The sequence below is a fragment of the Selaginella moellendorffii genome, unplaced genomic scaffold (genome assembly GCF_000143415.4).
Source record: "Selaginella moellendorffii unplaced genomic scaffold, v1.0 SELMOscaffold_10, whole genome shotgun sequence".
NCBI classification, from domain to species: Eukaryota; Viridiplantae; Streptophyta; class Lycopodiopsida; order Selaginellales; family Selaginellaceae; genus Selaginella; species Selaginella moellendorffii.
The window spans coordinates 2,133,479-2,193,668 of NW_003314271.1; the positions used below are offsets into that span (position 1 = coordinate 2,133,479).

General features: G+C 45.2%; 18 protein-coding genes across 28 annotated transcripts; 9 read left to right on the forward strand and 9 right to left on the reverse strand.

The window, feature by feature from the left end:
* Nucleotides 1-1,787: 1,787 nt before the first annotated feature.
* LOC9650330 (thiol-disulfide oxidoreductase LTO1) lies at nt 1,788-3,364 on the reverse strand. The gene is made up of 7 exons (XM_002968493.2): nt 3,227-3,364; nt 2,911-3,166; nt 2,588-2,832; nt 2,396-2,508; nt 2,185-2,335; nt 1,993-2,130; nt 1,788-1,934 (listed from the first exon to the last, which is right to left on the reverse strand). Exons 1-7 carry the CDS (start codon nt 3,323-3,325, stop codon nt 1,869-1,871), a joined length of 1,068 nt encoding a protein of 355 aa, XP_002968539.2. The 5' UTR covers nt 3,326-3,364; the 3' UTR covers nt 1,788-1,868.
* A 78-nt stretch (nt 3,365-3,442) lies between these two features.
* LOC9650331 (cytochrome P450 97B2, chloroplastic) lies at nt 3,443-5,927 on the forward strand. Its single transcript, XM_002968193.2, has 14 exons — nt 3,443-3,598; nt 3,665-3,857; nt 3,913-4,020; nt 4,074-4,158; nt 4,210-4,448; nt 4,497-4,670; nt 4,725-4,772; nt 4,822-4,881; nt 4,931-5,017; nt 5,076-5,164; nt 5,216-5,307; nt 5,357-5,418; nt 5,471-5,617; nt 5,683-5,927. Exons 1-14 carry the CDS (start codon nt 3,504-3,506, stop codon nt 5,899-5,901), a joined length of 1,698 nt encoding a protein of 565 aa, XP_002968239.2. The 5' UTR covers nt 3,443-3,503; the 3' UTR covers nt 5,902-5,927.
* Nucleotides 5,864-6,775, forward strand: LOC112345765. Of its 2 annotated transcripts, none has more exons than XM_024673109.1 (3): nt 5,864-5,962; nt 6,023-6,494; nt 6,588-6,775. In XM_024673109.1, the coding sequence occupies exons 2-3, from the start codon at nt 6,279-6,281 to the stop codon at nt 6,753-6,755; spliced, it is 384 nt and encodes a 127-aa protein (XP_024528877.1). In that variant the 5' UTR covers nt 5,864-5,962; nt 6,023-6,278; the 3' UTR covers nt 6,756-6,775. The 2 variants fall into 2 exon arrangements, with proteins under 2 accessions (XP_024528877.1, XP_024528878.1); XM_024673110.1 differs by having other exon boundaries at nt 6,023-6,480; nt 6,564-6,655.
* LOC9631415 (abscisic acid 8'-hydroxylase 1) lies at nt 6,633-10,393 on the reverse strand. 2 transcript variants are annotated; one of them, XM_002968494.2, is made up of 8 exons: nt 9,818-10,393; nt 9,365-9,689; nt 8,975-9,127; nt 7,871-8,134; nt 7,710-7,799; nt 7,549-7,627; nt 7,230-7,455; nt 6,633-7,109 (listed from the first exon to the last, which is right to left on the reverse strand). In XM_002968494.2, the coding sequence occupies exons 1-8, from the start codon at nt 10,009-10,011 to the stop codon at nt 7,010-7,012; spliced, it is 1,431 nt and encodes a 476-aa protein (XP_002968540.2). In that variant the 5' UTR covers nt 10,012-10,393; the 3' UTR covers nt 6,633-7,009. The 2 variants fall into 2 exon arrangements, with proteins under 2 accessions (XP_002968540.2, XP_024528875.1); XM_024673107.1 differs by having other exon boundaries at nt 7,549-7,799.
* Nucleotides 10,394-11,592: 1,199 nt separating this feature from the next.
* On the reverse strand, nt 11,593-14,404 carry LOC9650332 (protein MRG1). Of its 5 annotated transcripts, XR_002992146.1 has the most exons (15): nt 14,349-14,404; nt 14,137-14,288; nt 14,019-14,072; nt 13,943-13,956; nt 13,731-13,879; nt 13,647-13,675; nt 13,499-13,597; nt 13,353-13,423; nt 13,127-13,296; nt 12,985-13,069; nt 12,831-12,929; nt 12,550-12,668; nt 12,110-12,487; nt 11,844-12,055; nt 11,593-11,664 (listed from the first exon to the last, which is right to left on the reverse strand). XR_002992146.1 is itself a non-coding variant. In XM_002968495.2 (11 exons), the coding sequence occupies exons 2-11, from the start codon at nt 14,260-14,262 to the stop codon at nt 12,860-12,862; spliced, it is 867 nt and encodes a 288-aa protein (XP_002968541.1). In that variant the 5' UTR covers nt 14,263-14,288; nt 14,349-14,404; the 3' UTR covers nt 12,685-12,859. The 5 variants fall into 5 exon arrangements, 1 of the variants encoding a protein (XP_002968541.1); XR_002992148.1 differs by lacking the exon at nt 11,593-11,664 and having other exon boundaries at nt 11,715-12,055; nt 14,137-14,237; XR_002992145.1 differs by lacking the exon at nt 11,593-11,664 and having other exon boundaries at nt 11,715-12,055.
* Nucleotides 14,405-14,523: 119 nt separating this feature from the next.
* Nucleotides 14,524-15,873, forward strand: LOC9650333. The gene is made up of 6 exons (XM_024673259.1): nt 14,524-14,664; nt 14,765-15,426; nt 15,484-15,511; nt 15,575-15,606; nt 15,669-15,703; nt 15,766-15,873. Exons 1-2 carry the CDS (start codon nt 14,571-14,573, stop codon nt 15,406-15,408), a joined length of 738 nt encoding a protein of 245 aa, XP_024529027.1. The 5' UTR covers nt 14,524-14,570; the 3' UTR covers nt 15,409-15,426; nt 15,484-15,511; nt 15,575-15,606; nt 15,669-15,703; nt 15,766-15,873.
* LOC9631416 (probable 3-beta-hydroxysteroid-Delta(8),Delta(7)-isomerase) lies at nt 15,800-16,804 on the reverse strand. Its single transcript, XM_024673260.1, has 4 exons — nt 16,625-16,804; nt 16,424-16,570; nt 16,235-16,343; nt 15,800-16,172 (listed from the first exon to the last, which is right to left on the reverse strand). Exons 1-4 carry the CDS (start codon nt 16,734-16,736, stop codon nt 15,878-15,880), a joined length of 663 nt encoding a protein of 220 aa, XP_024529028.1. The 5' UTR covers nt 16,737-16,804; the 3' UTR covers nt 15,800-15,877.
* Nucleotides 16,805-16,886: 82 nt separating this feature from the next.
* Nucleotides 16,887-18,342, reverse strand: LOC112345802 (uncharacterized protein At4g15970-like). The gene is made up of 3 exons (XM_024673258.1): nt 18,116-18,342; nt 17,578-17,946; nt 16,887-17,478 (listed from the first exon to the last, which is right to left on the reverse strand). Exons 1-3 carry the CDS (start codon nt 18,311-18,313, stop codon nt 16,972-16,974), a joined length of 1,074 nt encoding a protein of 357 aa, XP_024529026.1. The 5' UTR covers nt 18,314-18,342; the 3' UTR covers nt 16,887-16,971.
* A 106-nt stretch (nt 18,343-18,448) lies between these two features.
* On the forward strand, nt 18,449-21,310 carry LOC112345864 (pentatricopeptide repeat-containing protein At3g26782, mitochondrial-like). Of its 2 annotated transcripts, XR_002992208.1 has the most exons (6): nt 18,449-18,985; nt 19,050-19,132; nt 19,182-20,651; nt 20,714-20,735; nt 20,788-20,908; nt 21,061-21,310. XR_002992208.1 is itself a non-coding variant. In XM_024673469.1 (5 exons), the coding sequence occupies exon 3, from the start codon at nt 19,223-19,225 to the stop codon at nt 20,642-20,644; it is 1,422 nt and encodes a 473-aa protein (XP_024529237.1). In that variant the 5' UTR covers nt 18,449-18,985; nt 19,050-19,132; nt 19,182-19,222; the 3' UTR covers nt 20,645-20,651; nt 20,714-20,735; nt 20,788-21,310. The 2 variants fall into 2 exon arrangements, 1 of the variants encoding a protein (XP_024529237.1); XM_024673469.1 differs by having other exon boundaries at nt 20,788-21,310.
* Nucleotides 21,311-21,525: 215 nt separating this feature from the next.
* Nucleotides 21,526-25,402, forward strand: LOC9631417 (la-related protein 1A). Of its 2 annotated transcripts, none has more exons than XM_024673011.1 (14): nt 21,526-22,397; nt 22,488-22,878; nt 22,938-23,079; nt 23,134-23,224; nt 23,277-23,348; nt 23,395-23,675; nt 23,724-23,796; nt 23,857-23,958; nt 24,013-24,200; nt 24,264-24,389; nt 24,436-24,499; nt 24,558-24,703; nt 24,753-24,857; nt 24,910-25,402. In XM_024673011.1, exons 1-14 carry the CDS (start codon nt 21,972-21,974, stop codon nt 25,112-25,114), a joined length of 2,412 nt encoding a protein of 803 aa, XP_024528779.1. In that variant the 5' UTR covers nt 21,526-21,971; the 3' UTR covers nt 25,115-25,402. The 2 variants fall into 2 exon arrangements, with proteins under 2 accessions (XP_024528779.1, XP_002968242.2); XM_002968196.2 differs by having other exon boundaries at nt 24,016-24,200.
* A 93-nt stretch (nt 25,403-25,495) lies between these two features.
* Nucleotides 25,496-27,029, forward strand: LOC9631418 (casein kinase II subunit beta-3). 3 transcript variants are annotated; one of them, XM_024673013.1, is made up of 7 exons: nt 25,498-25,557; nt 25,600-25,887; nt 26,044-26,265; nt 26,320-26,429; nt 26,490-26,655; nt 26,726-26,879; nt 26,964-27,029. In XM_024673013.1, the coding sequence occupies exons 2-6, from the start codon at nt 25,632-25,634 to the stop codon at nt 26,860-26,862; spliced, it is 891 nt and encodes a 296-aa protein (XP_024528781.1). In that variant the 5' UTR covers nt 25,498-25,557; nt 25,600-25,631; the 3' UTR covers nt 26,863-26,879; nt 26,964-27,029. The 3 variants fall into 3 exon arrangements, with proteins under 3 accessions (XP_002968243.2, XP_024528781.1, XP_024528782.1); XM_024673014.1 differs by having other exon boundaries at nt 25,533-25,557; nt 25,607-25,887; XM_002968197.2 differs by having other exon boundaries at nt 25,496-25,887.
* Nucleotides 27,030-27,222: 193 nt separating this feature from the next.
* Nucleotides 27,223-29,715, forward strand: LOC9631419 (glutamate--glyoxylate aminotransferase 2). The gene is made up of 14 exons (XM_002968198.2): nt 27,223-27,336; nt 27,401-27,578; nt 27,649-27,714; nt 27,765-27,882; nt 27,938-28,019; nt 28,078-28,165; nt 28,223-28,381; nt 28,436-28,609; nt 28,660-28,791; nt 28,859-28,924; nt 28,985-29,049; nt 29,107-29,198; nt 29,257-29,413; nt 29,467-29,715. The coding sequence occupies exons 2-14, from the start codon at nt 27,462-27,464 to the stop codon at nt 29,594-29,596; spliced, it is 1,446 nt and encodes a 481-aa protein (XP_002968244.1). The 5' UTR covers nt 27,223-27,336; nt 27,401-27,461; the 3' UTR covers nt 29,597-29,715.
* Nucleotides 29,631-31,197, reverse strand: LOC112345729 (7-deoxyloganetin glucosyltransferase-like). Its single transcript, XM_024673012.1, has 2 exons — nt 30,658-31,197; nt 29,631-30,600 (listed from the first exon to the last, which is right to left on the reverse strand). Exons 1-2 carry the CDS (start codon nt 31,148-31,150, stop codon nt 29,699-29,701), a joined length of 1,395 nt encoding a protein of 464 aa, XP_024528780.1. The 5' UTR covers nt 31,151-31,197; the 3' UTR covers nt 29,631-29,698.
* A 154-nt stretch (nt 31,198-31,351) lies between these two features.
* On the reverse strand, nt 31,352-34,900 carry LOC9631420 (transcription factor TGA2.3). Its single transcript, XM_024673346.1, has 11 exons — nt 34,390-34,900; nt 34,025-34,143; nt 33,697-33,779; nt 33,369-33,581; nt 33,190-33,273; nt 33,075-33,134; nt 32,943-33,020; nt 32,788-32,857; nt 32,444-32,715; nt 32,124-32,363; nt 31,352-31,893 (listed from the first exon to the last, which is right to left on the reverse strand). The coding sequence occupies exons 1-11, from the start codon at nt 34,506-34,508 to the stop codon at nt 31,747-31,749; spliced, it is 1,485 nt and encodes a 494-aa protein (XP_024529114.1). The 5' UTR covers nt 34,509-34,900; the 3' UTR covers nt 31,352-31,746.
* A 3,301-nt stretch (nt 34,901-38,201) lies between these two features.
* On the reverse strand, nt 38,202-40,225 carry LOC9650335 (2,3-bisphosphoglycerate-dependent phosphoglycerate mutase). Its single transcript, XM_002968498.2, has 8 exons — nt 39,940-40,225; nt 39,523-39,769; nt 39,185-39,408; nt 38,982-39,100; nt 38,769-38,925; nt 38,610-38,711; nt 38,434-38,553; nt 38,202-38,371 (listed from the first exon to the last, which is right to left on the reverse strand). The coding sequence occupies exons 2-8, from the start codon at nt 39,761-39,763 to the stop codon at nt 38,285-38,287; spliced, it is 1,050 nt and encodes a 349-aa protein (XP_002968544.2). The 5' UTR covers nt 39,764-39,769; nt 39,940-40,225; the 3' UTR covers nt 38,202-38,284.
* Nucleotides 40,226-40,373: 148 nt separating this feature from the next.
* On the forward strand, nt 40,374-41,725 carry LOC9650336 (eukaryotic peptide chain release factor subunit 1-3). The gene has a single exon (XM_024673400.1). The coding sequence runs from the start codon at nt 40,377-40,379 to the stop codon at nt 40,851-40,853; it is 477 nt and encodes a 158-aa protein (XP_024529168.1). The 5' UTR covers nt 40,374-40,376; the 3' UTR covers nt 40,854-41,725.
* Nucleotides 41,726-41,834: 109 nt separating this feature from the next.
* On the reverse strand, nt 41,835-42,838 carry LOC9631421 (protein transport protein SFT2). Its single transcript, XM_002968499.2, has 4 exons — nt 42,618-42,838; nt 42,243-42,510; nt 42,062-42,166; nt 41,835-42,002 (listed from the first exon to the last, which is right to left on the reverse strand). The coding sequence occupies exons 1-4, from the start codon at nt 42,821-42,823 to the stop codon at nt 41,892-41,894; spliced, it is 690 nt and encodes a 229-aa protein (XP_002968545.2). The 5' UTR covers nt 42,824-42,838; the 3' UTR covers nt 41,835-41,891.
* A 7,126-nt stretch (nt 42,839-49,964) lies between these two features.
* Nucleotides 49,965-53,244, forward strand: LOC9650338. The gene is made up of 3 exons (XM_002968200.2): nt 49,965-50,231; nt 50,290-52,212; nt 52,285-53,244. Exons 1-3 carry the CDS (start codon nt 49,965-49,967, stop codon nt 53,200-53,202), a joined length of 3,108 nt encoding a protein of 1,035 aa, XP_002968246.1. The 3' UTR covers nt 53,203-53,244.
* The last annotated feature ends 6,946 nt before the right edge of the window (nt 53,245-60,190 follow it).

Below are 60,190 nucleotides of genomic sequence, written 5' to 3' on the forward strand. Positions count from 1 at the left end.
ACATGGTAGGTCCACATCATAACCTGAATAATAAAACTTTAGAGACAACCAAAACAGAAGATGATTTCTTACCTTCTCTGGCATGCTTAGGACACCTTTGGTCTCGACCCCAACACTATGCATGATGCACCCGAAAGAGAACCTCTTGAAGTTGACTCGACTTGCATACCTCATAAGGCAAGACATCCAATGGGGGTCATTCGGGAGAATGAAGGCAACTTGACCAGTTGTGTGAAGGAGAATTGCTGCCAAAAGGAATGCATCCTTCAAGTGGTCTTTAGTTAGGTTGTTCCAGCTTGGGACATCACCATTAGCGTCTGGAAGACCATCTGGCATGTCAAAGAGCATGAAGTTTGTGCTCTTGAGCGGTTGCCTATGGATCTTCTGACAAAAGCACTCCCACTTTTGTTGGATAGCCATATTCTTAGCATCCTCCTCAAAAGATGCCATCAATGAACTGTAGGAGCCAATAAAGATCCCAACTTCACCACAGAATGCCACTAGAGAAATAGGGCGAATCTAGGGGGAGAAGACAAAGATAAGATGTGAACTTAAAAAAAATTTACATAGTATATAAAATTTACATAGTATGTAAATTTTTCTTAAGTTCACATCTTATCTTTGTCTTCTCCCCCTAGAAGCCATTTGATCGGACAGACACCAGTCATCATTTATGGCATGTATATTGTCTAGCCAAGCACTATCCGCATCTCCATAATCTGCTCAACCGGATGGGTTCTTCGACCACTGAACATGAGCGTGGACGTATTAGAGATATATGGATGATTTAGTGTTAGTTTGTTCCCTATTATATGGTATGTGGTTTATCTAAAGGGCTTCTTGCTCAATAGAAAGGATTGTATTGGGTGTTGTGGCAAGTTGACTGCAAGTTTATAAGATCTTGTATAACTTTCAATAGACCAATCTTCTAGAAATTGTGCATGTATAACAATTGAAACACTTTGTACAAAGGGATTAAGAACAACTAACACCACCTACAAACCCATTGATGCCTCCTCCTAATGTTCCTCTAAATCCTAGCCCATCCTTGAGAGAATCCTGATGATCTTCCATCATTTCGAGAGAGGGTGATAATGTGAGATCTAAGTGTATAGCTACAATGCCGTATATTAATATTCACGTAATAAGATTTTAGTAGCCGTAAAATTGGTTTCAATTTGAACCATTTGCTCTTGTATATAAACTATGTTTTTTGGGCTAATTGATATGCACATTTTATATTCTCTTTCCATATTCCATGCACTCACATCTTAAGTTTTTCTTTTTGGTTGTTTATATTATGCTTCAACTATAACAAACTCTAGGAATATACTTTTATATATTATATACGAGATGTTTTACAAAATATTTTTGGTTATATACACTACGGTTTTCTCCATCTTTCTATTGGCCATACTTTTGTTCCTCTTCCTAAAAAATAAAAATGGAGTATAATTAATAATACATATTCTAGAGAACATGACTGCCATATAGGTGGGTAATATATGTTCTAAAGAATATATACAACTCTTGCATATAACAAATTTGAATCCAATAACTACCAACTACCAAATCACTTTAATAGGCAATCCATTACCTACTATGGAGCTAACTTAATCTATGATCAAGTGTGAACACCCCCTACCATCCTCATATCAAGAACCTTATCTCTCAAGAACCACTCCCAACTTTCACCATGTGATCTCCTTGCCATGGATGCCTATTGGGTAAATATTAAGGAAAAACAAGGGATGTAGTTAAGACTTAGCCTAACTGGTCAAACTATGGGAACCACTAAAATGTAGCAAAATGTTACTAAAGATGTTCAAGACTTTAGACTAACATGTGAATAGCTATAACGTTAAAGTTTACTTCTCAAGACTAAATCCTGCTGCGTCCGCTAGCTCCTCTAAACTTAATTCGCCCGAATATTTCTGGAACGCAAGCGAGCTCATATCTTGACATGAAAATCAATGGAAGAAGTACACATACCTCGCCCTTTATGATCCAGGTAGGAAAGCCTTCGATCTTTGCAGCCTCGCAAGCCTTTGCTGTCTTCACGTTCTTCCTATACCCATCTGGAAAACACTCAACGTACTCCAAGATCTTCATCGCTTCCTTGCCTAGCTCCTAGAAGTGATAGCGATTAAAAACCAATAGAAGTATGGATAGACAACAGGCTACCTGTTTCTGCTCGTGACAATGAGAACACCAAAACGCACCGTACATCTTTGCACCGATCGACTTGAGATGTTTCGCAAGCGACATCTTTGTTGCATCGGAAGACGTTGTTACCTCCGGTTCAATCGGTGGTAAGTCGATATCTTCAGACGACCTGTATGCAATCGGCAAAATCTGCCTTTCAAATCTCTTGACTATAAATTCTTTCATTTACCCCGCAAGAGCAGGACCAGCAGCTGCAAATCCCGTAGATAACGTAAAGATGACCGCAGCTCCAATCACGAGCTGCAAGCCAGCCATTCGAGGCACATCCTTCCACTTGAATCCCTGTCTACCAAAGAAGCTCGCGTAAGCACAACGTTCTAAAGAAGAGAAAATAAAAGCAAAGACTCCTAAGATCGCGAACCTTGAGTGTAGAGATAAACAAGCCAAAGGATAAAAGCACTGACGCCACGCAATAAGCGCACGATGCATTCTCGAGCTTGAAAGTCAAGAGATATAAGAAATAGCTGCTCGCAGAGACTAGAGCCGTCGTGCCTCCGAGAAGCAGCCATCTCACATCATCTTCCGGGAAAAGAGATTGGATCATCGAGAAACCAAGCAGTGATATACTGGAGTACGCAACAAAGCCGATAAGTGACAATGGAGTACCTGGAAGAGATAGAGCTATGAAAGTGAGTAAACTAAAAAGAACCAAAGAAGATCTTAGCAGGGAAAAGCATCACATACCAAAAAGGGTGGAATAAGCGCTGTTCAAGACATCGTTGCATCCATGGCCCGGGCCACTAGCCGGACAAATGGCCGAGCCTCCAAAAATTTTAATCCAGGAAAGATACGCTGTTTCGATCGCTCCTAGCCCGGAGAGTGATGTAATCAAACCGTATGGGATTTTCCTTGGCTCCGGCTGAATCGACACGCTAGGCGATCCCGATTTTCTCTCGGTCGCCAGATTCGAGGCTTGAATCCGGAAATATTTCGGTCTTGCCTGGAAATTTTGATCAGAGGAGTCGCGAATGCGGCCTCTGGGTCATCGAAATCCACATACCTGGCCGCGGCACCATGGCGCGCTAGAGTTCTTGGAGAGAATCGACGTTGACGAAATCCTCCCGCGGAGCTCCATAGAACAGCTACTGCAATGCGCCATCGCTTCTGGCGGCTATATGCCACGTGGCACCGACGTGGCCTTGATATGCCGTGACGTGGCTGCCCACGAGATAAATGCAAGCTTAAAGCATATGCTCTTGTGCAATCCCGCCCTAAGTGGACCACGTGGCAGGGTCAGGTGTTAGTGGTAATGGCGAGGTGAACGAGCGCCAAGGGCAATGGCGATGGCTGCGCCGGCGTGTTTGCATCACAATGCGGTGGCGCTCCATGCTAGGGATCGAGGATTCTCGCGGCGGCGGCTAAGAATCGCGTGGTAAGTGCGAGATCGCAGCTAAAACTCTTGGTCTGGGCTTGATCGTATGGAATTTCGATATTTCAGCGTGAAATTGGACGATCCGTCCATACAACCGTCACCTTTGAAGCCGCAGCGGACGTTCCTGGACAATGCAAGCAATGCGCTCACGAATTTTCTGAGCGGTGGAGGGATCCAAAACATGCCTGTCGCGGACGGTGCGATCTCGGACCTCTTCTCCAGACCGCTGTTCTTTGCATTGTATGACTGGTTTCTTGAGGTAAATCCGGGTGACACTTGCTGGAATTTACTTACATGTTTCACTTTCTTTGCAGCATGGGCCAGTTTATAAGCTTGCTTTCGGACCGAAAGTTTTTGTGGTCGTTTCAGACCCCATTGTTTCACGCTACATTCTTCGAGAAAATGCTTTCGGCTATGATAAGGTGCGAGTGTTTTACTCAGTTGTGAGCTGGTTATTGTATTTTCATGGTCTCAGGGTGTTCTTGCAGATATTTTAGAACCAATTATGGGGAAAGGTTTGATTCCAGCTGATTTGAATACATGGAAGTCGAGAAGACGAGGTTAGTCTGTACTTTTGATGCAGGTGTTTGACAAGTGTGTGATTTGTGCAGCATTGGTTCCCGGTTTCCACTCGGCTTATTTGGAAGCTATGGTCCGTGTGTTCAATGACTGTGCTGAACGGACCGTCTCCAAGCTCGACGCATTGATTAAAGATGCAGAGTCGAAAGGTTCCAACGTCGTGGACGTGGAAATGGAGGCGGAGTACTCAAGCCTCGCTCTTGACATTATTGGATTGAGCGTCTTCAACTACGATTTTGGCTCGGTGACAAAGGAATCTCCAGTTATTGCAGTAAGCTGTAAAATATCAGACTTTCGTGCATGATAACAAGTTGCACAGGCAGTTTACGGGACTTTGGCTGAAGCGGAGCACAGATCAACATTTTACATTCCTTACTGGAAGTTTCCCTTGTCACGCTGGCTCGTTCCAAGACAGAGAAAGTTTCATGCGGATTTGAGCGTCATAAACGAATGCCTGGATGATCTCATTGGAAGGGCCCAAGAAACAAGACAGGTATGTCTGGTGCTGTTTTTCCGACAAAAACTTAATTTTTGCACTGTTGAGCAGGAGGATGATATTGAAGCGCTTCAACAGCGGGATTATTCCAAAGTCAGAGTATGTAAACTATCTCTGTTGCGAAACGCTGACAGCTGCATTCGACTAGGATGCGAGTTTATTGCGATTTCTAGTAGATATGCGAGGGGAAGATGTCGATAACAAACAGGTGCATTTCTTAAATTCTGGAAATCTAATTTATTTTGTAAAATGCATAGCTTCGGGATGATTTGATGACAATGCTCATTGCTGGTCACGAGACAACTGCAGCCGTCCTAACTTGGTCAACCTTCCTATTAGCACAGGTTAGATCTCTCTACAGCTGTGCTTTTGATTTCCAATTTGTCTTATGCATTAAAACAGAATCCCACAATAGTCACGAAAGTGCAACAAGAAATTGACACAGTTCTGGGGGACAGAAGGCCAACGTTAGAAGACCTGAAAAATCTGAAGTAGGTGAGAAGGATTGTGGCTTTTGATTCTGAGCTTGCGTTTTTGTTCAGATACACAAAACTCGTCATTGCAGAAGCACTTCGTTTATATCCACAACCACCTCTACTTATAAGGAGGTCATTGCAGCCAGATAAGCTCCCAGGTACAAATCTTTCGAAATCATGAATAACTTGGATACGTTCGACTTTCAGGAGGCCACAAGGGCGATCCAGATGGATACTCCATTCCCAAGGGGACCGACATTTTCATATCTGTAAGCCCGTGTAAACACACTCGGCTGGCTGACCACCTTTGCTTAAATTCAGGTTTTCAACCTTCACAGATCGCCATACTTCTGGGAGAATCCAGAGTCATTTGATCCCGAGCGTTTCCTAAGACGAAGAGTCGATTCGAGCATTCCGGGGTGGGCTGGCATTGACCCGACTAAACTTCAAGGTCTCTATCCAAATGAGGTGGGTGAAAAGTTCCTAACAGACGCTTTCCATGTAAATGGACACGTTCTTTTTCTGGCTGGCAGATAATGGCGGACTTTGCTTTCCTGCCTTTCGGTGGGGGCCCTCGTAAATGTGTTGGTGATCAGTTTGCGTTTATGGAGGCTACAATCGGCTTGGCCGTACTTCTCCGAAAGTTCAGTGTTGAGTTGAGAGGCTCCCCTCAAGAAGTTGAGCTTGTCACGGGAGCGACCTTGCACACCAAGAATGGATTGTGGTGCAAGCTGAGCAAGCGGCAGAGTTAAGCAATTGAAATCATCTTTTGACTCTCTTTTCCCTGACTTTAAACGCGTGGCCATACAGTGAGTTAAGGAGTCCTTGCTTACTCGTGAGATCTAACAATAAAATCTACGTGTTTTTTAACAGACTGGATGCAAACCCTGCAACGAGATCTCGATCCGACAGACAGACAAGAACATGATTCCTCCCGAGTGATGGAGACCTTCTCCACAATCTCCGACAATGCCGAGTACTACGATTCTGCACGCGAGTGCATGTGAGAAGAACGCAAGCGAGCTAGCACAAGCAAGGGATCAGTCAAGCAGGCAAGCAATCAAGCAAGCAGGCGTCCGATTGACAAACCTCGTGGGAAATGTGGAGCGACAAATAAAAGATAACTCCCATGAAGGTAGCAGCAACAGCGGCAGAGGATCAACAGCCATCACATATCTTGCTTGGAATCAAAATTTTCACAAACAGTGCGGACACAGCTGGTGGTGGTACTGCCTTCCGCTGCACGGCTAGCTGGACTCGGATCCACTCAAGCACTGCTCAACTCACTCTCGCACGGCTGGAAACCGAAGACGCGGAGTTGGAGCAGCCAGGTAGGACAAGCAAGGTACACTCTAGTCTCCTGCCTAGTGCCTATATACACACCTCTTCAAACTTTTGTGGACGCTTCTCACAGGTGGGGTGGTGTTAATGCCTCCAGACAGACCGAGAGAGCGGCCAGAGCGTAAACTGTAAAGGCGCAATGTCAAAAAAGAATTTTTCATATTCCCCAAGAAGCGTTTGGTACAAGAACAATTCGAGCTGTTCAACCTCTCCTTTCATCCCCGCAAGCAGCAGCCAAGCATCGGCAGCTTTCAAGCTTTTGTAAGTGTCAATCAATCAATCGGCCCGGCCTGGTGGTTGCTCTCTAACTTTTTTTCGTTTTTTCCGGTTTCTGAGAAGGCCCCCCCCTGCTGTGCTGCCCATGGGAGGAGGGAGACGCGAGATTCGTTTCCGTCCAGGCAGGAACACCACAGCACCGTGACTTGGACCGCGGGAATATATATTTAGTGTCAGCTGTCTCCGTTGTGGGTGTCAACCGCGCGATGGGAGAGGTAAAAGTCAGCTAAAGTTTGTTTCTTCTCAGCTCTCGCTCTTGCGTGTAATGGATATTGGAAGTCCTGCCTTCGGTACAGGGAAGGGACCGTATTGTACGCCCTCTGTTGGCCCTGCAAACTCCCATCTGCGTGTTTCACGAAGGGAGAGAAAAACAAAGCATGAGGAATCTTGGCAGAGGAGAAGAAAATACGAAAGACAAAGCAGCAAGAAAGAAAAGAAGGTAAGCTGGTTTCTGTTTTAGTACCTGAACTGTGTGGTAATGTTGTGCACCAGGACGAGCATTTCCAGCTTCGCCAGCTCCCGTCCGGGGCATGAGTGGATTCCATTGCCGAAAGGCATGAACGTATTGGGCTTGGGATGCTCCTCGAATCTGGAGGGGTTGAACTTCTGCGGCTCCAGGAAAAACTCGGGGCTGTGATGGATGTTTCTGAACAGAGGCATCACTTTCCAGCCCTTGGGAATCACGTATCCTGCCAAAGCAAGTTCCGGGTAAAACGGTTAGCTTCCTTTTCTTTTGCCAACCGTGATGTTACAGAGGGAGGGGCTGGGCTACAACTTCTTACCGTTGTATTCCACGTCTTGTACCGCCTCTCTGAAAGTAAACGAGAGGATCGTCGCCAGCCGCATTGTCTCTTGAATTACCTGCGGTGTCAAAAGGGAGACGTGTAAGCGACCAAGAGAACCGCAAGCAAAAACGATCACTACTACAAGCTCGACGACTTACTCTCGAAGTCAAGGGCATGTTTTTGGTGTCAGCCCACGTCAAGCCTTTGGCACCCTCGGGCTTGCTTCGCCTTATGTTCTCATGCTCGGCCTGCCAGCGACGAACACGAAAACGCGGTCAGTCCACGAGAAGTTCTTCGTTTTTCTAACGAGAGTTTGTACCGTGACAGACTCGAGGAGCGCGGGGTTCTCCTTGAGATACTTGAGGAGCCAAGTGAGGACGCTGGCGGTGGTGTCCTGGGCCGCGAAGATGACACCGATCACGTTGTCGGCGATCTGATCGTCGGTCAGGTTCTTGCAGCTGTCGTCCTGGGATTCCATGAGAGTTGACAGGAAATCCTTGCAGCGGCCATTGTCTGCTTGCTTCTGCTGCCGCCTACGGTCCAGGATGATGCGGCTGACGATGGAGCTCAAGCGCTTCCTGGCCTGGAAACAAGGACACGAACCAAAGCGGGATCTTTAGACACGCATCGCAAAACCGAAAACGAAAACCACACAAAAAAAGAAAGGAAAATGCAAAGGTGGAGCAAGCAAACAAACACATTTGACGATTCCCTACGCGAGTTCCACACGACTGCGACCAGCAAACCTCGAGAAATGAAAACAAAAAAAGCGAGCACACCACACGGAAAACAAAGCGACGAACAAAGGCGTTCTTCATGGACATGTTGCGGGGGAGAAGATATTTCTCTCGCCAATCGTGGGCCGACGCACGGAGAATGGCACAAGCCACTCGTGAAGCCACACGACCAAAGCACAGTATTTTTTAAAGTCCCACTCAATCAATCAAGCAAAGACCACCAGCAGTAGCAGTAGCGGCAGCGGCCGCCGCGCGACGAGGGGAGGCTCGAAATCGTTTTCTCGCGCTCACAGATCCCACAGCCACACTCGTCTTTGTTTCGAGCATGTGGCTGGCAGCGCGCTGGCAGCGCAGGAAAAACCAAACGAAACCAAGAAAAATCTGCTCAGCGGCGAGATTTTTGTGCCAGGAAACAAAAGTTGGGACCAGGAAAGGCTGGAGAAAGAAAGAAAAAAAAAAGGAAAAAACCACAGGAAAAAAAAAAACTGGAGACACGCCTCTCCCAACGATCCGGGTGCGACGCGCTACCTCGGGGAGATAAGACGCGAGCGCGAATAAATGGGCAAATTGCAAGGACAGGAGGAGCGCAGGAGCCAATGGAAGAAGAAAAGGCGAGGGAAAAAAGAAATCCGCCGAGAAGCATCGATCCATCCAAAAGAGATGAGCCAGGGCTGTGATGTACGTACCTTCATGGCGGCATTGTAAGGGGTGCCAGCGATGTCAATCGGGAATGAGTTGTAGCCGCGTTCTAGCGTCTGGTAGGCGCGCTTCAGGTCCTCCTTGTCCAGCCCGTCCAGGGAACCGCCAAAGATCTTGAGCACGCCAACATCGAATGCGTACTGAGCACCGATCGAGAACCAGCCAGTAGCGCGAGCCGCGCACAAAACAAACAAAAAAACAAAACCGCTTTGATCAGCCCAGCCAATCCATGGTGCCAAGGACAAGGGAGGATCGTGTCGATCGGGGCAGCAGAAACGCGATCGAAAACAACCAAGCGGCAAGAGGTAGACGAAGATCGAATCTAGAGCATATTCTAGAGAGAGAAAGGGAGAGAGGCGCTTGAGGAGCTTGCTTACTTTTTTCATCTCCTGGAATGTGTTGATGATGCCGCCGGCGCGATCCAATGAATCCAGTGCCTGGATTGAGATGGTTTCCAGCTCGGGGACCAGATCGCGGATCACATCCGGGCCAAAGCATCCTTGGACGAGGCGGCGGAGGCGGCGGTGGTACTCTCCCTCGTGGAAGAAGAGGGCGTGCGGCCCAATTATCCCTTCCTTGCTCGATGGAAAGGTGGTCTTGAAGAGGTGAGCGTGGCTGACCAGGATGAATTTGGCAGCCTCGGGGCTCGCGATCATCACCGATGGGCAGCCCAGAATGTGAGTCTTGAAGATGTCGCCATACCTGCATTGGAAACGAGTAGTTTGTGAGTAGGGAGGCAAGAGAAAATCTCTCCCCGAGTTTCTAGATCGGGCAATCGGGTGAATGGATTGATTGGTCGATCGGTGGATTGTGGAATTGGTCTCACTCACCTCTTTTGCTTGGAGCTGAAGAAGGCATTGGGATTCTGCGAGTAGAGCTGGAGAGTCTCGCCCAGGTAGGGCCATCCCATGGTGCCCGGCGGCAGTGGCAATCGGCCCAGGGCATAGGAGCGGCGGGCGAGCTTGAGCAGAGCGAGCAGGAGTAGCATCGCGGAGCCAAGGACGAGCAGCGCAAGATCAGCCATGGCCGAGGAGGCGCAAAAAAAAAAATAGGAGAGAAATATTTTTGCTTTGTCTTGTTTCTTTTCTCTTTTCGGACGCTCGAAAAACCCGTGGGATTGATCACTCTTTCTTCCCACTGTCAGCGAGGGAGAGAGCGAGAGGGAGAGAGCGGCGGGAGCGATAGCGAGCGAGCGAGCAATCGAAGCAAAGAATAACAGAGGAAAGGCCAAAAACAGAGCACCAGGCAGTAATCACATCCAAAAACTCCAAATCGGTGGAGAGAGATCAATCGCTTCTTCCCGGAGCCAAATTCTTCAACAAATGGATTCAAGTTCAAGAATGGATTCAAATGGACCGATTAGAAAAAGAAAAAAATTGAAAAAAGAAAAGAATAAATTCCTTCTTTTCTTTGGCTCGACCGCGCTCTCTCTTGCGAGTTTGTGTGAAGGGTGGAAATGGGAGGAATTTATAGGGCGCCACCACAGCGGGGTCCATATGGCGGGTCACAGCGCCCACCTGGCAAAACTGGGTACGTGTATAGCTCGCGAATCGCTTCACCCTCTACTTTCTTATCCACACCCCCACAATCTCTTACAATAATCAACATGGATATTCCTTCAATCCCGGCATAGGAATATTCTCCCGCCACCTTTCCGGAAAAAACGGAATCCCTGTTTTCTTGCCTGCCCTAATTCCTCCTTATCGAAGGTTGACACCTTTTTCATTTCTCGTTGACTTTACACCAGTGTGAAAAAGAAAAGGTTGATTCTGGATTCTGAAAATAATGGGAGATTTTTCTGACACAGTGGCCCAGCCAGGAGGAGAGGGGAAAAAAAAGAGAAAGGAGATTAGTACCAATCATCCCAACATACTACAAAGAGATCTTGCCTGTGAATCAAAGAAAAATCTTATTCTTGTACACTTACATCAGGAGCAACCATCACAAGCCACATAGCTTTTCTGTATTGCATGGAACACACCACAAACAACACACAAACACATAAGAAAGGGAATATCCCCATGACTTAACAATAAGATTTGTTTTGCTTTGACACCACTTCTTGGGTGGATCACAGAATCAACTTGGAAATGCTTAACAGCAAGCAGCATTTCTTTGCTTGTTCCACCCAAACACATTCAACCTTTGTGACAGGAACTTGGCCTCAGATTGAAGGTGCAAGCAACCTCTGCCATGCACAAAACCCTCTTTTCCTTTACTTTTCTACTCTGTTTTTTCTTTTTTCCATATGAGCCTCTGGCTGCTGGCTGATCACAATCTCACAGGAATCAAATACTGGTGGAGTTATTTGCACCTGTGCGCACTGTACAAATCCTCCCCCAAAGGAGCTCATGTGGAAACCAAGAAATTCAGATTCTCGCCCTGAGAAAGGGGGATTTGGGATATCCAATGAAAGTGCTGGTGGATGTCTGCCATGATCACTTCTCCAGGACACCATGCGTAAACATCCTCAAGTCCATTATGATTTTCTTCGCCACCTTCCAGAAGTTCCAATCATTGTGCTTAAGGTGTTGTTAGTCCATAGACCATCCGAATTTTGTGATCACATCGTTTTCCTGTTCTGGAAACACAAAAACACCGTATATCATAGTATCATATCTGCTTTTATGCTGGAGAGAAAATTCAACTTCAATGTGTAGCAGCGTGTGTGATGTCACTGGAAAAGAAAAAAAAACGCTTAAATAAAAAGCACAGTGGCCCCTCCAATCATGAAATGAGAGAATTCCATCGATTCAATCCAGGCAAGCGAGGCACCACATACACACGTATAAAAAATCACACACGACATCTATATGATAAGATCTCATCACCTTTGACAACCAGACCTCAACTTACGATGGAATCACGTCACTGTTCTAGAGTGTGTTTGCCAACCAACACCAACGTCATGGTCCTCAAGAACACTGCTCCACTGAATCTTGGCCCCTCGCGCTTTCCACTGGGTGTGGAACTCAACTTGGGCTTTTTTTAATCGCTCGCCAGCGTGCGTGCCAAAGCTTTCTCGTTGGAAAAGTTCTGTATCAGGTTGGATGGTGTCCCTGGCCAGCCTTGCAATTCAACGAACTTGGTGAGAACGAGAGGCGAGCTGCGAATTAAAATACCTGCGTAGACCGTTTGTCGCTTGTACGTGATTGGAGCGCCAGCCGAGCTGAAAGGGCAAAAAAAGAGAGCAAAACAAAGGAAAACAGCGGAAAAAAAGTGAAGGAAAACGAGAGGCCCGACCCGGTCCCGAGCGAGCGAGCTAGATAGAGCTCTCTTTCTCCTTTTCGCGTCGCGAAAACTTGTCGCCTAGCGCGTCCAGTGCAGCTACACTGGACTGGACTGGACCCCCAATACCTGAATTCCTCAAACAAAACAAAAACAAATCTTACCGAGGCGGCCGCTTTCGCGTCGATACATTGCACTCTTCCAAAAACTAATCGCAACTTGGCTGGGGAACACGGAATGTAGCGAGGAAAACACTTGGAGCGAAGCCTCACCTACAGACAAAAAAAGAGAAAAAAGAGGAAAGTTTCCGCTAGCGTAGCTTGTTTGAGCTTACCACTGGAGTAGGAAGGATGGGATTCAATCGCCATCAGTATCAGCTTTTGGAGGATCAGGTTCAAAGAAACTTCTTCGTCCTTGTCCGCAATGACTAGCCAATCACGATTTACGATGTCCCTGCTATTCGGATGTGCACAGCAGCAAATCTTTGTAAGAGATTCATATATTACACAAGAAAACAGAAAAAAAAAAACAACAACAAGGCTCTATAAACCCTCTGGCTGGCTGCACCACTTTTGCGACACTCAAAAAAGCCAGAGGAATTAAACCCTCGCATACCTTTACGCGCAAGCCTATCCATACCAATCTCATTTGTTTTCGAACTTCAAGCCGTCCGCATTGGCATGGAAGAAGGTACTCTGGTTTTTCTGAATAAATCTGCGTAAAGACAAGAGCACTGTCAGTCAAATGAGCGGATGAACTGGAGATATACTTCAAAAGGTCCATCAGCTTTTGTTGTAGCTGAGAAGCTGCCTCCTCTTCCATATTTACATATTGAAGGAGCTCCGGAAGTTTCACTGCAACACACACAAGATTTGGTTGAATGATCCATAGCAAGACACGTAGAAAAGTACCAAACAAACGGAGAAAGTGTTCAGCTCCATACACAGCGGATGGCGTGGATGTGTTATTAGCAAAGACTTCTACATGTTGCTTACGTTCCTCCTTGTATAACAACATCAGAGGAAGAGCCTTGTCGAAATAAGAGCGAAGGCCATTAAGTATCTCAACCAGAGAGTCTCCCCTGTAAAACGATTAGTGTGGACTCATCCACCATAGAAAGCGAAGTGACGAGCTTACGGTTTTGTCTTAGTTTCTAGATATTTTTGCAATATCTCTTCGACGGAGGGACTTTTTGGTAGCTTGGCTAGCTGAAGCAAGCAAGAAAAAGGAAACACGTAAATTGTTATATCGCCAGGAAAAAATTAACTTTGCGGCTCTCTTACCTTGCTGCCTTGCGTAACAAGCTCGCAGTCCTCTATAAGAAGCTTTTTCAAAGCAGCTGGGAGTGAAAACTTTAGTGAGTTATCCTCACCATCTTTTTCCTGCGAAGGCCCCTCAATACACAAGTCTTAAAAGAGCAAAGAAAACAACCTCAGACTTGCGTTTCCTTCCTTTTGTAGCTGCCTCGCATCAACCTGGTACGTAAACGAGGTAAACTACTGCCGTGAATCTTACCAGTGCTTGTGGCTCCCTTTGGCTTTCCCTGAGCCATCCGTCCTTTCCCACGCTTGTCCGCAGCTTGCGTATTGACCAGATGCTTTTGTTTCTCCAAATTCTCTTCGTTCAGAGGCAGCAGACGCTCCTCCCCAATCCATTCGTCCCAGCTTCGAAAAACAAAAAAATAAACTCTCAGCTGCAAAATCACGAAGAACATCACGACAACTCACTTCTTACTCCATCCCTGTAACATACAACCCAGAGTTTCAACCTTTGAAAAACGCGAACAAGCAAAACAAAACTTACCAGGTAATGCACGAAGTATTTCCATTCGTTCTTTCGAAGCTCTGCCTTTTGAATCTACGAGTAGAAAAAAAAAAAAACACAATGAAAGAAAATCGAGAAAACCAAGAAAAAACTCTACCTTGGCTTCGTAAATGAGAGGCCCGTGGTAAGCAAGCACTTTGTCCCCATCCTTGAATTGGGTCATTGCGATTTCCTTCTCGCCAGTGGTATCTTCTTCCGCTGGAGCATCCAATGGAGCGCTCATTGTCAATCGAGGTAAAAACAAATCCCCTGCTAATCCGTTTAAATCCGGCCGGTCGGCTGTCCTTAAGCTGCTGTGAGGAAGATTACCTTAGATCGCACTCTCTGCCGCCATCGCTACCCTCCACTCCACAAGGAAACCTAAAATTCCCATTCCCTCTCTTGGAGAACCCTGATTTTACATTTGAATTTTAGTAATCGTTAACCGTTGGATGACCACGGCCGAGATCCTGCCACGTTGCACTAGAAACTCCTTTGAAAAAAAAAATTCTAGGGCATTGTCGGTGATCGTTTGCTTGCCCTGGAGCGACGATGGGCTATCTCTCCAATCGCGTCGATGAGGCGTCGCTCCAGCCCGGCGATCACATCTACTCCTGGCGATCCGGCTACGCCTACGCGCATCACGGTAAGCGCTCTCGAAAATCTAGGGTGTTTCCACCGCATTGCCACGATTCCTAGCTTAGAACTCGCGATCGTCGCTGTCTCACCTCTCTCCCAATTTCCAGGCATCTACATCGGCGAATCGCGCGTGATCCACTTCACCAGGGGCCGGGATCAAGAGATCGGCACGAATACCTTCCTGGACACGATAATCTCCAGCTCTGGCCCGGCTCCATCCACGGCTACTTGCGAAATCTGCGGCAACGAGCCAAACAGCCATGGCGTGATCAAATCGTGCCTTTCGTGCTTCCTCGCCGGCTGCCCGCTCTACAGATTCGAGTATAGCACCTCTCTCGCAACGTTCTTCGTCAAAATCCGTGGTGGTACGTGTAGTCTCGCCATTGCCGATGATCCCGAGCTGGTTCTCCACCGCGCGAACTATCTGCTAGAGAATGGTTTTGGGTGCTACCATATCTTCCGGAACAACTGCGAGGACTATGCGATCTACTGCAAGACGGGGCTTCTCGTCAAGGATAGAACTGCGATTGGTCGCAGTGGACAGGCGATTTCTTTCATCGGGCCCCCGGTTGCCGCCATCCTCTCGTCGCCATTCCGGTTCCTCATGTCCAGCCCGTGGGGATTTGCTCTCTCCACAGTCGGGGTCTACTACGCGAGCAAGTACGCGGCGGATGTTGGGATTAGGAACGACGTTGTCAAGGTTGCGGTGGAAGATCTGGCGATCAACGTGGATGTGGGATTGGAGCGGTGAAGATTCGGCGGTCTCCGAGTAAGAACTTTCATGTTTCTTTGAGATTTCAAGAGTGCTTTTGGTTTTCTTGTCCAGGTACTATGAGACCATCTATAAGTTTCGAGTAAGCCTGAAAAGTTTCGAGTTTCAAGAAAAGAGATCTCAAGTTTCTCTTTGTTTCTTCCAGGTGCCGTATATCATCAAGTTTCCTGGTAGACAGTAAGTTTCTATACTCTTTTATCAAGAGTTCTAAATGCCTGTTCCGCTGATTTTTTTCCCAGGTGCTTGCTTCCATCTAGAAACGACATGGTATTCAGTAAGCTATCAAGCTTTTCCAAGTCTAAGGAAGGATTAAAGTTTTGGTTTCTTGTCTTTCAGATACCACCGTATTGTTGTGATGTTATACTTCATATCGGGGTATGCCATTGTTATTTTCCATATGTAATATCAGTGTGTTCCAGTTGTCCAAAAAAATTTCTCAAAGCTTATCTCAAGCTGCTTTGTGCCGATCGAAAGAGGCTTTGCTCTTCCTCTCCTTTTTGCTGGGAGCTTCCAATCCCTGGCTGATCTTCCTCCAGCTCCTCACGACGATTGGGAGTGGAATGACGACCCAAATGCCATTCATGAAGATATAGTAGAACCAATAGTAGAGAAGCCCACCCTTGGAGAACTCTTTCCCGGCCAGGATTGGTTGGCCAAAGTAGACGATGTCCCCATAGAGCTGGCCCAGTGAGACCGCGAGCTGGAGCGTGTATTGGTAGGACTTTCTCTTCGCGATAGCGTATCTGGAAGAAAGAGAGAGATCCAAGAGTGAAAAAAACAAAGTTTTGATCGAGAGGAAGCTCACACTGCGAGTAGACACGCCGGCCCTGCTAGAACAGACGTGATTCCTTCCACGATAACAACGGTGGGATCACGAGCGCCATAGCGCGAATCGCCATTGTGGTATTCCTTCCCTGGAAATCGATCAAAGTGAAGCGAATCAATCGATAGGCGACGGATCTGGCGACGGATCTGGCGAGATCTATGGACTTACAGACTTCGGAGAGGAAGCAAATCTCCTTTTGCTTGTAGAAATCCGGGGTGAAGACGAAGTAGCCCTCGAGGATGATGTGCGTGAGGCCCGAGAATGCGAACCAGCACATAAGCAATCGATCCGTGGCGCCGAGGTAGCGATATTTCCCTGCAGAGAAGCGCGCGCTAGATCGGTCAATCAATCTTTCTCACAAAACTTAACTCGAAAGAATCCAGATCGAGGCGATGACCAGCGCCGACGCCGATCCATACACCGCGAGAATCGAAGCAATCGACAGTTGCGCGGGGACGAACCCCGGGACTGTCTCCTCCATGGCGATGAAAGATCTATCCGATAATTTCTACCGTACAGCCAGGGTTTTCCAAACTAGTATGTTCGTACAAAAAGTCAACACTTTCGTACAAATTCACCTAGGGTTCGTCAAACAGTTCGAATGAAAAGTTGAAGTTTCGTACACTAGGAATCGTCAGAAACTTGGGAGATATATTCCATGCATAATCACTCCGTACTCCAGTGTTTTGTATGTACAGTTACCGTACGGATGGTGCTCACAGCCAGCCTCGCTTCTTTGGGCACCACTTTAGCTGCCTCCACTCCACCGTCTTCTCGGCGCGCTCCTCCGGACTCAAGAACTTAAACGAGCTCCAATCGCTCATCACCCCGCGCAAGTCCTCGAGCTTCTTGTCCAGCCCCTTGCAGCAATTCGAGTGGATCGTGCACACCGTCGCCGGCCTGCTCGTCCCGATCTCGCAGAAGTTTGCAAACACCTTGGTGCTCAGGAACCGGATGCGGAGGCCGAGGCTGGCGAACCGGGGCGTGAGCTTGATCTTGTCCAGGACTTCCTGGTCGTGCTTGCCCAGGAACGCGAGCCGCGACTGGTACCAGAGCTTGTAGAAGGCGATGGTGCGGGGATTGGACTTTACGTGGACGAAGCCCCCGTTGGGACTGTTGGAGAGATCGGTGGCGTTGCCATTGTAGTGGTCGCAGGCGATCTCAAAGTCGGTGTTTCGAGAGAAGTGGTCGAAGGGATCGCGGAACCACAGGATGTCCGCGTCCTGGAACGTCGAAAAACCACATATAAGTCAAGGAAAAACGCTGCCGTACAAAACAACGAGAAGAAGAAGAAAGAAAAAAATAATAAAGCGACGACTTACGGAGAAGACGAAGTTGTAGCCGAGCTCGAGCACGCGGCGGAGGAAATCGATCCGGCTCCACATCATCTTGAGATAGTCCGAGGAGCGGAAGAATTTCTCGCCGCGGAAATCCACCCCGGGTGTCTTGAGCACGAAGCAAAAGCTGTGGATGTCGCGGCAGCGCCGGTACGCGACCTCGTCCAGCGCCACGATGAGCAAGTGATCCAGCAGCGGCCGGGTCCCGGTGCCGATGCGGAAGCTCTTGAGGAAGAGATCGATCATGCTCTGGTCCCGCGACCACGCCTCGTTGAGCGTGGTGAGGATCACCGTCTTGTTCCGGAACGCGGTCGCATTGAGCAGCTGCCGGAGCTCCCGCAGCTCATCGCTGCTCTGGAAACAAACACCGAAATTCTCAGCCCCAAAGATCGCGAGGACTCTAGCTATGGCGAGGATATTTCGAGATCTCCAAGCGAAATCTCGAGAGATTTCGCGAGAATCGAGTAATTTAGAGGGAGCGCGCGTGATCTAGAGAGCGCGCGGCGAGAGAGCGGCCACTTACAAAGGTGTGATTGAGATTCTCGACCGTGTTGCCCCATCCAAAGACGCGGTGGAAGGATCCCGACCAGGACGACTCCGAGAGCAGCGCATAGGCCGGATTGGACCGGAAGAGCGCGTAGGGCGCGACGAGGAGGCTGATGACGATGAGCAGCAGGACGATCCATCTGTGGTTCTTCGAACAGTGATCCACATTCTCCATCGAAAGGGTTTAATGCCCAGTAAACCCTAGATTATATTCCTCTCTGCACGGAAGCATATTCACGACACGTGGTGGAATATCCCGTGCCTGACCTTCGTTGCTATTTCTCAAAAGACTTTCCAGAGTGAGATGGGGTTTTGAAATTTAGGGTTCCTGGCTAGCGGAATGGCGTGAATGCGCCTTCTACAATGCCGGATCCGGTGCCGCCCCAGCACAATCGTTGAGCGCAGGCTAGAACTAGATCGTTTCTCGTGGTTTCAGCATGGAAATCCCGCCGCGGCGAGCATCCCGGCGCTGCTGATCGCTCTCAAGGCCTGCGGCATCGCAAGGGAGGTCCAATCCGGGAGGAAAATCCACTGGGACTCGGCCAGGAGCGGCCTTGGCTCGGCGATTCGCGTGGCAAATACGCTGATTTCTATGTACGCGAGGTGTGGAAGCATTGTGGAAGCCAAGCGCGTCTTCGATGGAATGGAAGCGCCCGACACTGTCTCGTGGAACGCTCTCATCCAGGGATACGCTACAAGTGGTGAGGATGATCAAGCGTTACAGCTTTTTTTCCAGGCTCGGGGCAGTGGTTTAGTGGATTCTCGGACTCACGTCTTTACTCTCATGGCCTGCTCCGCCATGGCCGAGAAAGAGGAGTTCACTTTCATCGATGGAAGGTTTTTAAAGGTGAAGTCTCTCCGCTTGGGCTTGGCTGTTCACTCTCACGCTCGCGACTTGGGTTGTGACGCAGATATCTACGTTGCTGGAACGCTGGTGGATATGTACTCCAAGTGTGGAAGCATGGAGAACGCTGTCAGTGTGTTCGAGAGCATGGTAAATCCAGACGTAGTTCTTTGGACAGCTCTGATTCTGGGATTTTCAGAGAACGGGCAACCCGAGGTAGCGCTCGACTTTTTCCAGCGCATGCAACGAGAAGGCTATGAACCAAATGCTCGAACTTTCGTGGCGGCATTGGTGGCTTGTGTGGAAATGACGCTGAAACACAGAGGGAAGCAGGGAGAAAAGGTGGTGAAGGCGAAGTGCTTGGAAATTGGGAAACATCTCCATTCTCAGGCTGCGAGAAGGGAATTGGACTCGGAGCTTTTCGTGGCTAGCAGCTTGATAGATATGTACTCCAAGTGTGGGAGCGTTGGGGAGGCTTGGAAGGCTTTCAGCGGTATCAAGAGGCACGACGTGGTTTCGTGGACGACAATGATTCTGGGATACGCAGAGAATGGCGATGGGAAAAGAGCTTTGGAGCTCTTCGAGCTGATGCAAGCTAGAGGGTGCTCACCAAACACCCAGACTTATCTTGCGGCGCTGCTGGCTTGTACAACTATAGTCTCCAGCACAGAAAAACGAAGTGATGCCGAGATGAAGCTCCTCAAATTTGAGTGTCTGGAGAAAGCTATGGGGATCCACTCTCGAGCACTCCAAACCGATATCTTTGTGGAGAATGGGCTCCTGGATCTTTACGCCAAGTGTGGAAACATGCTCGACGCCCGGAAAGTCTTTGACATGATGAAGTGTCACAACGTGGTTTCCTGGAGTGCTCTCATCCATGGCTATGCACAAGACGAGCATGAAAGCGAGCTGGCTTTTGGGATGTTTGCGGCAATGAAGGACTCGGGTGGCTGCTTGCCGGATGCTCAAGTTTACGTCGCTGTGCTTGTGGCATGTAGTAATGCGGCAGGCTTCGACACAGGGAAAACTCTCCACGCAGAAATTTGCAAGCAGGGACACGAAAGCAACGAGTTTGTAGGGAATTCTCTGGTGGATTTCTACGGTAGGAACGGCCGTGTCGACAAAGCTGAGCAGGTCTTTGATTCGATGCCAAACAAGGACTTGGTGTCGTGGAGTTCACTGCTAGCAGGATTTAGTCGCCTGGGAGATGCTACCAGAGTTTTCCAGCTCTTCTCGGAGATGCGTGAAGCAGGAGTTCAAGCAAACGCTGTGACTTTCCAATCGGTGTTGTCGGCATGCAGCCACGCTGGGCTTGTCGAAAAAGGGAAGAAGTGCTTCAAAAGCATGGATCTGGAATACGGGGTCAAGCCAGGGATAGAACACTACCAGTGCATGATCGACTTGCTGGGGCGTGCGAGCCATCTGGAAGAAGCTCTGGCTATGGTGAAAGGCATGCCTTACGAAGCGAATGTGATCACCTGGACGACGGTGCTGGGTGCCTGCGAGAAGTGGAAGAATGTGGAGATTGGCCGAGCGGCGTTTAACTCGCTGCTGGAGCTGGACGAGCAGCGTGGTGCTGCTTACGCTTTGATGGCCAACTTGTATGAGCGCTGGAATGTTGGAGAGAAGCAGCGCGAGACTGGAAGAGATCTACAAAGCTGACGTGAAGGTGAGTAACTCTTTTCCTCGTCTCTTTCATGCAGTTGTTCTAAGCTTTGCTGCTTCCTCCAGACTTGATTGATCCATGGAAAAGGTACCAAGTTCTTCGTTTTGTCTAAGTATCAGAGCTCATACTTCTCTTGCAGATGCGCATAAAGAATGAAAGAATGCGTTGCGTGACGTGCTGAGAGAGACTACCACGGCCGATATAATTCCTCCAATCCCGCCTATATGATCGGTACTGGAAATTCGAAGAACCAAACGGAGGTAAAGCTCGTGTCTTTGTTTATAATTCCAGGTGTGTGTGTGTGTGTGTGTGTGTGTGTGTTTTTCTCTTTTTTTTTGATGGATTTAGGCGTGGCATCCCATACGTATGTGTGTCCTCTTCGTCTAACGTGCTATTGTTTTTTTCTTGCCAGCCAAAAGTCTACAATTGCTCAAACACTGTTCCAAATTTATACACCTTGCATCTTAGGATGCATAGCACATATTTGCGTATGATAGTTTTTCTATTAGTTGTGAATATGCCTGTTTTATTTTTGTCACTAAATTTGAATTTGATCAAGACGATTGGTTAGAATGTATGTGTTAGAAGAATTTGCCAGGATGTCTTTTCGAAAGTTACGTGTAGTTTGGAAAGTTGAGCAAATAAGATCTCCTTTGCTTGAATTTTCAACGAATCTCTCCTGGAATCTTTCCTTTCCAAAGAGAGTTTTGTCTTTGATTTTTTACCCTGTGTTGTTAGCTTGCCACCATTGGTAGAAAATTAAGGCCAAACTAGCCGTACAGATCCAACGCGATAAAATTATTAAGATTTACCTTAGTTAGGGGATTTTATTAAGCATAATGTATGATGTTTAGGCATCCATGTATGTGTTAGCCGCACACATAGTAGTCGGGGAGAGGCTTTGGGCCAAGGCTAGGGTTTGGTGTATCGAACGCAGTGGCTCAATCGGGGGATGGCGAGCTCCAGGGCGTCGTCGCAGGTGAGCGCCTCCACTTGCTGGCAGCGATGGCGGATTCGTGAGCTCACCGGCGGCTCTCTCAGCTGCTTTTGCCCTTTTTTCGACGCTTCCAATCTGCATTCGCTCGAATCGGTCCCCTTGCGCGCCGGGGAGAAGGAGGTAGCTTGATCTTCCCCCTTGTTCTTGGATTTCTTCCTCTCTCTCTTTCTCTCGCGATATTTCTCCACCCCCAAGCTTTGATTCGTCCCCGCCCTCCCTCTTGCGCTCGCCTTTTTCCTTTCCCCTGAGAAATCTCCCTCGATCTGGCTCTGGAGCCGCGCCTCCAATGTGAGGGGGTGCCAAGGCCCGAGACGAAGAAGAATTTGATGGCGGCGGCCGTGGAAGCGTCCGCTGGCTCTTCGGCTGAATCAGCAAAGATGGTGGAGTCTGGGGGCAAGGGTTCGTCCAAAGCGCCGCCAGGGCTTAGCATTAGCACCCCAAAGGGCGCATGGTCTCAGGTGGTCCGCGGGAGCCATCCAAGCAACATGGAGGGCGAGAACACGAGCGGCGCCGCCGCCGCCACCGTCACTAGTCCTCAGGGTGGCCAGGAATCGCCGGGCACTGGGGTGGAAGCTAGCAGCGCTGCCACCACCCCGACCAAGCCTGTGAAGCAAGCGTGGAAGAAGCCTACGAGTCCCAAGGATTCTCCCGCAGGGCCAGTTATGGGAGCTGTTTCTTGGCCAGCGCTGGGCGATACCGCGGAGCAGAAGTCATCTCTGGCTGCTACTCCAGAGGCTCAAAGCGATTACCAGGTAGTGTTTCCTTGTTTCCTTCGTATTTTTATTGAGCTAGCTACGGTAGTGCCTGGTTGAGCTGATTCGGTTTTCTCGCTTGCATGGCAGCTCCCAACATCGCCTACCGTTACCGCTGCTGCCGCCGACGCGAGCAAGCTGAAGGGAAAGAAGCTTGCAGCTCAATCGACGCCTTTGAACTCCGAAACGAATTCTTTCGTTCCGAGTGTGGAGCGGGCTTCGAAGTTTAATACGGAGTATTCGAAGCCCAGTGCTGGAGGAGGAGGAGGTCTTGGGACCGAGAGAGTTACTCCTAGAACTTTTCATCAGCAAGGAAACAGTGGAAGCTATCAGGGGAATCGGCGGAACCCAAGGGAACCCAGACCGAACAACAACTGGAATCCTCAACGAAACAACTATGGATATAATCGTCTGGGTCCGAGGCATTATCCGCCTCCTCAAGCTACCTACGTGAATGTGAATCCTGGATTTCCTCCTACAGGTTTGAAGCTCTCACTTTGTTTTCGCATCTCTGAGGTGGTGTTCTGTTCTTTCACGCAGGAGCGATGTATTATCTTTCGCCAACCGCTGCAAATCCCATGCACGGTCCTGGATTTTATGCCGCTCCAACTCCACTTGTACCCGTCCCCGACCATGCGTCTCTCAGACAAATGCTGGTCAAACAGATCGAATACTACTTTAGGTGCTCAGGACTTATCTCTCTTTCCGTAAACCAACTTTTCGCCTTTCTTTGCAGTGTTGAGAACTTGTGCCGTGACATATTTCTTCGCTCGAATATGGATCATCAAGGCTTTATACCAGTTTCAACGATCGCATCTTTCAATAGAGTGAGTTTGTTTTTCGTGCTACGGGATCAAAGCTAACTTTGATGATGCTCAGGTGCGGTCCTTGACGTCGGACACGAGCATTATTCTGGATGCTCTACGGAATTCCGCGGTGGTCGAAGTCCAGGTACGTGCTATCCGCTGCATTCAAGTCTCTGACTATGTTGCGTCAGGGGGATAGACTTCGGAAGAGACACGATGGAGCGTCCTGGGCGCTCCCTGCAGACAATTCGCATATGGTACCCACTCGATATGTGTACGAAGCCGTGGCAACTGGAGCGGAAGAACACACATTTCAGGGCGTGAGAAACGGCGACATTGAACAGATCCCAAACCACGCCCCGAAACCGAAGGCTGGTGGTCTAACAAACGCGTTTGCAGGCAGTAGCTCTGCTAACAACATGGATCAGACCTTCAAGATGGACGAGGAGTTTGACCACTCGGATACGTACAGGTAGTACTTCTTTTTTATAAACTTGTTTATGCCCAGTTTGATATTCAGCCACGATGACGGCGAGGAAGATGATTCGGATGTGAAAGATCACGATGTTCAACGATTATTTATTGTGACTCAGGTAGGCATTTGTTTATGTCCGTTGTTGTATGATTGTTTTTTTTTAAATTCTCGTTCACAGAAAGGCAAGAACATCAGAAGTTCTGAGAGCGGACAGTGGAAGGAAGGACTTCCAGATGATTTAGCTGAACTTATTAATGACGGGCTGTACTACTACGAACAGGTCTGTTGTTCATTTCCATGTGTGTGTTGTAATCTCCTGGAGATTGGAATTCAGAAGCTATCGAAGGAGGAAGCAAGTGTAGGATCAATTCCCACAGCGGAGGCGAATGGCAAATTGCGAACGAGCTCGCGTCCTGGTCGGCAGCGATTGTTTCCTTCGAAGGATCGAAAGCACTATGCAGAGAGTCCTCCGAGTGATTCTGTTGGGTTCTTTTTCGGTACGACACCAGCAGACGTTCAAAGGTTCGATTATTTTTATTTCTGTACTTTTCATGTCAGCTGAGGCGTTTAACTCGTGGGCTTCAGTGTCTCGGCGTCGATTGCTACTTTGTCCGCTGCTAGCCCACCTGTGGGGTCGATACCGAAGCCTTTTCCACGTTTCCAACATCCGAGTCATGCTCTGCTTGAGGACAATGGCTTCAAGCAGCAAAAGTAAGTGTCTTGCAGTTAGCTTATCTATCTTAATCTACAATTCCAGGTACATCAAGTTTTTCAAGCGTTGCATGGCGGACCGCAAGCGAGTCGGCATGGGTTGCAGTGAGGTAAGGCACCTGTTTCTATGATTTTGCGTTCATCACAATGCCCGTGTGGTGGCTGTAGGAAATGAACACCCTCTTCAGATTTTGGTGCTATTTTCTGCGCACGAATTTCAATCGTGTAATGTACAAACATTTTCGTAGTTTGGCTGAGGAAGAGTTTCAAGCAGGCTTTAGTTACGGCATGGAGTGCCTTTTCAGATTCTACAGGTTCGATGCTCGTTCTCAAGTTTCTGAACTAAAAGCTTTGTGATTTCAGTTATGGGCTGGAGCAGAAGTTCAAGCAAGACCTGTACGAAGATTTTGAGCAGCTGACGCTGCAGACTTACAAGCAGGGTAGCCTTTACGGCCTCGAGAAATACTGGTAAATACGATTTGAGTGTAGAGAAGCGAGTTTTGATGGATCAAATGTGCAGGGCTTTCCATTTCTATCGCGAGAAGAGCAGTAAGAACGCCAGCTCCGGAGTCGAAACGTTGAGCAAGCATCCGGAGCTAGAGCGGCTGTTGAGCACCGAGTTTCGGACGCTGGAAGATTTCCAGCGAGCAAAGGGTGTGGCGGTGCCTCCTCCGGCACCGTCGGTGGAGAAGTATGGAGTGGTGGCCAACGCGAATGGCTGGTAAGCAAAACGAAGGTCCATCTCCTCTTTGGAAGAGCTCAAATCAAGAGAGAAGCAGCAATCCATCACCAGGCAGAGAAAAGATCGATCGTCTTCGTCTTCGTCATTGGAGTTCGTCTGATTCTCTGGAATAAAATCGCGGCGGCGAAGAAGAAGAAAGAACAAAGAAGAAAGAAATTTGGTGGTGGCTTTGTGTTTTTTGGGGAGGTGACAGTGCTTGTTTTAGGCGAAAGTTTGTGAGGACGATTTCACTACTCGGCAAAAAGAAAAAAAAAAGAAAACAAAAAAAGAAGAAAAATCGATGAAAAAGAAGGGCTTAAAGAAAATTAAAGTGGGTTTGCGTAATTTCCGAAAAGCCAAGTGAATGTAGGGCTGTTTAGGGTTTATTGTAGAGAGTGCGCGATTGGCGATGGCGATGGCGATGGCGCGGCGGAGGATCTGACTGAGGTAAGCGCCGCGGAGGAGGAGAGGAGCTTAGATCGGTGCCAGGGATTAGATGTGGGGTGGGCGCGGCAGCAGACATGTACAAGGACCGCGGGCGCCCTCCAGCAATAGCAGCGGCGTCGGCGGCGGCAGTAGCAGGGAGTAGCAGGAGCTATGGCAAGCTGGAGCCCTTCACAGAGGATGTGTCTTCTCAGTCGCAATCCACTTCCAAGGGCGGTGGAGTGGGAGGCGTCGGCGGCGGTGGAGCTAATGGGCAGGAGAATCCTTCTACTTCTTCCGGCCGCCGCCATGTAAAGTCGGAAGGATTCGACAAGAGCAAGTTTCCAGACGAGGGTGAGTGCTGCTGCTTCTCCTCTTTTTTGGTTGCTCATTCGTTTTTCTTTCTTGCTCTTGCATTGTTGTTTCCTTTGAATCTGAGTCTCATTCTTTTTTCTTTCTTGCTCTTGCATTGTGGTTTTCACTTTCTTTTTGTCTTTGCTTTGCTTCTAGAGGAGGATTTCGAGACCGATAGCGAGGAAGCCGACGCCAGCGTCTCGGAGGAAGAGGATGTGTCGTGGATCTCTTGGTTTTGCGGGCTCAAAGGGAACGAGTTCTTTTGCGAGGTGGACGAAGAGTACATACAGGATGATTTTAACCTGAGTGGCCTCTGCGCCCAAGTTCCTTACTATGACTACGCGCTGGACCTCATTCTAGACGTCGAGTCTCCAAACGGTGAGCCGCTGTTTGTCTAAGAGAGCTCTAAACACTGTGTTTGTCTTCCTGCAGAAGACATTCTCACCGAAGAGCAAAACGAAATGGTGGAGTCGGCTGCCGAGATGCTCTACGGGCTGATCCATGTCCGCTACATTCTGACGAGCAAAGGAATGGCTGCTATGGTATGTGCTACCTTTCTCGTTACTTAGTTCTCAGTGTTTTCTCCCTTTGCCTTCCCGCAGCTTGAAAAGTACAAGAAAGCAGATTTTGGACGCTGTCCGCGGTTCCATTGCTCCGGACAGCAGTGCCTCCCAGTCGGACAGTCCGACATCCCCAGGAACGGGACCGTCAAGATGTATTGTCCGAAATGCGAGGATCTTTACTACCCGCGATCAAAGTACCAAGGCAGTAAGTGGACTTGCTCGATATCTAGTGTTTCCATGAACTAAGGCCTTGATTTTTATTGTTTCTCCTCAAGACATTGATGGAGCATATTTTGGAACTACGTTTGCTCATCTCCTGTTGATGACCAACGCCTATCTCAAGCCCGCCAAGCCAGTTCAAAGCTATGTACCCCGGATATATGGCTTTAAAATCCACAAGAGCGCAAGGTAGCGACAACCTCTATGCGTGTGAGTTTGCCGCTCCAAGCCAATCCATTCTTCTTTCCAGTGCTTTCATATATCTCCTGCATATTTTTTTGTTCTCTCTTCCAGGTATATGTAGAGTATTGCGCGACGATCCATGATCATGAATTTGATTATATTTTCTGGGAGAAGTCATTCCGTTTCATGAGAAATTTAGCTGGAGATGTAAACTAATTCAAGAACTTGTCCCGTTGACAGGAAAACTTGGAAGAAGAAAGAAAACTGGCTCATCAATGGTGAGCTTCGCTTAAGAATCTATTACCGAGCCTGGGAGTCCCGGACCTGGAGGGCGGCTAGGCTCGGTGTGTCCTCCAATTTTTTGTGTGGTAGTCCATGCACAAAGATTATTTGGTCAAGTTGTGTGTGAGCTCTTCTTATTTGTACTTCTCTTTTTCTCTTTTTTCTGTGGCTTGGCGAGGATGGCTCTTGTTTTCTTGAGGAAGTAAGCCATTTGAATTCTTCTTTCACTTGGTTCTTATTTAAATCCTCCTCCTTTCCTTCTGCAGGCTTCTGTGAGCTTCGATCGAAGTTCTTTTGCCTGTTTCTCGTTCCCCCCTTACACGGCCGATGGCGAGCAAGGTTTTGGATCCAGACAACATCAACGAGAATGTGAAGAAATGCGTGTATGCGGTGAGAGGGGAGCTCTACTTGCGAGCATCGGAGCTCCAGAAGGAAGGTAAAAAGGTAAAGCAGTAGTGACCAATCGATTTTTTCTTTCCTTTTTTTTCTCTATAAGCCTGTGAATTTTCCATAGATAATCTTTACAAACGTTGGAAACCCACACGCTCTAGGACAGAAGCCATTGACGTTTCCTCGCCAGGTACTAGGCACATGACTTCAGGTTCTTCTAATTTTCTTTCGTTTTTTAAGGTCATGGCTTTGTGCCAAGCTCCATTTCTTATGGACGACCCCAACGTAGGCCTTCTGTTTCCTCCTGACGCTGTTGCGAGAGCCAAGCACTACCTCTCAATGACCTCTGGTGGTGTTGGTAAGATATTCTTCCTTATACTTATTTTTTTCTTATATCGTTCGGGATTGTCTAGGTGCGTACAGCGACTCGAGAGGTTTGCCAGGAGTGAGGCAAGAGGTAGCAGAATTTATCCAAAAACGAGATGGATATCCAAGGTACTTAAGTAGCTTTTGATCTGGCAAAAAGCTTGTCAGAAACTGCTTCATTTTGTAGTGATCCGGAGCACATTTTTCTCACCGATGGTGCAAGCAAGGGAGTCATGATGATGCTAAACGCACTAATTCGAAACGAGAAAGACGGGGTAACTTCTTTTTCCTGCTTTACTTAAATAGAGACGATGATCACACTTCACTCCCAGGTTTTAGTGCCAATTCCACAGTACCCACTATACTCGGCAAGCATTGCTCTTTACGGTGGAATTCTCATTCCCTACTACTTAAATGAGGAATCTAACTGGAGTCTCGACTTCTCCGATGTAAGAAACCAGGTCGTCATTGCAAGGAACAAGAAAATTGTCGTAAGTTTGTCTCTTCTTTCTTAAGTACGTTCATTCTAAGATTCCTGTAGGCAGCCCCGAGCTCTAGTGTTCATCAACCCCGGGAATCCCACTGGACAGTGCTTGTCCGTGACTAATCTCCAGGATCTTATTAAGTTTTGCTACAAGGAGAGGCTTCTCCTCATGGCGGACGAAGTTTACCAAGTTAATGTTTACCAAGATGAGAGGCCTTTCGTGAGCGCAAAGAAGGTTGGTGATTTATCATCCTTCTGTTCTCCAAGCTTACTTTGTGTTTAAAGGTGTTGATGGACATGGGAGCTCCGTATAGTAACACTGTAGAGCTCGTGTCGTTTCATTCTGTATCCAAAGGCTTTTTAGGCGAGTGTGGACAACGTGGTGGCTATTTCGAGATGACAAACATCCATCCACAGGTAATGAATTTTCTTTTGCCATCTTCTACTATCTTTTTTTCCTGATTTTGATACAATCTGTATGCAGACGGTGGAAGAGCTCTACAAAGTGGCCTCGATATCTCTTTCTCCAAATGTTGTTGGCCAGATCATGGTAAATAATTTCTTGTTTATCTATTTTTGAGCTAAATTCTTTTGAGTGTGAACCAAACAGATGGGACTCATGGTAACTCCTCCCAGGCCATTTGACATCTCGTATCCTCAGTACCAGGCCGAAAGGTAGTTAATCTCTGTTCCAAAAACTCTACGAGCTAAGATTTTCAATTATGAACACAGCAAAGCGATTATAGAATCGATGCGAAGGAGGGCTCACATTATGACTGATGGATTCAACAAGTGCGAGGACGTAGTTTGTAACTTCACAGAAGGTTTGCTTTTGTTTTTATTTCCGAGGGAATATGAATTGACGAGTTATTTATTTACCAGGTGCCATGTACTCTTTTCCCCGGATCAAGCTTTCAAAGGCAGCTATGGACGCTGCCGCTCAGGCAGGAAAAGCAGCAGATGTTTTCTACTGCCTCAAGCTCTTGGAGGCGACGGGAATTTCCACGGTCCCCGGCTCTGGATTCGGCCAAAAAGAAGGGTGAGAACTTTGGAAACTCTTTTCTCTCAACACAAGCTTTCGTTTTTGCGTAGAACTTTGCATTTGAGAACAACGATTTTGCCATTGGAGCAAGACATGCCAGGCATCATGGCCAAGTTCCAAAAGTTCCATGCCGATTTCATGGCACAGTACAGCGATTACAGTGTTTCAAGCAGGTTGTAGTGTATCCAAAATTGAACCGCTACTTGACCGGGTAGCAAATATTGTTCCCAAGGTTCTTGGTTCTTATCTTATTATACGAAGCTAAGGAATGTTATTACAGCTTCAAACTCTGGAGCTCACAATCTCCCAGACGAATTTCTCGAGATTTTGCAGGGAGACACCGCCAGGTACCGTGACTGCCCGTTTCATCTTGCCGCTGAGCTCTTCAACTCTTCGCCGTGCTTCCCTGCCTTGGTCTTCCTTCATAGCCAGACGTATCACCCTCTCCACCTCTTCTCTACGAACCTTTCCTTGGGTCTTGTCAAATCCAAATCCAACTCTCCAGTTCTCCACAACGAGCCTCCGGTTTAGATTCTGATCGAACAGACAAGGCCAGCATAGAATCACCTTACCGCTCGAGACACCCTCTATAGTCGAGTTCCATCCACAGTGAGAAAGGAAGGCTCCCACCGACGAGTGCGAGAGAACCCGAGCTTGCGGAGCCCAAGACGTGACGAATCCTTGCTCCCTATTCTTGTCGCCAAAGCTCTCGTAGAACTCGTTGGTCTTTTCATCCTTGCTCGGCCTCGTCACCCACAGGAACTTTTGCTTGCTCGCGACAAGCCCCTCGCCAAACTCGACGAGTTCTTCGATCGAGAGCTCGGCGACGCTGCCAAACGCGATGTAGAGGACGGATTTGTCCGGCTGCTGGTCGAGCCAGCCGAGGCACTTTGGATCAAAGCTCGTGAACCCGGTGTCCTCTGGACGATCGCCAAGGAGGAACAGCGGACCAACCGGCAGGAACTTGTCGCCACCTATGGCTTGTTTCATGGCCCCCGTGAGCTCCGGCTCGAGTTCCTCGCAGGACGAAACGAGGGTCCATCGGGCTCTGACGAAAGCATCGGCATTGCTATTGATCGTATACTCCTGCCAAGGTCGATTGTTCCAAAAGTGCCAAGGTATGTCGGACCTTCGCAGCTTGACTGGTTTCTCCAAGACTGGATAGTCCTCGTCTTCGGCAAGCTCTGTACGGAAGAGAATGGATTGGAAGAAACTAGGACTTTGATCTAGAGCTAGCTTACCCTGATCTTCCATTGGAACAACTCCGGTCGATACCAGCTGAGCCATGTTGGATTCAAACCAGCTCCAAGTGACGCACCCAGTGAACAAGATCGCTCCTGAAATGCCGAGCTTGCTCGCAACATCAATCGCCCAGCTTAGTTGATAGTCGCAAACCAGGCAATCCACAAACTGGAGCTCCTCCAAGAATCTCTTCAAGGGCTCTGGAAACTTCTCCTTCCAGTGCTCGTGAATGGGAGTAATATCGAACCTTTTCGACGCGGGGGGACGCTCGGGGTGGACGTACGGGGTGCCCTGGACTTCCACCAGAGTTATGTCCGTGCCTGGTGGTGGCCAGGATTTCTTGCGAAGAATCGAGTCGAGGGAGCTGAGGAGCGCGAAAGTGATGGAGAATTTGTGGACTTTGGAGAGGAAAGCACAAAGATGCATCATCGGAGTGACGTGACCTTCACCCGTGAGTGCCAGCGCCACAAGGTGAGGCTTCCTGGCCAACATTTTTCTCTCCTCCTCTTCTTCCTTTCCAATAGCTACAATGATTTTGGTTTCTTGAGCTCTGTTCTTCGTTTGTCTCTTCCATGTTTGGTGTATTCTCAGAGACACCCGATAATACTGAATATATATTTTCGTGGTGGGTATAGTCCAGCAGTTGGGAAGTATCTCCCAGTCTTTAATAAAAAAAAGGATATTCCAAGTATAAGCGCAGACAAATTTCAGTTTATTTGCATGATCATTAATGTTTATTCAAAATCAAATTCACATTAGGGATGTTACACAGGCCAAACGGTGTCCGCCACCTCCTTGTACAAAAATCACGTCGGCTTTGGCCTCTTTCAAATGTATTCACAGTACTTGTTCCATTGCTGTCGTCTCGGATTCGTGCGTTGTTCGTTAGAAATCGTAGTACGTCTGTCCCCTGGATTGGATCATCCACAGTTTGCGAGATCATCTCGTTCGTCTCGTTGGCCGGCAGGAGTTTTCGACCTTCAAGGCGCATCGAAGCGCCCTTGACTGGATCAAAGCTGATTGATGATCATGGTGGAACGAAGAGTTGGGATGGAATGGAGATTTGTGGTTGATGGATTGCTCGTTCTTCATTCCCTGGGACGGGCCGACCACAGAGAGCTCAAGGCTCGGAGCCTTGCAAAGTAGTCGCCCATCGCCAAAAGTCCCCTGGCGGCTTGTCTCGTGGTGAGAATCCTGTGCATTTGCTGGAGCGTTTGCTGGCGAAGGTTGTCAGCCTGAGTCATGTCCAGTAGAAACAAAGAAAAAAAACGAATCAAAACAAGGACATTGATATCGAATCCAAAAAGCACCAACGAAAAAAACGAACAAAGAAGAAAGAAAAAGAAAAACAATAATGCCCCATAGAAAAAGCTGTGGAAAACTAAGGCAAAACTTTCATTATGGAGAGCAAGACCAAGAAAAACTGCTGGAAAAGAGAAAAGAAGAAGAAAGAGTTTGGCTTTACCTGACGAACAAAGTTTTCCAGAGTGCCGAGCTTCCCCATGGCCATAGCCATCTGTCCCATGTAGTTTGCGACGTTGGACGAGGCCCCCAGCGATCCCGAGGCCAGAGTGTCGGAGAGGGACTGCTGGAGAGCCTCCATTCCCTGCGACAAAGCGTCCTCGGCCTGCTGCGAGGATTGCTGGAGGTTGCAAATTCCCATCAGCTGCTGCTCGGTGAGGGGCTCCAGCTGTGGAATCAAGATCTAACAGAAAAAAACATTTTTTTTTTCATCTTCTCGTCAGCCAACTTAAAGTCAGACTCGATCGATACGATACAGCTTACCTTGAGAAGCTCCGAGGGTCTGAATCCTCCCATCCACATGAAGCAGCGCTCGGCGGGAGACTTCCACATCCCGGAGACGAGGTGGAAGACGTCGGCCTTGGCCGCGACGCTCTTCATCCGGAAGATCTCGTCGTAGTGCGCCAGGCCGTTGTCCACCAAAACTCTCAGCTCGTTGTCCGCGACGTGAGACTGGAGAGCGCTCCGGAGCTCGCATAGCTGCCTGTGTTGCTCTTCCAGCCACCGTGCGTAGTCCATGTCAAAGGCAGCGGCACCTAAAAAAACGCTCGAGTCATTCATTCAATCAAATGGTTTTCCAGTTTTCTCTGGTTGGTTTTTCTTGATACCTGGATTTAATGGTGCATTAGCTCCGGCGAGGTGCTCTCCGTAGCCCCCAGCGCCGACGTAGAAGCCCTGCTAAAGAAACGGAAGAAAACGAGAGAAAGTTAGTGTCTTGTTTGGAACTCAAACACTAGAACGAAACTCAAGGGATTTAAGAAACCTGTTGACGAGCGCGCTGAAGCTCTTGCTCGAGCTGGTTTAGTTTCATCCGGCTCGATTCAAGCTGCTGAACGTATGCCTGTTTATAAGTTTCTAGTTAGTAATATGTTCTTTAAAGAAAAGAAAATGGTACCTTCTTTCGTAGTCGACTCTTGCGAGCGGCCTCTCGATTCTGGGCCAGCCTCCGCAGTGCCTGGAAGATTTTCTTTCCTACAGTTATTCCAAGAAGAAGAAAGGAGAATTCAAACCTTTGCATCCAGATTTTTATGCTCGCGGCGATGGTGGTGGTTTGATCCTGCTGCCCCTGCTGCTTGCTGCTGGTTTTGTTCTGACTACACCAACAACAAAACACTGTAAGAAACACAAGAGAAAAGGTTGCAATTTGCGAAAACCGAGAAAGAACTTTCACCCTTTTTTGCTGTACTACCTTGATAACATTAGTTTCCATGTCCGTGGAGGTGTCGGTCCTGGGGCTGTTGTTGTCCGTGGTTCTCGAATCCCCCCAATTGTCCAAGCGGCTAGTTGGCGACTCAAAGCCAGGTTGAATGCCGCCTCGTCCCGAGGACGTGTATTGCGAGAACCGAGAGTCTGTGCTCGCCGCAGACGGTGAGGTGACTTGCGACGAGCCTGGGTGCTGCTGCTGGATTGTAATGGTGGTGGTGAGAAATTTGCAGAGAGATCAAAGCGGAGTTAGCAAAAGTTTGTGCTTGTTTGAGTTCTAGGAATCACACACTCACACACACGCGCGCACACACCTTGTTGTTTGGAGGGGTGTTGTCGAAGCGCACAGGACCGGCGGGAAGAATGTTCAACGTGTTTCTTGCTTGGGCGATCGCGCCTGGCGTCACGGAAAGGAGGAGAAAACAAAGAGAAATGTTGAGAGGCATTTAATCGCGGAGGAATTGCTTCGTCAATCATGAGGAGAAAGGCTGCTCTGGAGAGAGAGAGAGATATGGGAAGAACTTTTCAAACTCTCATGTAGTATAAATCCACTAACGGGGTCAGGAAACGGAACTATGGAACTTAAAGGAGATGGAAGGATTTCTTTTCTCTTTTCTTTTTCGAAAGTTCTGTAGAACTTACTTCGTCTTTCGAAGCTGTGCTCGCTGCCACCGTCGATCCCGAAGCTCAGAGGCTGCTCCAGCTCTCCCAGATCGTAAGCGCCGCTCTGATCTCTCAGAGGATCCGCCACGAACGATCCTCTACGCTCACATAGAAAAGAAAAGAAGGAAACCATTAAACCATTAGTAGTGTTTCGCCATAGCCAAGAAGAAGCAAACAAGCAACTTTAGGCAAAGCTAGCTACGGAGAGAGAGAGAGAAAGAGAACGAGAAAACGAAAACGAATGATCGGAATGCGATGCAAAGAAAAAACAAGCAAGAATCCATGACCCTCTTGCAAGGAAGAACTAGAACAAGGAGAGACAAGCAACTGTAGAAACGATTTACATATAATGCGGAGGAGCAGCGACTGAAAGGCCTTGCATGCCCTGGTGATGATCGCTTGCGAGCGAGCCAGGCAAGTGGAGCAAAGGCACGGCCTCCACTTCTCGATTCGCAGCTGCCATTCAATCCTGGGAACTTTGCTCTTGCTGGTGCTGGTGTTGCCGCGGCCTCATTCTCCGTTCCAAATCCCTGTGTGACTCTACAAATCCTTCCTTTCCAAGGTTCCAATCTCAAGCTAATGCTTCTGGAGAGCTCTAGACCCACACCCAAAATCTGAGAAACGAGCTTTCCACCACTCGCGGTTTCTCCTTTCCTGTCGCTGTAAGTAAATCTACACGGAAGATTTCTATAGCCTGGAGAAGATTTACAGGAAGAGATCGACACGAGCTAGTTGATCGATCGAAACCGATCGATTCATCGATTCACGAGTCGAAAGAGTCGATGAACTCGAGAAGAAAGAGCAAGTGGATTGAAAGCGCTAGTGAGCGCCCGCTATAGACCGAGGAAGAAGAAGGAGAAGAGTGGTCAAAGACTGTGTGATACATTCATTATAATGCCTTGGGATGGCCATGCATGGCCATCGATGCCCATTCCCATACCATTATGACCTCATGATAGCCGACGCATGGCATGCATACGTGGAGGGTTTGAATACGCCATCACGTTTGACTCGCCGCCACATCGCGCGGAGGTGGGCCACGTCACGTGTCAGTTATCTGCCACGTGGCCATCCGCGCGCCCTAGGTCTAGGCTTCCACCTAACACAAGGGCGACCTGGTCAAAGCAGGATTACTTAAGCCGGAATCCCAGTGCCTTGCGGTGTCGTTATCAAGGTAGGGAGAATCTTCGCTTCCTCGGGGGAAATTTCTATCTTAAAAAGAAAAAATGTATTAGATTGATCAGAGTGTTTGATCTTTCGAAGCATTGTTGTTGGGATTTTAATGTCTTAAAAAATTAAGATTTCTTCTCTCCAAAATCATAGGGATTGACATTGTAAAACCAGAGGTATCACTTTCCCGGAACAAGTCTTGTTATTCGATTTTAGCGAGTCGCACGGGCTTCTAGACACATCACTTGACAAAAAAAAGGAGAGATGGAATTGAGATAGGGCAAGAAAGAGAGGTTTTTCTCCTTGCCAACCTTCCAAGGCCTAACTTTGTTCCCCAACTATAGACGCACTACATGATCAAATCAATATCAAATGGGAAATTTTGTGTACTAGAAAAGATCGTTTCTTATACAATTTCAATGTGTGACCCCACGTCACCTTGTCCTATTCTTCGTGCTTCTTATATTTGGAAGATTCACACACGGGGCATTTGCTCCTTAGGCCCTAGGTTAGCAATTTGTATAGGTAGTATGATGACGTCACCTGACACGTCGGCGGGCAAAAAGTTGCGATTGATTGATCGTGAGTAAGCCAGGGAATGAACGGATAGAGAGTGTAGCAAAGGTTGGAGGAAAAGTGGCATCAATCATAGGGAATACAAGGTTTGGTGGCATTCAATGCAAACCCTAATGCTGAAAATTGTGGCCACAGAAATAATGGATGCTTGCCTGTGTCGAAAACGGAAGGACAAGGATAAGAAAGCAGCGCGATGAAAAACTTTTATAAAAAGTAAAATAAAAAGAAGAGATCTTCGACAAAAGCAAGCAAGCCACGACAAAGAATGTGGGCACTGGAGAGGAAGGATTGTTTCGAGGGGAAAGAAACCCTTTGAGGTGATCCATCCAATCCAAAGTGCCATCAGTCACAAACAATCTAGAAACCCTGATATTTCTTGCATGGCATTTCTTGAATGAAATCACACTCACACACACACATATCTAATCTATCTATATCTGTTTGGGGATTGCACAAGCCTAACCACCAAAGTGGGGATTAAAATCTAGAAGCTGGCGGCCGATCAGATTCTCCGCCATTCAGAATCCCACGCCGCCGAGGTAGATTTTAGGGTTCCAGGCAAAAATTTAAAAAAAAACCAGCATAGCCTTGTCGGCCAGATTGTCGACGCTCTCGTCAACCAAGTGTTGTTGTTAGGGCTCGGGTTGCCACCGCCGTACAAGATGCTTCCGTGCAACGTCATGCTGGGATCATAATGACGTAGCAGCACAAGATCAACAAAAGTGCGTGTTGCATGCATGCATGGGCATGCATAGTCATTCATGTGCATGGCATCGCAATTCAAAGTTTTTTGTTTAAATTTGGTGTTTGAGCCACTCTCAATCAAGTCAACTCAGCGGGAAAAAACAAAGATAAATAATACCCCAAAAAATGTTAAAAGGTTATTAAACAAACATAAGAGTTTATCTTTCCTTTCCACAGCTAACAATGTCTAAGTTAATGACACATATTCCCAAAAAAAAGAGCTTACAATTAGAAAAACAAAGGAGATGGTCCCGCTGCTCGTCTTCATGCACGTCTCATACTAAGAGGACAAACGGGTCAAGTTGAAGATGCGATTGGGGGCCCAAGAGAAACTTAAAATGTTGGGGGCTCTAAGTAAGAATCTCTCTTCCTTTGTGGCCAAGAAAGCCAAGATCGAAGAAAACAAGCAAAAGAGATCATGGAAGGGTTGGGTTTTCTTGCTCCTTGGATGGAATTTGGGGGCAAACTCCTCAGAAAATCAAATAGAATCAAATCCGGATCAAGCCACCTAAACAGTTGTGTTTTAGTTGTGTTGTAGTTATGCAGTCTCCTGTTTGGAGAACAAGTTGGAGATAGCAAAATGTTAGCTACAGTTTTGTGTCAATAAGATAAACTTCCATGCCTTGACAGCAAAAATGAAAAACCTATTTTTTTATAAGGAAAAAATATATAAAAATCAATTTAACCAACGAACACTGTTCTCCCAGACCTCGACGAGGAAAAGGCGTTCAATTCGTGGTAAACGAGTTCCCTCCCTATTTGCGGTAGTTTACACGACCAAAGTAAAATAAGTGTCTTTTAACACGAGTCTTAAAGGCGGCCTCCACAACGCATTCTTGGACGAGGCAGAGGCCGCGGTAGCGAGGCGATTTCTCTCGCCGAGGCAAATCCTTTCCTGTGGTGTCGAGGCTCCAGGATGTGAGGATTTAATGGCCCGCGATCTTTCAATCCATGCAATTCGAGTCGCAGGTAGCTCAGCATCACGTCACTTGCAAGGGATAGAAAGATCGAATAGATAGATAGTCGATCGATCAAGGATGGAGGGGTATCTTCCAACGGCGTTAGCTTGCATCGATCCATGCCAGTGCGAGAAGAAGCGCTATCACTCTAATTGTAGCTGCGGCCTCCACAAATCCCCTACCTGGAAGAGCGTGACCAGCCCACACAAGGAGGCGCGGTGCTCCAGCGCCAGCGCCGCCAAGGAGACGATCAGGAGGAGCGCTTCCATGTCTTGCATCCCAGCGGCGAGCCTTCCGGTGGATCCGGCTCCCAGGCTTTGCAAGCGCAGGACCTTCGCGGGCTTGAGGACAAATGCTGGATCTTTCCAGGATTTGGCCCGGATGGATGTGGAACTGGCGGAGTGTTTCGACTGATCCAGATGGTGGAGAGATTTTTGATTGATCGAGACGGTCAGGCTTGCAAGCAGGGAGCTTGATCGATTTTTCCATTCTTTTTCCCGGAGGTGGTAGATGTTAGAGAAATGATCGCAAGAGGATCATACCAAGGGCACCGCTTTGACCCTTGACAGTCTCTCGAATATTCTTTCTAGGGTGTAGAAATGTATTTTCTTCTTGGAATATACAATTATTTTCTAAGAAAAACTGTTTTATTCGATTTTGGCTTGCTGTTAAGCAAATAAATATCTTTTTAAAGTTTTGCGGCAGGATTAATAACCACGAACCCTTACTTTTTATTTGATCAAACGGAAAGCTACCATTGAAAATTGGATAAAATCTTTTACACAGTAGCTCAATTTTCTGATTCTGCAATCTCTTCCATGGTTTTCGTCTCTTGCTCTAGCATTTTGTCCAGCCTCTCACGATACAGTGCCAAATCCTGGAAACAAAATTGACAATTACCAACTTCCATCGGAGAAAATGAGAAGCAGAATTACTTACTGGAGTAAATGCGTATGGACCAGTGGAATCGGGGCTTATGGGACTTCCACGCCGCAAAAATTTGCCGTCCTTGAACACGTAGAGCATTGGGACTCCAGTCGAAAGCTCAAGTTCAATCACCTTGAGTAAAAAACATGCCTGAGAATTTTCTAGCCAAACGGATTAAAACTTTCTACCTCTTGTGGTGTAAGGCTGTCGAGATACATGATGATCGATCGTAGAGAATTTCCATGCGCAGCGATCAAAACGTTCTTGCCACTGGAAAGCTGTGGTTCGATCTGCGAGAGAGAAAAGAAAAAAGATTGAATTTTTTGCTGGGAAAGTTTTAGGAATACCTCTCTGCAAAAATAGTCCACGGCTCTCTCAGCGCACATAGCCAAACTCTCTCCGTTTGGAGGAGGAACGTCGTAGCTTCGTCTCCATTCCTGGACCTTTTGGACGCCATACTTCTCGGCGGTCTCTTTCTTGTTTAGTCCCTGGAGCTCGCCATACCTGGACGCTTTGCTTCAATGAGAACTATCGGCTTGAAAAAAGAGACAAGTACTCACATTCTTTCGTTGAGCTCCCAGGCAGTAAAAACTGGGATCGTTTCGTTCTTCGTCTTCGAGCTGAATACGGTGCTCCAGGAATTTGCTCGGCTGCTTTCGTTGTGCAAAATCACGGGCACCTAAAACAAAAGAAAAGAAATATTTTTTGAGAAAAGAGAAAAACAAAAAACAAAACTCAAGAACTCTTTTTTTTTTTTTTTTACCTTCTTCATGCGGTGCTGAGTCATGGCAAGCATGGCGGTCATTTGAGCTCGAATCAAAGCGGACGTAAAGATCACATCAACTGGCAAATTCGAAATTCTCTTGCCTGCTTCAATTGCCTCTTCGACACCTTCACGAGAAAGTGGAACGTCTACACATCCCGTGAAAAGATTCTTCTGGTTCCACAGCGATTCACCATGTCGGATGAGGATCAATGCAGATTCGCCTGACCACAACACACACCGTAAGTTAAGTCGGAAGATTTGTTGTTTAAGACCTCCATGAACAGTGAACTGGAAAAATATCTAGAAAAAAAAGAGAGCAAAAGTTGTCGTCTTACTTGTCGATGTTGGAGACGAGGGAGTGTCGTCAGCTATGGTTGGAGTGGAAGACACAGCTCGAATTTGGAGGAAGAACTTTGCGTTCTTCTTCTTGAGGTTGAGAGCCATAGCCTTTGGAGGATTTCTGCTGAGAAAGCTCACTCTACTGGTGCTTCCAAGGCTCCATGACGATCTCCCAGCAAGTAGTTCCTCCGAGGACCAGCACACGGATCTAGCACCGATGGAAGTCGCCGAGGCCATAGCTCTCTAGAATTTGGAGACAAGCACCACAAGTTTGTAAGAACTTGGATCACGCGAAACACACCCACATTAATCGAGCAAAGCATGCACAGGCCGAAAGCCCAGAAAAAAATTCGAAGAACACAGACCGAAGAAAAAAAAAACAAATTTGGGCGAATTCCTCAAAGAAAAGCTACCTGGACTTGCCGAGCGATCCCTCCCAGATCTGCGAACGCGAATCCAAAATCTCGCCCCCAAGGCGAGGAGAGATCTCTCAAATGTAGAGCGCACGCGCGCGGCAGCCTTTGTGGAAGAACGGTAGGTGAGAGAAAGAGCGTTGAACGAGGTAGAGCGCACACACTAGACACGCTAAATGTGCGAGGAAAAGGAAGAAGCGACCATAGATTTCACTTGGAAGCCTCCGCCCACGCTTGAGCGGCCCTCGTTCAACAAAACCATGCAAACAGGAAGAACCCTAGTGTAAAAAAGGAAGATTCTCGCGTCGGTAAATTCTTTTCAAACGCCAGCCGTGGATCTCCGAGGTTAAATTTGAGTTATATTGGACGGGCAGGATTGAAAAGCTGGGGGTATATAATTGTAGGGCTTGAGGAGATTTTAGGGCGAGAAAGGAGCGATGGAGGTCGGCGTGGAGCTATGGCGCACGCGCAGGCTTCTCGGCGATCTGAGCGAGATGCAAGGTAACGGGACGAGCATGATCACGCTCATGGTGCCGCCCCGAGATCAAGTGGCTAGGGTCCAGAAGCTCTTGGTGGAGGAGATGGGGGCGGCGGCGAACATCAAGAGCCGGACCAATCGCCAGTCGGTCCAGGGCGCCATCAAATCGGCCCAGCAGCGGCTGAAGCTCTACTCCAAGGTGCCGCCCAGGGGCCTGGCGATCTTCGTGGGGACGATTGCTCTAGGGGGCAACAAGGACAGGATGATTGCCGTGAGCTTTGAGCCCGCCAAGCCCTTGAGCCGGTTTGCGTATCTCTGCGACAAGAGATTCCACACGGAGCTCTTGGACTTCCTGCTCGAGGAGTCCGAGACCAAGTATGGATTCATCGTCATGGACGGTAACGGGACCTTGTTTGGGACGCTCAGTGGGGCTTGACGGTTAATCCTCGACAAGTCCAGCGTGGACTTGCCGAAGAAGCACGGCCGGGGAGGGCAGTCGGCCTTGCGATTCGATAGACTAAGAACCGGGTGCCGCCATAACTATCTCGTCCAGGCATCCGAAGCTGCCGTGAAGCACTTCATCGATCCCAGCAGCAGCCAGGCCAACGTTGCGGGATTGATCCTCGCGGGGAGCGCCGATCTCAAGACGGAGCTGGAGCCCTTGCTGGATCCCCGGCTGAGGGCCAAAGTTCTCAAGGTGGTGACTATATCCCATGGAGGAGAACGGGGGTTTAACCAGGCGATCGAGCTCTCGGAGGATGTTCTAGCCAGCGTGAAGTTCGTCCAGGAGAAGAAGCTGCTGGGGGAGTTCTTCGAGGAGATCGGAGTCTGCTCCAACAAGCACGTATCGGGGATCAGGGACACGCTCCAGGCGTTGGAAATGGGAGCGGTGAAGAGCTTGATTGTTTACGAGGATTTGGAAACGAGGAGGTATGTCTACGACGATCCTCAGACCGGGAACAAGGTGACCAAGGTTTTGAGCAAGGAGGAAGCGAAGGAGGAGGTTCCAAGGAACAGAGAGGTGGAAGATAAGGCTCTGGTGGAGTGGCTTGCGGAGGAGTACAAAGGGTTTGGGTGCGAGCTACACATAATCACGAATCACACGGAGGAAGGGTCTAGCTTTTGCTCGGGATATGGAGGGATTGGAGGGATTCTTCGCTATCCACTGGACTTTGCGGCCATGAACGAGGAAGGAGACGAAGCGTAAGCCTTAAGCTATGTGTTAAGTATTTCATTGTCATTGTCTCATTGTTAGTCTCATTGTCATTGTCATTGTCTCTCTTAATATGAATCCATACATTTTTCCAAGTCTTTCAGCATGTTTTTGCTAGAAGCTTATCACCTAAAGTTTGAGCAATAGACTAAATTGACAAGAAATTTAGAGCACTAGAGAGATCTTTCACTGGATTTCTTCAAGTGGCAAGAACTACAGCAATGAATGTCTACATTGAAAGCACGAAAACTTACAAACTTTTTAGCCACCAAAAACTCTTGAGGCAGACGATTTGGCCATGGAGGATATGAAGGTGAGGCCCGAGGAGCCACCTGGGAAGTAGGATATGACATAGTAGAGCAAAGCCAGAAGCTGCAAATACGCAAAAAGAAAAGAAGCAAACTTGATTTTTCGAAGTAGCTCGGGCTTACCTGAACTACAGAGAAAAGAACTGAGAACAAGTAGCTGTGCAACACCATCGACGCGTAGATCGTCGCCACAATGCTTCCAACGAAGGCCGCAGTGAAAGGCAACCTCTGCAAATCCAAAAAAGAAAGAAAGAACGAAAGCGTGAGACCACCAATCCATGGAACAAATCTAAGAACTTCTCACCTCCTGCGAGATCATGTGGGCAAACTGCGCGCGAGGACCTTTCAGCGCGAAGAAGGATCCCATGACGAGCAGACATCCGATCGTGAAGCACGACGCAAACTTTTGAGGCACGAGAACGATCACCGGCAAGAACATAGTGAAGGAGATGAAGAGGAAGAAGACCCCGGATCCCAGCAGCAGAGCAAAGTATGTGATCGCCTTTCCAGAAGGAATGCCGCTCGTCGCCGATTGTACGCTTCCAGGAAGCTCTCTCACGCCCTTAGACAACCTGGGATCGTCAACAAAGAAAACATGAAACTAAACAAAGAATTGTGTGCGAGCATAGCACGGATCGGGCTCTAGAAACCAGGATCTGGAGAGGAAACGAGATCTTACGTGCTGAATGCGCCGGAGATTGTGTTGTTGGCGGATTTGAAGAGCGCGCCGGCTTCCACATCCAGACCCCCGGCCTCCTGGCGCGATACCTCCGCGTAGGAATTCCACTGCGATAGAAGGCTAGGAGCTCCATCGCCAGCAGCTGCATCGCCGCTGGGGCCACCATTGAACCAGCCCTGGAGCATCGCCTTGCCACTCCCCCACATCCAAAAGAAACCCTAGTGCTGGCATCAAATGCGAATATTCTAGTTTTTGAAGTTAGTATATCCACATTTAACTTTACAAATTAGCTGTTGTAACTTAAAGCTTTTAATCCGGTCTTGAATTTACTAGAAAAAAATTTTAATTAAACTTTCACATTTAGAAAATATTTATAAATTAAACATTGTGAGTGGTTGGGATATTTATCTTTTGTTAAGCATTTTTAAAGTGGAAGTTACTCTTTCTTAAACTTAAATAAACTCACCACTTAATTACTTGATTCAGCATGCACATGAAGCTAAAAATCTACTATAATTTAAGCATTTTAGTCAAAGTTTAAATTTTATAGAATCTTTAATTTTTAAATTTTTTCTCATTAATTCAGTCAAATAAAAACTTATATTGATTTATAGTTATAAAAGTCATAAATCCCAATCAATAAGTAAAATATGAGAATGAAAATATATTTATATTTATTAAAATCAATTTTGAGCACTTAAAGTATATAGCTAAAGTTAAATTTCTATTGGTTTTATTTTATATTCTGAAACTATATAAAATTTGTAGTCAACTCTTTTTAGAAGGGATAAATTACTATAAACAACTAAACTTTCTTTCATAACTTTCAAAAAAAAAAAAGATATTCATCACACTAAAAATGATAAGGGAGGAAAAAGAACTTTAAACTTCATTTCTTTAATGCAAGATTCTGAATGTTTGTTTTCATAATCCATGTCTTATATATATTCTCTAAAATTCATTAGTGCCTTTTGTATAATCATCGGGCATCGTCCATTCATAAAAATCCTCACCATATGCTTCTTTGGAAGGATTTTACAAAGCAGCAACGTGATTAAGAGTAGATCTTTAATAAAGGAGTCAATGAAAATCTCATTAATTGTTCAGCATCTTTCCACACTATCATAAAGTTATTGTGTTCAAAATTGATAACTAATAATGCACCATCTTTGCATGCTTTATGCCTTGAGAAAAAAAAAAGAGGAATTTCCACTAACTTCTAATTTTTATATTTTTTAAAAAAGGTAATACTTAAAGAAAAAATATTGCAAAACTAAAAGAAAAAACTTAAACTAAAATCACTCCACATTCCATACTGTAATGCTTTTTGTCATGAAGAGCTCTTCTTTGTATAGTCATTAGATCATATTTTATATTTTATTATTGATATAATAAAATATTGATGTATTAAAGGTGAGCACTAGGACAAGGAAAAGGAGAATAGCCATTGGGATATTCTTCTGTGATTTAAGCATCCAAGATATTCATTATAATACAAAGCAAAGATGACGATTTACAAGCTAGTTTTCGGAGAAAGATCTTCACTACAAAATAAAGTGTAATAAAGTTTGTTCCATTATAAAACAAGGGTTTAATATACACTCAATATCACCTATGAGCATTAACTCCCTACTACACATTTGAAAGCCCCCACAACCCCAGCCCGTGTTTAGTGGACACAGTAAGCTATTATGTAACAATAGTAAGGGACTAGATTCAATATCATAGGGGTTTCCAACACTAGCAAGTATAAGCTAACAACATAAATTTCTTATCACTATATCAAATATATTTGATTTAATAACAATTTAAGATTTCTTTTGTTAGTGCTCTTTTGGTTTGAATGCATATATGCTAACCAATTTCTCAACTAACTTAGTGGAGATTATAAAGAAAACCAGTAGTACCGACCTACTATCATGACAGTAAGGAAAGAATGTCTATAAGGACTATCTGATAAATTTCTTTTGATACCTGAAATCACATTTATGACATTAAGCCATAAACTATTTATGCTTTATTTCGTTAAAGTGGGACTTTTCATTATCCCACTTATGGTGTGTGGCCACATGCCATTTTTATAACAACAATAAAAAATTGAAGTTTTAACTTTATAATTTATAAATTAAAAACTTTTCATATGATTTTGTGTTATAATATTGTGAAATATAAAAAAATAAATTAAAAAACTGATAGAAATATTAATAAATATTAATTAAGTACTAGGAAATGGCATGTGGACACATGCTAATTAATGTCCCACTTTACTGAATAAGTCCCACTTTAACGAAATAAAGCATATTTACACAAGTCCATCTTTCATTCTAATGCAATTTAGAATGACATAGGGCTATTCATTAATCTATTCTTTTTTTTTATTGCATCTTAGAATGATATAATGCCACAAGAAAGTGCAGGTTAATAATACAAGTTTCTTAGACTAGGCTGAGTATGCTTAGCATAAAACACATAGGGATTCCTACCTTATATTTATCCATAACCAATTTTTTGACTATTTTAAGTGGGAACTAATTATATTGATCTTCTACTGTCATAACAATAAGGAGAGAGTGTCTATAAAGACTAACCAATAAATATTTTTTGATACCCAAAGTCACATTCACAACACTCTCCCCTCCTTGGGGAAGATTAACATCCTCATCAATACATACCCTAGTCTAGCAAACAACTTCAAAAGTTAATGGAAATCATACTTTGTGGGAAACACAATGACTTGCATGAGTGGGAAACTACTTATGTCTAAAGATGCTAAGACTCAAACACCCTCCACAATAAGGAAATGACTAATAGAATTAACCACCCTTGTTACTTTGAATACCACATGGCTTATAAAGGGATGATATAGTTCTACTTGCTTGGATATATAGAGAGAACCAAAGGCCCAACTCTTTTGAGCACAAATCAAAATTTAGATAACTATTATAAATCACCACAGCTAATAGCACTATTAAACAAAATTTAGCACAATTTCAACATAGGTAGGAGACAAGTGTTCAACCCTTATCCCCCATGTGGCTGCCATACTAATGGGAGGGGGCTAAGGGGTGGACACTTGTCTCCCACCTAAGGTCAAACAGGAGGGGTAGGGCCCACCTCATTGGCCTTGGGCTCCCCCGGGAGACAAGTGTCCACCCCTTAACCCCCTCCCACCAGCATGGCAGCCACCTTGAGGTCAAGGGTATGCAGCCTAGGCTAGCTCCCTACCCACCATAGAGGCTCAACCCAATGCCACTCCAGGCACCAAAGCCCAGCCCACACCATTGCATCCAAGGCCCAAACAAGCCCACTACACCATTATACATTGTGACATGACCTCACCAAAATGTAGGATTTATTTTGCTTTCTTGTGCTAACCTCTTACCCATGAAGAGGAGATCTTCAATTCAGCAAGGATTACATAGAGAAAAGCATCTGCAAATATATAAAAAAAGTATTTTTAAAAAATAATTATTAGAAAACAGTACTTCAATCCTCATCCTTTATATAAAACCAAATAATTGACATGGTTACACGCATAGGCAAGGGGCTCAACAATGGTTTATGGTTTTTCTTAGTCAATCCTTGATGATACCTTAGCTCAATTTGAATCCCAGAGTGTTTATCATAGTAATTTTTATGGTTTGATATTCTTATTCTTTAACTTGTTTCATTTTCAGGTTGTTTAACATAAATTTTTATATGGGGCTCAAGTGAAGCAACTATTAATGACATAGCTCTTTTCAAAAAATGTTTTTGCTTCATAATTTAAGTGGATCATTACAAGAATAATTGATCCAAATATACTTTAATATTTAATGAATAAGGTTAAAAATGGTGAAAGTTGATTATACTCAAAATGATAAATTAGAATCGTGAATCTTGATTGTATAAGGTCTTAAATAGTTACCATAATAGAGTTTTGTAAATCTTGTGTATTGTGATTAATTTTCTCCAGAAATGTTGAAAACCCTTTTGATAACATCATAAGAAATTATTTTCCAAGCATTCAAAAATCTTTAGTAACTTTTTTTATTTTTTAAAAAATAAGTTTATAAATTTGAGGTTAAACCAAATAGATAACTAAAAACTCATGTGGGAGAACCCACTAATATGAGGAATTGAAATTTTATTTATATCAAATCTAAACTATAAATGAGTTTTTAATTAAAACTGATAGTAACTAGCCTTAAACCCAGCTTAGATGGATTATGATGGTTCAAGTTGTCCTCCTGATCATGAAGTTCCCGCTAGTGTAGTTCTTACTAGATTGTAATTAAGAAGATGTGAGATCATCTGGGGCAATGGTAGGCGTCCTGGGACAGACTTACCATCCAAACCCTGTGAAAGTGGGAGTGGTCATGGGAGATGAGGACAGGCTTCAGGTGAGCTCACTGGCGGCTGTGGATTGCAAGCCATGCAAATTCAAAGGGGCTGACATGGCTACTGCTTTAATTCAGTGCAGAAGCGGCAGAAACGGTGGGATGATGTGCCACAGATAGATAAAAATCAGTAGACGCTTGAACATGGTGATGTACTGAACAACAAAACAGAACTATACAACGATTTTATTTATGACTCTGGTGGTTTGTGACAAACTTGTGAATCTTTTGGTTTACAGTTTTGCTTTTTTATGAAGCTGTTATAATCCAACGCTAGGTTTAGTATTCGGCCCCCTCCACCATGGGGGCCAATCGAGCAATCGCTTCCAATATGCTTTCCAAGCTCCATCTTCAACGAGTAAGCCATCGTCATGATCCAAGCTTTAGCAAGTTGTCAACGATAAGAAAGAGACTCATGTTTTAGCCTTTTAACATTATCACTAGACAAGGGTTATCATTCTTAGGGCATGAAACGATAAAGAATGTATACAAAATATAATCAAATTTAACTTTGTATATGAGCTAGAATATAAACATCTTGATTGAGAGATTCAGTATTTGCATGTGCTCATCAGATTAAATAATAAATAAAAATTTATAGTTTACAAAACTTAAGTCTTTTAAGGACAAGTATGAAATATAGTCAACGGCTCCAGAAGCTAGGTTTGAAAGCATAAAACTGCTTACCTCTATAGGTGACATTTTTAATGAGTCCTTCAGAATTGCGGGGCCCTGCTCTTTGTTTAGCACCATAGTTGAACTTCAAGAGCTGATGAATGTCTTGTAACACCTCAGGAACGTCTCCATAGTAAGAGTGATGCAGCGTGTTCAAGTCCATGCCAGTCACGTCAATGGTATCCACATTATTGAGCTTCAACAAGCTTTGATCATCCAACTGCAAGTAACTGCGGATGTCTCCCAGGGGAGTCCTCCAGTTGGCAGCTCTTGAGGCACGGAGCGCAACGTCCACAAAGGAACAGTAGACTGTGAAATGTGGCCCTTGCTTGTGTTTGGCCGCACTGTCCACCAATTTTTCAAAGCATCTCCTCCGTTCATCTGCTGCAGCCAATATGACGTTCCTCAAGGGAGCAGCTGTTTCAACATCAGTTAGTACTTTGTCCAGGGCAGCGATCAATGCTCTGTTTCCCATACTATGAGCTAGGATGTGCACCTTGGTTGCACCTAGCTGCACACACAATTTACCAAGCAGAATTATGTCTTAACCTCTCCAACGGAATGGAAGTTACCTTGGTGAAGCACAAACGGAGGAACTTGGCTAGACTGTCCACTGTTTGTTTGACAGCCTTAGCATCGTGCTTGTAGCCGAAGAGGCTGCCCTTTGAAGCCCAGCTATAGCAGATCAATGCCCCTTGAAACTGAATATCACATTTCACCTGAGCAGCTCTTTTTGCGGCATCCTTGAATCTGACATTGTACCCGTGGATATAGAGCAGAACCTCGTTGCCATCCTCACCAAGTTTTTTATTCTCCAGCATATCGCTTCTGACCATTTGTACAAAGCCCTGTTCTGAGTTCTGTACCGTGGTGTCTATTGCTAATATCACCACATGAGACAGTGGACTTGCCTCTTCGTTGGATTCAGGTTCCTCAACCTTGCCTTTGTGGTGCTCGGATGGCACACCAACAAGAACTACGCCATAGTGTAATGCACCATTCATATTTGAACGTGGAGTTTCAGAAGAATTAGAAGCAGCCTCTATATCTGAAACCTCAGTGTCGTCACCTTCATTGTCGTCACTTTCATTATCCAATGCCTGGCCAGGAGCTTTCCTTCGTGATCCCAAGTACTCACAGTCTTCGGTGACTTGCCTGTCAGTGGCATAAAAAACTTTCTCAACCCTGTATCCAGCCGGAGGTGGCAGCTCGTTAATGTTGACAGTTCCTCGCCTTGTGTCTCGAACCCTGTATCCCTTGATTCGTTCTACCATACCTTTTACAAGCTGAATGCAGGCCGTCATTAGCTCAGCTTCATTGTATAGCTTTGTGTTTATTGCTGGTTCTAGTTCCTGGGGATCAACTGCTGTATTCAAAAACTCCATCCATGATTGAAAACGTTGAGGCAAGTAGCCCTCCACTAAACAAGAGATCTCGGGCATAGACTGGAGGTAAGTCACCAAGTGCTGGTCAATGGCTTCAGACAACTTTGCAACATGGGCTGGGTCAACACTTTGGTCGTCCTCAACAGGATCATTGTCGAGCAGCTTATCAGCATCAACTTTGCTAGCACTAGTGTTTCTTTCATGCTCGAGAATCTTGTTAAGAATGGAAGTGAAGTGAGAAACAAAGGGATACCATTCATTGCGTGACACAAGGGAAGGTAGCTTATGGATCTGATCGGACAATGCTTCGAGCAGGATGAAACGGGGATATAGGAGATGCAAGTCATTCTGCTTCGATGGCAATAGTGTTGCATGAGTCTGGCGCAAACGGAAGAACAAGAACGCACCTACAATGCCAGCAACAAGTGTAGCCGCTGTCGCTTGTAAGAGGATTGCCATGGTCCTCCCACTAAACTGTGACGCTGACCTTGAGGTTTTCTTATCCACGCGCATCCGGTTCATAAATTTGGAAATTGGAATGCAAGCAAAGCAAAAAAGAAAAGAAAAAGTATGAGCATCTCCTTTGACAGGTTCTTGTACGTTTGTGTACATTTATTCTTCATTTCTCACTCTTTGAGTTTTCTCTACAAAAAATAGTACAGCAAGAGCATCTTCTTTTACAAGGCTGGCACTAGTGTGTACTAATGTGTTCATAGGTTCTGCACCACATAAGCACTTCTAGCTTGAAATGCAGGCAAAGGAGAAAAGCAAAAGTAATAGAGCCTACTTAGAGCATCTTCAGCCAAATGCCTTCGAAAAATCCCGAGATGAATTAATGATCAAAGCAGTGGAGGATGGTTATAGAATATCATAGGTTGAACTCTCTTCATTGATCACATTTTTTTACAATGGTTGTCTTGTCGAACTGCACCGATGTGTCTGGCTTCGACTTCGAGAATGTGTTCGAGCAAAGGCGGCACCACTTCTTCACCAGTGCTACTCTGCGTTCTTTCACCGGAGGCATGGAGCTGGCTCTGCCTTGGTGGATCTTACCCCCAATGCTGTACCATTCACCAGACAACTATGACATTCGGACCGTGGTTCCCAAGGCCACCGAGGACGAAGGGCTTTTCATGATGCACGACCACTTGGGGAATTCATGGCAATTGGACAAGGTGAGCCGTTTGCTTTGAGTTGGAGCATCATCAACATCGTTTCTGTCTTGAACAACAGCATTTGCTCAAGCAGCACGAGGAAGCGTTATCGAGCATCCATGCCCCTATGGTACGAGCGTTCAAGATGATGAAGAAGCTCAGCTACACAGAAGCAGTGCATCGCTTCAGGTTAGCCTGTGAAAGAATGTGGCCTTGCCACCGGAAAATGTCACTTGGATTGTGGGTGTTGCTTCACCTTGGGCATGCATCTCTCCGTGCTGCCATGGTTGCAGAAGATGCCTCGAAAGGGCATTTGCTCCTGCAGCAGGCACTAGAGGCTCTGGGAGAATGTGTTGACAATGCCAAGGCTACCACCTTGCATTCTTTCAACCGGAGCGTCTTATTCAGTGCTACGGTGGGGATGGCCTGGGTTTATTTCTTCAAAGGCGATCCAAGTCGAGCCATGCGACTCGTTAGAGAAAGCCAGGGGATTGTAGTGGACAGGAGAGCGTTATCAGCTCGAGCGGACTGTAACCTCGACCTTGTTTGGGCCTTGATTGCATTCCACACCGTGTGGGGGGATTTGAAGGAAGTGCAGGCTTATCTCCGCAGGTTGGGCTACTTCTTCTCTCAGACCGAAGACGAGTATCATATAGGCGCCATGGAGATTCATATTGAAGCAGTTCTCAAAGGCAACCTCAACACTGGCTTCTACATAGCTTGCAAGTATTTAGCCAAGGGGAGGCTCATTTTTCATCCCCTACATGATGCTGACCGCTCAGAGATATTGCCCGAGCACTTGCATGCGCTGACCTGTGGTATGCTCGGGGATATATGGTTTGCTCTTGGGATCAACAGTGAGGCCATGCTCGCTTATGAGAAAGCTTACGTTGAGGACAACCTTTTGCTACGAGCAGGTTCTTTGGTTGGAAAAGCAAATGTCTGCATGAGAATGCTGGGTGAAGGGGATGCGAACTACAATGACTACATTGACAAGGCAAAACAGAGCTATGGAGAGGCTTTCAGTATTTACGAGGGGCTTGGGCATAAGACCGGAATGTCAATTGTGCACTGTAACTTGGGATCTTTGCATCAAGAGGAGGAGCATTTTGAGCGAGCACTGCAACATTTTACCATGGCTAGAGAGGCTTTCGTAGTGGATGTGCTTGGCTTGGACTGTCGGGTGGCTCAGATGGAGGTGTTGCGAGGAGATCTGGATGCAGCAGTGGTTTTGTTTCAGAGAAGTCTGGATAGCCTGGATCCAGACAAACCAATGCTAGTAGCTTGGATGAAGCATCAGGTTGGTCTGTGTTTTCTGCGAGCCCACCACAGAGGGAAAGGCAAAGGATCTGATGCTCTGATGAAAGCCAAGAACAACTTGGTTGATGCTGTGAAGATTTTCGCCAAAGTGCAGTTTACGATGACCACAACACCACCTCTTATGTTCGTGGTATTTGAAGGCCAGAAGGCAACTTACAGACTTCTCGAGTGGTGCTTTGCAACCGAGGGGAAAGCTATGGAAGCATTTGTTTGGGCAGAGCGTGGACGATCAAGGCTCCTGATGCAAGAAAGATGGGATGACGTTATTGAACACTATCGTTTGGATGACAGGGAAACTTTAGAAGCTCTAGCCTCACGAGCATTTGACAGTTTAAGTTACGACTCAGCGTGGACGTGTCTGATGAAGTGGCGACACTTTTGTTCATTACAGGTTAAGGCAGCAATAGTAGAGTACACAGTCTGCTCAGATTTCGGCATCATAATCTATGTGGTTGATGGAAATTCAAAGCCGAAAGTCAGCTGCCGAGCTTTTCGTGATCTTGGTCCTGAGTTGGCGAGCGGGAAGAAGTTCGAAGCCTTCATCAACACCAGTGTCGACAAGATTATTCGTGGTTCACAGTCAGAGGCAAATGAACGCCTGACCAAGCTTTATGATCTCCTTCTCAGACCAGTAGAGGTGCACTTGCAGCGTCTCAATCAACTGGTAATTGTTCCCCATGAGGTAACGTCGTCTTTCTCATCTTTCTCATCTTCTCGTTGTATTTGCTGCTAAGTTAATCAGCATGCATCGCAGGTGCTCTTCAAGGTCCCGTTTGCCGCTCTTATGCACAAAACTGGAAGTTTCCTCATCCAAAAGTATCGTCTATCTCTAGCGGACTCGGTTCGAAGCCTGATCCGAAGCTCAATGCTTACAAGGCAGCACCAAGCTTCTCGGCAAGCAGAGGGCAATGCTAACATGCTCATTGTTGGGATTGGGAACCATTCAGCTGTAGGTGAAGCCAACTTGGCTTTTGCAGAGCGTGAGGCACAGCAGGTGGCTCGCATTCTGAAGAAAGCTTGTGGTGAGAAGCTGGTTGTCCTGTTGGGAGATAATGCAACAAAGAAGGCGGTCCTGGGAAACATCAGAATGTCCAGTGTGGTGCACCTGGCGACACACGCAATGGTGACAAATAAGCATGAACAAGGGGCGATTCTCTTATCCGCAGCAGGGAGAATGCAGGCCGACTCAATCATGTCGTGGCCATCAAACCCGTCTATTGAGAACCGAGCTGTTGATGCAATGGCAGTGTTGAGGTCTACGGAGAAGTTTCAACAGACGATTGAGGTCACGAGAGAAGTCGTTATGGATGCAGAAGAGCTCTCAAGAATGGTTCTGAGTGCAAATCTGATGGTACTTAGCGCTTGTCAAACTGGACGAGGGGTCATAGCGGGTGAAGGGGTGGCAGGGTTGGGGCGAGCAGTGTGCACTGCAGGGGTAGCATGCTCAGTCTTGTCACTTTGGCCTGTTGGGGACGAAGCTACTTGTCGCCTAATGGAGACGTTCTATCAAGAGCTGGTTGCTCACAGCAAAGACGTTGGAAGCGCCATGCAGACCTCAATGGTGAGGATGATCGAGGAGAAAGCCAAGTTCGGAGGTTCACGCTGGACTGTTGATTCCTGGGCGGCCTTCTTACCATTTGGTCTGCCAACAGTGACAATTGGTAAGTCTTAGAATCCCACATGCAACACAATAATCTTTAATTATTAAGATTAATTAAATAATTGCATTTTGTTGAATAGCAAAATACTAACTTTTAGAAAAACATAATGCTTAGAAGTTCTAATGATATTTTTTCTATGATGTTCTATGCATGGCAAATTAAATGTGTTTTACAAATGGGGTGCAGGAATGATATATACACATATTATAATTTTTTTCAACCTTTATTATATTGGTGGTTATTACTAAAAAGAAATTACTCAATTGTTTTATGATCTTTTCCATCTATCAATTTAGGTTGACCATCAGGATTTACATAATCTCTTTTAATTCATGTAAACTTTCCTGCTTACGTAAAATGGAAAAACAAATTCATAAAAGTAAAAGGAAGTTTGCTGTAGAATTTTTGGTTTGCTTGGGAATAGTGGATATATTTAGAATATGCTTGGATATTCTAGGATATTCTACCATCTAACAGTTGTTATTCATTTAAATTAATCTTGTATTTATAATTTATAAACATGTTTCTAATTTATAAACTTTCTTAAACACTTTCTAGTATATTCTTTTTTATTCTACCATCTAATGGTTGATATGCAATAAGATTAATCTTGTGCTTATAATTTATAAACATGTTTATAATTATAAACTTTTATTTGATCAATTGGATTAATAAGTAAGAATAACATTAATATTAAGCAAACCAAGCATTGATATATGCAAGGTGTAGCAAATTATTTTTTTATACAAGTTAGTTTCTTGTAAAATTAACATTTAATAAGAATAAACCTTAAAAATATGTTTATAACTTTTATTTATTTTTAGAGTTTTAAAGCTGCATGTAAAATAAAATTATTCTAAGCCAAATTGTTAAGTGAAAGTAATATCATATTCAAATCTTATTTGATAAACAATGGATGCACATTTTAAAACAGAAATAACAAAAATTAAATTACATCAGTAAGAAACATCATTAACAGAAATTACATCATTAAGTTATAGTGTTTCAAATTAACAGTTATATTTTTTTATTATCTTTTATTTTTAGAAGAATAATATAAATTAATTCCCTTAAGGCAATCTATAAAATGCCTAATTTTATAGTATTTTTACCAATGCATTAATGTGAGAATGTGAGTTTTCTTATTATATAGATATGTGAAATTGTATGTTTAATATATTAAATTAGATATTTTTAAATGAATTTTTTAATGATTTTGAGTGATAAAGTAATGTCAATTAATTATTGTTTACAGATTTAAGAACTTCTTATAGATCTATATTATTGTTTAATATAAAGTTTTAAATTAATGTTAAATATTTTATTCTCATATATGAAACATTATAGAAAGTTCATCTTTTGAAGTAATAATTTAAAATACATAAAGTACTCATGTTATTATAAAGAATAAATAAATTTATAATTGTGAGGTTAATTACCTTTACATTGTATTATAATATAAATGTGAATACATAAATTTTTTATCTTTTATGAAAAATTAAAATCTTGATAATCACATTTATTTCCACTACAAATAAACATTTATATATGTGAAAAATGTAAATCTAGTAAATTTAAACTTATGTCTGAAGACTTTTTAATATGAAAAAATAATTTTTGCAACTTTTAAAGTTTAGAAATATTTATTGTCCAGATTTTTAAATTAAATTAGAATAAATATTATAAAACTTTGGTTGCAAGTTGTTTCAAAATTTACTTTACAGCTGTGTTTCCAAGGTTTATTCTGGTCAGGTTGTGTCCTTTCTCTTTCTAACTTACATCCAGATCCCCAAATCCACAGGAAGCATAATTCAACCCTGTACAAAGATCCAGTACTGAAGCTTGTGCAAAGTATGATACTCTTCCCGAGAACAGGGATCTTTTTTCTTTCAGTTTCTCGGTAGTGTTTTCGATCTTTACAGGGGGGAGCCAGGAGCACAGAGTGCAAGCTACCAACTTGGGTCAGTGAGAAAAAAAGGAAAAAAAAGAAGCAGCTCCGGATCATCACCGAAAAGCTCTGGCGCGCAGAGATCGTAGAGAGACCTGCGAACTTACTAAAAACTTTTCGCTCCTTCGGCCTTTCAGAATCTGTTGGGACTGTCTCGGTCGGCGTGGAAGAAGGAATGAGGACGTTCTTGAGGGAAATCTTCTCCAGCACCGTCAATCTCCAGCTCCGTCTCGTCCCAATCGTCGGCGGCCCCTTCCATCACCATCCATTCTTGCTGCTGCTGCTGCTGGCGAGTCAAATCCCCTGAACAAAAAGAGATGTTAAATTCATCCAAAAGAAATCAAATCCCCCAAAAGCCAAGAACTCACTCGCGGAGCCTGTGATCATGCTAGACTCGTCTTGCATCATCATCCTTGCGCCCAACGAGGATTTTGGAGCCAAAACGAGCACCAGGCCTGTGACGAAAGCGTTTAGAGCTGCTGTTTCTTCCAAGAAGAGCTACAAGAATTTCACAAGAGCCAAAGAAGCCAAAGAAGCGAATCATCGAGGGCACTTACACAGCAAAGAAAGGAGCAAAGATCTGGTTGAGCCGACCATTCTGGAGTAGAATTGGAGAAGAGCCAAGCCAAGCCAAGCACAGCCCAGTGCGAGGGATTCGCTTTTTTGGTAGCCTATGTTTGAAATTTAAAAACAGAGCGAACTGTTTTGTGAGAGATATGGTGGGAGAGGTTAATTAGAGAAACCACTAACCTCGGCTACTAAATCTACCCCTCCCTCCAACATTATGGCGCCTTGCACGATCCCGGGCACCGCATCGCGTCCGTCCAACCATGCATGGCCAGCCCCGCGAGCCCATGACACGTCATACTCGCCTCCTCGCGAGGCATCATGACATGGCCGCCAGATTCTCTTGAATTATGAGATTCTGCCAAAGCACGGCAAGTCAACCCATTAGTTGTGCTCGCGAAACGCGAAAAGATAAAACTTGGATCACTCTAGTCGTGCCTGGACACTGATTAAGTCTCTTACACTTCTTTCTTGGCCCATGATGAATGGAGTGAGAGGATTCTTTTTCCAAGTTTAAAGTGGTGCTGCAGCAAGCTTTGACGATCTCGCAAACGGCCACTGTTTTGGAGCTGAAAGGTTCAAGATCCTGGGATTATCAACAAGAAAATCAGGAAAAAAGTATCGAAAAAGTTTTAGCTCACCCACCCAAACAGCTACAGGATTGAAAATCCCACCCTCTCTGCTAGAGTCCATGTCGAAGGCTTGTAGATCTGATTGGGACCAGCCGCCTGCTTAATCTGCCGGCCGAAATAGAATGAACACTCATAGGTTAGCAATTCTTGACACCAGTATGCCGTAGTGAAAGAGTTCAAGATGGAGTACAGCCGTCATCCTTGGCTTGCTTCGCTGGATTTTCGTCGAAGAAATTCGTTTGCGAGTGAGCAAAGCCGCAGCCAAAGGCAAAGTCTCCTAATCCACAGTGAACTGAGGAGTGTGATTTGGAACCTTTCAAAGGTCTCCTTTAATGGTTGCCTCTGCCGCGAATATTTTACTTTTCCCAGCATGTCGAAGCGGACAAGCTGGTAGGCTTCTGCAGGATAGAATGGTCCCAGAAAAACTGACTTGGCCCGCCGAGCATCTGTAAACTTCGGGGTTTGCAACGATAACCTGAGAAAAGTTCTCTGAAACATTGAGCTGTGATACCTCTACAATCTTTTGCTTGAGCTCCACGTTGGTGAGCTCGTTGGTGAATACGCGAGCGAATATGAGATACACAAAACCGAGAGAAACAAACCTGTGACTGTCTAGAGGATGAAATTCCCGAGAGACGAGATCAGGTCCACAGCGAGGAAGCATAGCCAGACTTTCCCGATATCATGGCATTTAAAGCTTCTGGCTTGGCAGAAACACTAGAAGTCGCGCTGAGGGGCCACACTCACGAAAATGGCCTCGGCATCACAGAGAGCTCCTTCTTCGACCATCATTCTTCCCAGAAAAATCTCCAATGCCTTGTCGAATCCACACCAAATAGCTCGTGAATGGACCATCCAGTTTTCAAGTTGTTGGGCCTATGGCATGGTATGCCCCGAGAGCTTCCCTGGTAACGACCAAACCTCGAGTAGAAACTCCCAATCGAAATTTGGGAAGAAATGCATAACAAAACACTTGGCTACCTTTCCACAGTCATGACCTTAAATGTTTAACGATTAATTTTTAATTAGTAGATGTTGTTAATGGGTATGTTAACGACTATAATTTAATAATTAGCCAGTGAATGAATAGTTATAATTTATAAGTATATAACTTACACTTGGTTTAGGTTTTCCCTCATCATGTTTTATGTTTGTGTTTCTTTTTATATTTTCTTTCTTATTTTATTCATTCATTTTAGTGAATATGTAAATTATTATTAAGGTAGAATTCTTTCTTTTTCTGATCTTATTGAGAGAACTAATAGTAAAGTAAATTAATTATTTTTATTTTTTAATTATGGTTGGTCTTATTCCATTCTTCAAATGCTGTTATAATAGAATAAAAATTATATTTTTATTTGTACTTTTAAATACTTAAAAATAATTGAAAAAATATTATACTAGAAAGATAAGCATGCCACCTCATTATTATAAATTAAAGATTGGCATGCAAGTTCAAATAAGCAAATGGGGCCCACCCTAAATAAAGGCGACTTGAAAATTTGCACCCGGCTTGTAAACGCGAGCGCCTGGAATCAACTTTCAGCCTAAACCCACATGCACCAAGAAAAATCAGAGCGCTGTTCTAACCAAGGAAATATTGCACAAGAGCGCAAATAAATTGCCAGGTTGCACAATCCAAGAAGGGGATGGCAGGTAATCAGGCTTGATATCACAATCGAGCTCATACGCGTTTGGCATGCCCTTTCTGCAAATTCCCCGCCCTGTCGCGGCTCCAAGGAACCGATGATGCAGCTCTACGACTGAGAGAGGCTGTACAAATCAGCAAATCCGGGTGTTGTCTTTCATCCGACGCAGATGCTCAAGGCGGATCAAATTTGCGAGATCAATGGGCAACACTCCGCTCCGTCATGGACGATGAAACGGCCTTGGAAGGTGCTGGTGGGAGAGGAACTTTTGCACAGTGGTGGGAACACTGCTGTTGTGCAGGATGACCGACATTCGTCGGTGCTCAAGATCATCCAACCCTCCCGCAGAGAGGAAGTGTCCTACAATGCGTTTGAGGGATTCAACCGCAGGAAAGCAGTGGCCAGTTTTCTAATTGGCCCTGGAACTAGCCTGCGTTCATTCGGCTTGCCGGGTTTGGAGCTCTACTGAGTTCTTCCTATCTGGGTGGCTCGCTTCGATTACCACTTACCTTGTTACACAGATGAAAGACTGCAACCTTACTAGGAACCTCTTTATTTATGTCTCCAGCAGGAGAGCATGATGTTATAGTGTCACTTAATAATTTACTATATTTTTCATATAATCATTATTGGTACATAAAATAATTTTAAAATACTTTATCTTGAATCAACACACAGAAGTTCAAAGATGTTTACTTAACCATTATATAAAAGTTTTTGTATTTTTAATAATTTTTTCAAAAATCCTATATTGATATTTTCCTGCACAAGTGATTTTTATATAAATTATGTTTTCATATTTATGACATATATTTTCATATGTTATGCATTCTTAAATTTTTATTGTAAAAGTACATTATTATACAAAAAAAAATACAAATACATTTTAGAAAAGAAATTAAAGACTTTACATAAAATCTAAATGTTTACAAAGTGAAGAAACATGTGATGTGTAAAGTGTTAAATTTTTTATTAATTTAAGTGTATTATAATGTTTATATAAAAATGTTATAGATATAATATTCTGCAATAATACTATATTAATTTGTCTAACTTTACATTATAATTTTATTGTGAAAATATCATTTTAGAAGATTGAAACTATTGCTATGGGAATAAAACTTATAAAGAAAATAAAAATAATAGTAAGTTTTATTTTGAATAATGTCAAATGCATTATAATATTTTTAAAAAAGTCCTTATAATATCAATGTAAGCAACCAAAGGGAACGACTTGAGAGACGATCCATAGGGGTTCAAATATAGAGGGAAAAGGCCCATGAATAAAAGTGCACCCCCTTTTCCAATCGGTTAAGGATCTTGGGATATTTGGGGTTAAGCGTCCTTGGGTTTGAATAATACTGGGCTGAGTGACCTCCCGGGAAGTCCAAACTCAGGAGATTACAATCAACCTCAGTAGAAACTTTAATTTCAAACTTAATAATCTAAGCTTTAAATATTATTTAAATGAATTTAATTTCAGTTCTTTATAGTACATAATGAAGTTGAAGATTAATCAACTTTTTCCTTATCTACATAGAAGCATAAATTTATATTTAAAAAATTATATTACACAATAACTATATTACTAGTTTTTATCTAACTACTAAATTTATTGTAGTAAAAAATACCATCTTCCTATTCTTGTAAAGATTATTAAATTAAAAGGTGTAAGTGCATGGAATATAGACATAGAATATAGAAATAGAATATAGAAATGTGTGTATTAATTAGCCCAAAAACTTTAGCTTATATATATGAGCGAGTGGTTCAGATTGAAATCAATCTAATAGCTACTAAAATCTCATTACATTAATATTAATATATGGCATTGTAGTTATACACTTTGACCTCACATCATCCCTTCCTTTTGGAACAATGGAAGACCGTTAGGGTTCTTTCGTGGATGGGCTGAGATCTAGAGGAATATTAAAAGGAGGCATTGGTGGATCTGTAAATGGTGCTAGTTGTTCTTGATCCCTTTGTATGAAGTGTTTCAGTCATTGCACATACACAATTTTTAAAGATTGGCCTACTGGACGTTATGCCAAACTTCATAAACTTGTAATCCAACTTACTGCTACAATTGATATAGTCCTTTCCATTGAGCAAGGAGCCCTTTAGATAAACCATATACCATAAAATTGAAAAAATAAACTAACACTAAGTCATCCACTTTGTATTCCATAGATGGACAATGATG

What these genes read in the sequence shown, in the direction of transcription:
- LOC9650330 (XM_002968493.2), bottom strand. Translation starts at nt 3,325, where the DNA reads ATGGCGCATTGCAGTAGCTGTTCTATGGAGCTCCGCGGGAGGATTTCG. An exon ending in CGCTTATTCCACCCTTTTTG is followed by an intron (nt 2,833 to 2,910) that starts GTATGTGATGCT and finishes TATCTCTTCCAG; the next exon opens with GTACTCCATTGTCACTTATC. An exon ending in GCTGGTCCTGCTCTTGCGGG is followed by an intron (nt 2,336 to 2,395) that starts GTAAATGAAAGA and finishes GATTGCATACAG; the next exon opens with GTCGTCTGAAGATATCGACT.
- LOC9650331 (XM_002968193.2), top strand. Translation starts at nt 3,504, where the DNA reads ATGGCGATGGCTGCGCCGGCGTGTTTGCATCACAATGCGGTGGCGCTC. An exon ending in CGGCGGCTAAGAATCGCGTG is followed by an intron (nt 3,599 to 3,664) that starts GTAAGTGCGAGA and finishes TCGATATTTCAG; the next exon opens with CGTGAAATTGGACGATCCGT. An exon ending in ATGCTTTCGGCTATGATAAG is followed by an intron (nt 4,021 to 4,073) that starts GTGCGAGTGTTT and finishes TCATGGTCTCAG; the next exon opens with GGTGTTCTTGCAGATATTTT.
- LOC112345765 (XM_024673109.1), top strand. Translation starts at nt 6,279, where the DNA reads ATGAAGGTAGCAGCAACAGCGGCAGAGGATCAACAGCCATCACATATC. An exon ending in AGCCAGGTAGGACAAGCAAG is followed by an intron (nt 6,495 to 6,587) that starts GTACACTCTAGT and finishes TAATGCCTCCAG; the next exon opens with ACAGACCGAGAGAGCGGCCA.
- LOC9631415 (XM_024673107.1), bottom strand. Translation starts at nt 10,011, where the DNA reads ATGGCTGATCTTGCGCTGCTCGTCCTTGGCTCCGCGATGCTACTCCTG. An exon ending in CGCTCCTCGAGTCTGTCACG is followed by an intron (nt 7,800 to 7,870) that starts GTACAAACTCTC and finishes CGTCGCTGGCAG; the next exon opens with GCCGAGCATGAGAACATAAG. An exon ending in AACATTACCACACAGTTCAG is followed by an intron (nt 7,110 to 7,229) that starts GTACTAAAACAG and finishes TGAAACACGCAG; the next exon opens with ATGGGAGTTTGCAGGGCCAA.
- LOC9650332 (XM_002968495.2), bottom strand. Translation starts at nt 14,262, where the DNA reads ATGAGCGCTCCATTGGATGCTCCAGCGGAAGAAGATACCACTGGCGAG. An exon ending in GAAGGAAACGCAAGTCTGAG is followed by an intron (nt 13,598 to 13,646) that starts GTTGTTTTCTTT and finishes GGGCCTTCGCAG; the next exon opens with GAAAAAGATGGTGAGGATAA. An exon ending in TTGTTACGCAAGGCAGCAAG is followed by an intron (nt 13,424 to 13,498) that starts GTAAGAGAGCCG and finishes TGCTTGCTTCAG; the next exon opens with CTAGCCAAGCTACCAAAAAG.
- LOC9650333 (XM_024673259.1), top strand. Translation starts at nt 14,571, where the DNA reads ATGGGCTATCTCTCCAATCGCGTCGATGAGGCGTCGCTCCAGCCCGGC. An exon ending in CTACGCCTACGCGCATCACG is followed by an intron (nt 14,665 to 14,764) that starts GTAAGCGCTCTC and finishes CCCAATTTCCAG; the next exon opens with GCATCTACATCGGCGAATCG.
- LOC9631416 (XM_024673260.1), bottom strand. Translation starts at nt 16,736, where the DNA reads ATGGAGGAGACAGTCCCGGGGTTCGTCCCCGCGCAACTGTCGATTGCT. An exon ending in CTCGATCTGGATTCTTTCGA is followed by an intron (nt 16,571 to 16,624) that starts GTTAAGTTTTGT and finishes GCTTCTCTGCAG; the next exon opens with GGAAATATCGCTACCTCGGC. An exon ending in TTGCTTCCTCTCCGAAGTCT is followed by an intron (nt 16,344 to 16,423) that starts GTAAGTCCATAG and finishes ATCGATTTCCAG; the next exon opens with GGAAGGAATACCACAATGGC.
- LOC112345802 (XM_024673258.1), bottom strand. Translation starts at nt 18,313, where the DNA reads ATGGAGAATGTGGATCACTGTTCGAAGAACCACAGATGGATCGTCCTG. An exon ending in AGAATCTCAATCACACCTTT is followed by an intron (nt 17,947 to 18,115) that starts GTAAGTGGCCGC and finishes GTTTGTTTCCAG; the next exon opens with AGCAGCGATGAGCTGCGGGA. An exon ending in GCTACAACTTCGTCTTCTCC is followed by an intron (nt 17,479 to 17,577) that starts GTAAGTCGTCGC and finishes TCGACGTTCCAG; the next exon opens with GACGCGGACATCCTGTGGTT.
- LOC112345864 (XM_024673469.1), top strand. Translation starts at nt 19,223, where the DNA reads ATGCAACGAGAAGGCTATGAACCAAATGCTCGAACTTTCGTGGCGGCA.
- LOC9631417 (XM_024673011.1), top strand. Translation starts at nt 21,972, where the DNA reads ATGGCGGCGGCCGTGGAAGCGTCCGCTGGCTCTTCGGCTGAATCAGCA. An exon ending in CGATCGCATCTTTCAATAGA is followed by an intron (nt 23,225 to 23,276) that starts GTGAGTTTGTTT and finishes GATGATGCTCAG; the next exon opens with GTGCGGTCCTTGACGTCGGA. An exon ending in CCGCGGTGGTCGAAGTCCAG is followed by an intron (nt 23,349 to 23,394) that starts GTACGTGCTATC and finishes ATGTTGCGTCAG; the next exon opens with GGGGATAGACTTCGGAAGAG.
- LOC9631418 (XM_002968197.2), top strand. Translation starts at nt 25,632, where the DNA reads ATGTACAAGGACCGCGGGCGCCCTCCAGCAATAGCAGCGGCGTCGGCG. An exon ending in AGACGTCGAGTCTCCAAACG is followed by an intron (nt 26,266 to 26,319) that starts GTGAGCCGCTGT and finishes GTCTTCCTGCAG; the next exon opens with AAGACATTCTCACCGAAGAG. An exon ending in GCAAAGGAATGGCTGCTATG is followed by an intron (nt 26,430 to 26,489) that starts GTATGTGCTACC and finishes GCCTTCCCGCAG; the next exon opens with CTTGAAAAGTACAAGAAAGC.
- LOC9631419 (XM_002968198.2), top strand. Translation starts at nt 27,462, where the DNA reads ATGGCGAGCAAGGTTTTGGATCCAGACAACATCAACGAGAATGTGAAG. An exon ending in TCCAGAAGGAAGGTAAAAAG is followed by an intron (nt 27,579 to 27,648) that starts GTAAAGCAGTAG and finishes AATTTTCCATAG; the next exon opens with ATAATCTTTACAAACGTTGG. An exon ending in CATTGACGTTTCCTCGCCAG is followed by an intron (nt 27,715 to 27,764) that starts GTACTAGGCACA and finishes TCGTTTTTTAAG; the next exon opens with GTCATGGCTTTGTGCCAAGC.
- LOC112345729 (XM_024673012.1), bottom strand. Translation starts at nt 31,150, where the DNA reads ATGTTGGCCAGGAAGCCTCACCTTGTGGCGCTGGCACTCACGGGTGAA. An exon ending in TGTTCCAATGGAAGATCAGG is followed by an intron (nt 30,601 to 30,657) that starts GTAAGCTAGCTC and finishes TCTTCCGTACAG; the next exon opens with AGCTTGCCGAAGACGAGGAC.
- LOC9631420 (XM_024673346.1), bottom strand. Translation starts at nt 34,508, where the DNA reads ATGGCAGCTGCGAATCGAGAAGTGGAGGCCGTGCCTTTGCTCCACTTG. An exon ending in GCTGCTCCTCCGCATTATAT is followed by an intron (nt 34,144 to 34,389) that starts GTAAATCGTTTC and finishes ATGTGAGCGTAG; the next exon opens with AGGATCGTTCGTGGCGGATC. An exon ending in TAATGCACCATTAAATCCAG is followed by an intron (nt 32,716 to 32,787) that starts GTATCAAGAAAA and finishes GCGTTTTTTTAG; the next exon opens with GTGCCGCTGCCTTTGACATG.
- LOC9650335 (XM_002968498.2), bottom strand. Translation starts at nt 39,763, where the DNA reads ATGGCCTCGGCGACTTCCATCGGTGCTAGATCCGTGTGCTGGTCCTCG. An exon ending in TGGGAGCTCAACGAAAGAAT is followed by an intron (nt 38,926 to 38,981) that starts GTGAGTACTTGT and finishes CAAAGCGTCCAG; the next exon opens with GTATGGCGAGCTCCAGGGAC. An exon ending in ACAGCCTTACACCACAAGAG is followed by an intron (nt 38,554 to 38,609) that starts GTAGAAAGTTTT and finishes TTTTTACTCAAG; the next exon opens with GTGATTGAACTTGAGCTTTC.
- LOC9650336 (XM_024673400.1), top strand. Translation starts at nt 40,377, where the DNA reads ATGGAGGTCGGCGTGGAGCTATGGCGCACGCGCAGGCTTCTCGGCGAT.
- LOC9631421 (XM_002968499.2), bottom strand. Translation starts at nt 42,823, where the DNA reads ATGTGGGGGAGTGGCAAGGCGATGCTCCAGGGCTGGTTCAATGGTGGC. An exon ending in ATCTCCGGCGCATTCAGCAC is followed by an intron (nt 42,511 to 42,617) that starts GTAAGATCTCGT and finishes TGACGATCCCAG; the next exon opens with GTTGTCTAAGGGCGTGAGAG. An exon ending in CCCACATGATCTCGCAGGAG is followed by an intron (nt 42,167 to 42,242) that starts GTGAGAAGTTCT and finishes TTGGATTTGCAG; the next exon opens with AGGTTGCCTTTCACTGCGGC.
- LOC9650338 (XM_002968200.2), top strand. Translation starts at nt 49,965, where the DNA reads ATGGTTGTCTTGTCGAACTGCACCGATGTGTCTGGCTTCGACTTCGAG. An exon ending in ATTCATGGCAATTGGACAAG is followed by an intron (nt 50,232 to 50,289) that starts GTGAGCCGTTTG and finishes CTTGAACAACAG; the next exon opens with CATTTGCTCAAGCAGCACGA. An exon ending in TGGTAATTGTTCCCCATGAG is followed by an intron (nt 52,213 to 52,284) that starts GTAACGTCGTCT and finishes CATGCATCGCAG; the next exon opens with GTGCTCTTCAAGGTCCCGTT.